At 34.0% G+C, this 64,276-nt stretch overlaps 1 protein-coding gene and 1 long non-coding RNA gene across 4 annotated transcripts; both read left to right on the top strand.

The window, feature by feature from the left end:
- The first annotated feature begins 15,846 nt into the window (after nucleotides 1-15,846).
- On the top strand, nucleotides 15,847-23,929 carry LOC146943988 (uncharacterized). Of its 2 annotated transcripts, XR_015025792.1 has the most exons (5): nucleotides 15,847-16,083; nucleotides 16,283-16,351; nucleotides 17,417-17,491; nucleotides 22,476-22,544; nucleotides 23,610-23,848. It is a non-coding gene; the product is annotated as an uncharacterized LOC146943988 (long non-coding RNA). The 2 variants fall into 2 exon arrangements; XR_015025793.1 differs by lacking the exons at nucleotides 15,847-16,083; nucleotides 16,283-16,351; nucleotides 17,417-17,491 and adding an exon at nucleotides 22,013-22,276 and having other exon boundaries at nucleotides 23,610-23,929.
- Nucleotides 23,930-46,284: 22,355 nt separating this feature from the next.
- Nucleotides 46,285-50,767, top strand: ETT (Transcriptional factor B3 family protein / auxin-responsive factor AUX/IAA-like protein). 2 transcript variants are annotated; one of them, XM_085742314.1, is made up of 12 exons: nucleotides 46,285-46,855; nucleotides 47,151-47,207; nucleotides 47,550-47,732; nucleotides 47,986-48,070; nucleotides 48,162-48,252; nucleotides 48,332-48,496; nucleotides 48,603-48,722; nucleotides 48,804-48,879; nucleotides 49,365-49,527; nucleotides 49,622-50,120; nucleotides 50,292-50,422; nucleotides 50,520-50,767. In XM_085742314.1, the coding sequence occupies exons 1-11, from the start codon at nucleotides 46,535-46,537 to the stop codon at nucleotides 50,404-50,406; spliced, it is 1,875 nt and encodes a 624-aa protein (XP_085598440.1). In that variant the 5' UTR covers nucleotides 46,285-46,534; the 3' UTR covers nucleotides 50,407-50,422; nucleotides 50,520-50,767. The 2 variants fall into 2 exon arrangements, with proteins under 2 accessions (XP_085598440.1, XP_085598439.1); XM_085742313.1 differs by having other exon boundaries at nucleotides 49,622-50,422.
- The last annotated feature ends 13,509 nt before the right edge of the window (nucleotides 50,768-64,276 follow it).

The raw sequence follows: 64,276 nt of genomic DNA, 5'->3' as shown, positions 1-64,276 counted from the left end.
GCAGCCCAAGTGCAGTTCCAAATCTTCGAAACCTGGCCCGGGGACACAAACCAGACATTCTTTTCCTATCTGAAACGTTGGCTAATAAACGAAGCATGGAAAATATCCGTGTCATGTTGGGATATGATTCATGTCTAGCAGTTGATGTTGATGGCAGGAGCAGTGGGCTGGCAGTGTTTTGGAAAGACGTTTCTAATTGTCGGGTGTTAAATTACTCTCGAAATTTCATTAATCTGATTGTGGAGGATAGAGAAGCTGGTGATTGGAGATTAACTTGTTATTATGGCTATCCTGAACGTGCCTGTCGTCGTGATGCTTAGGATTTACTCCGAGAGCTGCGGGATATGTCATCCCTTCCGTGGTGTATCATTGGGGACTTTAATGATTTGTTGTCTCAACAAGACAAAGATGGTATACATCCTCATCCTAATTGGTTGTGTATGGGCTTCCGTGAAGCGGTTGATGATTGTGCCTTATCCGATATTAAATTGCATGGTCACCCATTTACATGGATCAAGAGTCCGGGTACCAATCGAGTGCTGGAAGAAAGATTGGATATGGCTATGGGAAACTCCGAATGGCTGCAACGTTTTCCTGAAGTCAAGCTTACAAACTTGCTTACTTCTCACTCAGATCACACTCCATTACTACTTGATATTATACCTACGATTCGCCAGAGGTATAATTATTCTTTTAAATTTGAAAACAGTTGGCTCTTAGAGGATGATATTGAGGAGGTGGTGGTGGATGGTTGGGGTGGTAGAATGGGGTTGGAGCTTGGAGATAGGGTTGTGAATTGTTCTACGAAGTTGCAAAGTTGGGGTAGAAGGAAGAGAATTCGGTTTAAGGAAGAAATTGACCAATGTACCCGTATTTTAGAGGAACTACGTGCCCAACCAAATGGTATGATGCGTCCGCAATATGTCGCAACCCGAGAGAAGCATGCCCAACTTCTTGTACAAGAGGAGGCATTTTGGAAGCAGGGAGCGAAAATGCACTGGTTGAAGGAGGGGGACGTGAATACAAAGTTCTTTCATACATCTGCGGTAGCCCGCGGCAAAGTGAAGAAGATTAGTAAACTCCGCACGGATGATGGGAGGGTTGCTACTTCGCAAGAGGATATGCGTACTGTGGCACAAGGTTATTTTGATAAACTATTTACTGCGAATGCGGGTGTTCATGAATCGGTATTGGATTTGATGAGCCAATGTGTTTCGATAAATGACAATATAATGCTTACGGCACCTATTACAAAAGAAGAATTACATCAAGCCCGTTTTCAAATGCAACCGGACAAGTCCCCAGGTCCAGATGGTTTTAATCCGGCATTTTATCAGAGATTCTGACATGTGTGTGGTGATGATATTTTTCAGGCAGTTGCTTCTTGGTTGGATCGCGGTTACTTCCCTTCAAACCTTACAGAAACAAATATTTGTTTGATCCCAAAGTGCGAAGAACCAGATGATATGAAGGATCTTAGGCCTACATCTCTTTGTAATGTGTTGTATAAGATGGTGTCGAAGTTGCTCGCTAATCAACTAAAACGTTGTTTGGATAAATGTGTGTTAGAGGAGCAGTCAGCGTTTGTCGAAGGCCGCTCTATACTGGATAACATAGCTACCGAGATAATCCACTCAATGAAGAGGAAGACGAAGGGATGGAGATGGGAATTGGCTCTCAAGATTGATATTAGCAAGGCCTATGATAGAGTGGATTGGGGGTTTCTTCGTGGTGTACTTATACGAAGATCACCCATTATCACCCGGGTCATCTTCGTATATTTGTGGCTGAGGGCCTCTCGACTCTAATACATAAGGCAGTTAATAGAGGTGATATTTGTAACACCCCGTTTTCCCAACATAAAAATTTCATTTAAAATCAGAGTATTTTGATCATAACGGAATGTCACATACTTCATTTAAATCATAAAACGGATAATAATAATTATCCTTCAAATTCAACATCATGAAAATCTTAAAATTGTTGCAGCGGAAAATAGTTCAACATTTAAAAGTCTTGGCACGCAGGCCTTATTGGAAAATCTCATAAATTAGTTCATAAAAGAGACACGTAAGGAATAGAAGTAAAAGCAAGCCCCCATCCCGTTACGTATCAGAGCACCTAGACACCAAGTGGGGAGTCCACTCACGTACGCCTCTAATCTTTACTACCTGCACATTACCCACGGTCGAGGCAACATATACGCAGAAGGGGTGAGATTTCATAATCAATACATTAAGCATATAATCCAATAAAATGCATTTAACAACTTAAACATTAATAACATATCAACAATTAACAATTAGCATATTTCCATTACATAACAAATACAATCATCAAATACCATTACTAATTTTCATCACAAATCATAATCAACTTAACTCTCAACTTGACGACACAACTCATCCTTGACCATGCAACTCTATCAACTCAACAACAACTTAACAACACGACTCATCTTTGACCATGCAACTCTATCAACTCGACAACAACTTGACAACTTAAACATCATGAACTTCTTGATATGCAAATGCATGTGGTACCAATCAACAACAAAATGAGCATAATAGGCTCTTCAACGTGTGAGCACAAAGGCTGCCGGGCCTAAAGCCCCCAACTTTAATGAGCACAAAGGCTGCCGGGCCTAAAGCCCCCAACTTTAATGAGCACAAAGGCTGCCGGGCCTAAAGCCCCCAACTTTAATGAGTATGCAATGAACTCGACTTCCAACAACTTAGACAACGACGTGTACAACTCATACGACTCATAATCATGGACAACTTCTTAAATTCCAACAACATAGACCGACTCATGCAACCTCAAGACACTACAGTCGACAACAGAAAACAGCAGCAACATACAACAATTAACAACACTGGAATGTGTTAACGTTCACATAAAGAATTAATTACATTAATATAAATAGCACAAAACATCATTATAGTATTCATGTAGTAACACTTCTAGTTTCAGTCACCATAACAGACTTCTGGAGCTTATGAAAGCATCCTAACAGCTCTCTAACTTACTTCTAAGGTCATCTCAAGACTACACGTGCGAAAGGATCGCATCGGGACAATTTTGGGCAACTAACAGCCTAACTCGCAGTGGCGAGTAACTTTGCTCGCAATGGCGAGCAAAGCGCACATTCTGGGATTCCTAAGGTCCTGCTCGCAATGGCGAGCTATCTTGCTCGCAATGGCGAGTGTTTGGTTACTCGCAGTTGCGAGTTGTTTTGCTCGCAATGGCGAGCGATGGCTCCTAGCTCGCAATTGCGAGTGTTATTGCTCGCAGTTGCGAGCGATGAATGTCAGTACGGCCAGAAACCTAAAAATCTCAACTTTTCACCTATTCTCATGTTTCTTTCATCCAATTAGCATCTAATTATCATCTTAGGCAATATCTAAGGTCTGTACACTGATTTTGCATCATTCTAACATCTTTTCATGGTTCAATCATCAAAATCGATTTTAACCATAATTCCCAATTCTCACCAAAACTTAATCTAATCATGCTAAATTCATCCTATAGAATCATACTCTTAATAATATTGAGAATTAGTCTCACCCTTACCTTGTAATTGCAGAATCGATAGCCTCTCCCTCTGGTTCTCCTCTTCTGACTTTTTCTCCCTTTTCTCCAAAAGCGTTTCACGTAAAAACGTTTCCCACTTATGTCTGTATTATTTATTTACCCTTATTACTCATCTCACCTATAAACTTACTCTTTCCACCTCACAGCCCAACTTCTAATATTTTTATTTTATTTCTAATATCTTATTTTATTTAATAATAAAATAAGTCACACCAACATAACAACTTCACAACATCAAATACTCCACATAATTCATTCATAAATCATATAACTTACTCAAATCATAAATCATATAAATTACTCAAATCATAAATCATATAAGCATATATTTATATATATATATTCTAAACTTCATCAAATTAATTAAATAGTTGAGACGGGCGTTACAACTCTCCCTAACTTATAGAATTTTCGTCCTCGAAAATTTACCTCAAGAAAACAACTCTGGATAAGACTCCATCATCTTACTCTCTAGCTCCCATGTTAGGCTTTCACCAGTCGTTCCACTCCAAACAACTCTCACTAGAGGAATCTCCTTGCCTCTCAACGTCTTCATCTTGCGATCATCAATCCTCAAGGGTAAGGTCTCTACCGTAAGGTTGTCTCTAACTTGCACATCATCACTCTGAATCACATGGGACGGGTCTGGAACATACTTCCTCAATTGCGACACATGGAACACATCATGCAAATTTGATAAATGCGGTGGTAAGCCAACTCTGTATGCCACCGTGCTAATTCTCTCTGATATCTGATAAGGACCAATAAACTTTGGAGTCAACTTCTTTGACTTCAATGCACGGCCAACCCCGGTCGTTGGAGTAACTCTCAAGAACACATGGTCTCCCTCTTGAAACTCAAGGTCTTTCTTACGCTTATCATGGTAACTCTTCTGTCGACTCTGCGACGCTTTCATCTTCTCTTGAATCATTTTCACCTTCTCAGTAGTCTGTTGAACAATTTCTGGTCCTAGAACCACACTTTCACCGGTCTCAAACCAACACAACGGAGTCCTACACCTCCGACCATACAAAGCCTCGAAAGGTGCCATCCCAATACTTGAATGATAGCTGTTATTATAAGTGAACTCTATCAACGGAAGATGGCTATCCCAAGTTCCACCTTGCTCAAGTACACAAACTCTCAACAAGTCTTCGAGTGACTGAATCGTTCTTTCCGACTGACCATCTGTTTGAGGATGATAAGCCGAACTCAATCTCAACTTCGAGCCTAAAGCCTCTTGCAAACTCTTCCAAAATCTAGAAGTAAATCTTGGATCTCTATCTGACACGATGCTTGAAGGAACACCATGCAATTTCACTATGTCTCGAATATAAATCTCTGCCAACTGAGCCACAGGAAAACTAATATTAATCGGAAGGAAATGTGCCGACTTCGTCAATCTATCAACAATCACCCAAATAGCGTCATTTCCCTTAGGAGTATTCGGCAAACTTGTCACAAAATCCATGGATATACTATCCCATTTCCATTCTGGTACATCTAACGGTGTCATCAATCCTGCAGGTTTCTGATGCTCTACCTTCGACTTCTGACAAATCAGACAAGAGTACACAAATTGTGCTACATCACGTTTCAATCCAGACCACCAAAACAACTTCTTTAAGTCATGATACATCTTTGTAGCTCCGGGATGAATACTTAAGCTACTTCTATGACTCTCTTCAAGAATCATCTTCCTTATCTCGTCATTGTCTGGAATACAAATCCTACCTCGAAACCTCCACACACCCTGATCATCGACCTTAAAGTCACTATCTTCAGTTTGATTACTAGCAACTAACAAGTCCACAAACTTAACATCAGCTTTCTGCGCATCCTTAATATCTTTTAAGAAATCATTATCAATTTTCAGCATTCCTAACTTAACGCTCCGAGATGACATTTCACAAACTAAGCTCATATCTCTAAATTGTTCAAGTAATTCAAATTCCTTCACCATCATAGCAGACATATGTAAACTCTTCCTACTTAAGGCATCCGCAACAACATTAGCTTTACCCGGATGGTAATTCAAACTAAAGTCATAATCCTTCTATAAATCTTCGATAGTATCCTGCCAAACCCAAAAAGCTTCTAATCTCTGTAACTGACTTAGGAGTCTCCCATTGTGATACTGCTTCAACTTTAGATGGATCGACTGCAATACCACTACCAGAAATAACATGGCCCAGAAAACTTACCTCGTTCAACCAGAATTCACACTTAGACAATTTAGCATACAGCTTCTTCTCCTTCAGCACTTGCAAAACGATTTTCAAATGTTCTGCATGTTCTTCTTCTGTCTTAGAGTAAATCAAAATATCATCGATGAACACAACCACAAAGCGATCCAAAAATGCATGGAAAATGCGATTCATATACTCCATAAACACGCCAGGCGCATTACTCACACCAAAAGGCATCACCTTATAATCATAATGTCCATATCGCGTCCTAAAAGCCGTCTTCTGCATATCTTCATCTTTTACTTTAATCTGATGATAACCCGACCTTAAATCAATCTTGCTGAACACACGTGCACCCACCAGCTGGTCCATCAAATCATCAATTCTAGGAAGTGGATATCTATTCTTTATAGTCACTTTATTTAGTTGTCGATAATCAATGCACAACCTCATACTTCCATCTTTCTTCTTAACCAACAATATCGGCGCTCCCCAAGGTGAAACACTCGGTCTAATGAACTTCTTATCTAGCAAATCCTCCAACTGTTTCTTCAACTCAGCCAACTCAGAAGCTGACATACGGTAAGGTGTCATAGACACAGGCTTCGTTCCCGGAACAAGGTCAATAGAAAATTCAACTTCTCTTTCCGGTGGTACATCAGGGATTTCATCAGGGAAAATGACACGATTTTAGGCGAATTTCTGTGCCTATTTAAGCTGAAGTCTATTCCAAAAACAGGGGTTACGAATTCTGGAGAGAGAAAGTGCGATTTGCAGACCTGGAGACTGAAGAACGGGGAGATTTCCTCCATTCTTTACCAGTTTATGTATGTTTTAATTCTTCCATTGATTATGCTATTTGTAAACTCAATTATGAGTAGCTAAATCTCTTAGAGATTAGGTCTGAGATGATTCTTTGTAACCCTAATTGATACATGATGCTGTGAAACTCTATTTATTGTGAATGACAATCTAGTTTTTATTCAATTCAATTGTTCTTAATGCTTTTTTATATATTGACACCATATAAACATGATTTAGTGAGAACGAATGACTACTGACCATAGCTTTCGACTTAGACTTAATTGAATTGTTCTAATAAACATGGTTAGTCTAGGAATGGATAATCGTTTGTTAGTGATGTTAGGTTAACGTGCTTAAACCTTCAAATATTATTAGACCACCTAAGGAATTAGGGGCTGTAGTTTGAGAAGAGGGTCCTAACTCAAGGGATTGATTAGGACTATTTTGTTAACTATCGTGGAACTAGAAAATCATTCATAAGAATAAGTGCAGTATACCAATTAGGGGAACATAGATGATTCGAAAGACCTGATCTCATCTCTCTATTATTTTCTAACCAAATCTTTATTTTATGTTATTTAATTTTATGCAATCAAATCTACTGCCTAGTGGCAAACCAAAAATAACTTTTACGCATCCTAAATAATTTACCTAATTGCTGAATTGAGATTAACACAGTCCTCGTGGGATCGATATTTTACTACTTCGATAGTATTTGGTGCACTTGCCAAACGTCTATCAAGTTTTTGGCGCCGTTGCCGGGGACTGTTAAGTCATTTTAGTTTGGCAATTTTGTTTTTATTTAGGATTTCTGTCATTTATATTTTTGTATATATATATAAAAAAAAAAAAATTTACTCTTGTTGCTTTTAATTTATCTTGTGCGGTGCTATGATGGTATGTTTTTCTTTTTGTTGTTTCTGCAAGGTCAAGCAAAATACTATTTGATTTAAGATGGGAGATAATCCATCTAGACGCACCTTAGGGGACTATGGTATAGGAACACACCGATGTCTTATCACTCATGGGTTTCAACCGGCGAACCCAGTTGCCTTCAACATAAAAAATTCAGTTCTTGCGGGTCTTCGAGAAAATCAGTATGATGGAGGATCACTTCAAGACCCATACGAACACTTGAGTTTATTTTATGAATCTTGTTTGTTCTGCTGCCCTGATGGAGTGACTGAAGATCAAAAGAAGTTGCAATTGTTCGCTTTAACATTAACTGGAAGAGCAAAAGATTGGTTGCATGCCCTGCCTAATGGTACAATTCAAAAATGGGATGAGTTAGAGGAGAAGTTTTTGAAGCGGTTCTTTCCATTATCGAAGTTGTTGAAGAAGAGGGCAGAAATTAGTGGTTTCAAACAAGGTGATACAGAATCTCTCTATGATGCTTGGGAGAGGTTCAGACTGTTATTGAAGAGGTGTCCACCACATGGTTTTGATTTACTGGAACAGATGCAAATATTTACAAATGGGATGAATGTTCAAACTAGGATGCTCCTTGATGCTTCAGCTGGGGGTAGTATAAGAGAAAAAACAGACCTTGAGGTTCAAACTCTAATTGAGATCATGGCTCAGAATGAGTGTTGTGTTGAGATTGAGCAAAGTGAGATAGGAGTGCTTGGAGTGAATGAGAATAGTATTATCTTAGCTAGTCAGGCCTTGATGAGTAAACAAATAGAAGCACTTTCCAAACAGGTACAAGACATAAGTATAAGACAAGTTCAACAGACTCAACAAGCGCAAGTTTTGAGGTGCGAATTTTGTGGTGAAGGACATGCTAATGGTGAGTGTGTACCCGAGGGAGTGAGTGAGGAAGCCATCGATATGAGAAGTTATCAAGAAGAGAACCCTTACTCAAACACATATAATATGGGGTGGACACAAAATATTGACCTCAAATATTCAAACAACAACACCTTAAACCCAATTACCTACCCATCCCAACAACAACCACAAACAAAACCAACCGCACTTGAAGAAGCCTTGACTAGTTTCATCAAATTAACCCAAACCAACTTCCAAGAGATAAAGTCATATCAAGAAAGAGTGCAAAGGGACAATGAAGCTTACTTTAAGAACCTTGAAACTCAAATTGGGCAGTTGTCAAAGCTAATGGCAACACAATCAAGGGGAGGTTTTGGTGGCAATACTTCCAACAATCAAAAGAATGATGCATGCAATATGATTGGAATGAGCGATGGGAGAGTAGCAGCTATCCTTATGAGAGTGGATAAGAGTAAGAAAAAGAAAGTTGAGTGTGAATCCAAGAAGGAGGGAGATAAAATAGAGAAACTCATAGATGCAAGCTCCATTTTGATAAAGTCTAAAAGTCAGCTCCTCAAGGATGGTGATAAGCCTCAAGTGATTCCATACTATGTAAAGTTGCCTTATCCCCATTTCAGTAAAAATAAGGAGAATGTTGAATATTCAAAGAATAAAAATGGCAAAGGCATTAAATTGAGAACCAGAAAAGTGCTCAAGCCGGTGAATCTTGAGAGTACCAACAGAAAGATTGACGAAGTGGATAGTGAAGATGAAGTTGGAAATGAACAACAAGAAAAAAATAAAAGTGGAAAAAGGATGCTTGTTGAATCAAAGTGGAAATATCCACCTTGACTAGGGTGTTGAAGTGTCAAGCTCAATGACGTAAAAGAAAGCGCTTGGTGGGAGGCAACCCATCCTTTTTATTATGTTTTTATTTTCAGTATTTTATTTCTATTGTTAGTCAGACAATTGTCAGTGTGTTAGAATAACTCAGTTGTACCCCCTGTTATGTGATTGAATCTGAACTTGTTTATTATTGATGAATTTGCTTGTTTGTTGACTTTTTACAGTTTAGTAACAAATGTTTGTTCAAGTGGTATTCCAAAAGTTCAAAAGGAGGAGTGACTTGTGTTTCAAAGGCGAAGTGTACGGCATTAAGGATAGGTAGTCACAACTCCCAGATATCATAACTGTAAGGATTCATGGCCAAATTTTATTTTTCCAATTTACTTATATAGAGTGTTCCATGCTTTTACATTTCTAGAACTTGCATTGTTTCTCTATTGTTGATTGATCTTTGTCATTAGCACGCTGAGGCAAAAGTGCTTGGTCCTGTGAGCCTTTTGAAGCCTACCCTGATTTTAATTGTTAAATTTTATCCTTTTCTTAGCCAATTTGAGCCGGTAGGATTAGAACTTTTTGTTCGGTGACAAACTACATTACAACCTTAGAGACTTTTAGGATTTGTCCCATATTGCTTTTCTGAGTTAGGCATTGTAGAATGTTGCTAAATAATTAAGTTTGGGGTTGCTATTGGAATTTGCAACCAACTAAGTTTGGGGCTGGGGGTACTAGAGAACAAAGAACATTATCATGAAAAATACACACAAAAATGGTGTATTAAAAAAAAAAGGAAGAAAAGAATAGAATGAAAAAAGGGACAAAACATTGAAAATTCGAGTAACTTTAAACTCGATTGTCCCAATAGTTACAAGTGTTCTCTAGTACCTTTGCAAGAATTGTTGTTCCATAAGGTGAATGAATGATGGATTGAATTTTGTGCTTAACTTCCGTAGGAATGCCTAACTCAAAATTTTGTGTAGCCTACTTATCCAAATATTATCCCACCTTCACCTAAGCCCCGTTATAACCCTTAAAGACCTCAAAGTGTGCATTGACATGGATTTTGATTGACGTTTAGAAACTTTTCAAGCGTATGGTAATATGTAGATTGCATGTCGACTGTGTGTGAACCCTTTCATATTTTTGCGTGGAGTTGTGAATTGGTGGATGCGTACAAGTCAAACTAGCTCATCTTTAGCTAGTAAGGTGTTGAACTTTTAGGTACTATCGCTTGATCAGGTAATTGTTATTTTACTGTCGATTGTCAATATTGCAAGTAGATTCCTTGAGGACAAGGAATGGTTCAAGTTTGGGGTTGTGATGACAGTCAATTATGCGCTATTTTTAGTGTCAAACTAAAATGACTTAACAGTCCCCGGCAACGGCGCCAAAAACTTGATAGACGTTTGGCAAGTGCACCAAATACTATCGAAGTAGTAAAATATCGATCCCACGAGGACTGTGTTAATCTCAATTCAGCAATTAGGTAAATTATTTAGGATGCGTAAAAGTTATTTTTGGTTTGCCACTAGGCAGTAGATTTGATTGCATAAAATTAAATAACATAAAATAAAGATTTGGTTAGAAAATAATAGAGAGATGAGATCAGGTCTTTCGAATCATCTATGTTCCCCTAATTGGTATACTGCACTTATTCTTATGAATGATTTTCTAGTTCCACGATAGTTAACAAAATAGTCCTAATCAATCCCTTGAGTTAGGACCCTCTTCTCAAACTACAGCCCCTAATTCCTTAGGTGGTCTAATAATATTTGAAGGTTTAAGCACGTTAACCTAACATCATTAACAAACGATTATCCATTCCTAGACTAACCATGTTTATTAGAACAATTCAATTAAGTCTAAGTCGAAAGCTATGGTCAGTAGTCATTCGTTCTCACTAAATCATGTTTATATGGTGTCAATATATAAAAAAGCATTAAGAACAATTGAATTGAATAAAAACTAGATTGTCATTCACAATAAATAGAGTTTCACAGCATCATGTATCAATTAGGGTTACAAAGAATCATCTCAGACCTAATCTCTAAGAGATTTAGCTACTCATAATTGAGTTTACAAATAGCATAATCAATGGAGGAATTAAAACATACATAAACTGGTAAAGAATGGAGGAAATCGCCCCGTTCTTCAGTCTCCAGGTCTGCAAATCGCACTTTCTCTCTCCAGAATTCGTAACCCCTGTTTTTGGAATAGACTTCAGCTTAAATAGGCACAGAAATTCGCCTAAAATCGTGTCACGTTTTAAGTAAATCGTGACACGTTTTTAAAAACAGCTGAAGAAATCGTGTCACGTTTTTGCAATCGTGACACGTTTTGTCCCAATGTCGAAAGCATGTTTTTCTGGTCTGGTAAAATCGTGTCACGTTTTGGCAAATCGTGACACGTTTTTGGCGTTTTTCCAGCATCTTCAATTTTTCCTCTTTTTAGCACTTTATCATCTTTTCATGCTTTCCTTGCTTTTCTTGCTGCTTAAGTTGCCTTGTGAACTCCAAAATGTGATGAAAATGACACTAAAAATAGCGCATAATTGACTGTCATCAGAAAACTTCAGGAAAATCACACACCACTTGCAACTTATCAATCACTGCTTGATTCTCCAATGATAAGGATGCCATCAAAGAAAACATTAAAATTCCATCGCGTTCTAACTGCTTCAGCTGCTTAGTAGACAAAACTCTGCTCCGCTTTCCTCTTCGGCAAAAGAGAAATACACCGACTTACTAAAACAATTAATACGAACATGGTTATACTCCAACCAGTTCATACCAGGGATTGGTTCTCTACATAACAATCAACAATAAGTACAACTTAAATACATTACAAAACCGTAAAACGACACAACGCGACTCAACTACTTGGCCGGACGGACCGACCTGCTCTGATACCAATTGTAACACCCCGTTTTCCCAACATAAAAATTTCATTTAAAATCAGAGTATTTTGATCATAACGGAATGTCACATACTTCATTTAAATCATAAAACGGATAATAATAATTATCCTTCAAATTCAACATCATGAAAATCTTAAAATTGTTGCAGCGGAAAATAGTTCAACATTTAAAAGTCTTGGCACGCAGGCCTTATTGGAAAATCTCATAAATTAGTTCATAAAAGAGACACGTAAGGAATAGAAGTAAAAGCAAGCCCCCATCCCGTTACGTATCAGAGCACCTAGACACCAAGTGGGGAGTCCACTCACGTACGCCTCTAATCTTTACTACCTGCACATTACCCACGGTCGAGGCAACATATACGCAGAAGGGGTGAGATTTCATAATCAATACATTAAGCATATAATCCAATAAAATGCATTTAACAACTTAAACATTAATAACATATCAACAATTAACAATTAGCATATTTCCATTACATAACAAATACAATCATCAAATACCATTACTAATTTTCATCACAAATCATAATCAACTTAACTCTCAACTTGACGACACAACTCATCCTTGACCATGCAACTCTATCAACTCAACAACAACTTAACAACACGACTCATCTTTGACCATGCAACTCTATCAACTCGACAACAACTTGACAACTTAAACATCATGAACTTCTTGATATGCAAATGCATGTGGTACCAATCAACAACAAAATGAGCATAATAGGCTCTTCAACGTGTGAGCACAAAGGCTGCCGGGCCTAAAGCCCCCAACTTTAATGAGCACAAAGGCTGCCGGGCCTAAAGCCCCCAACTTTAATGAGCACAAAGGCTGCCGGGCCTAAAGCCCCCAACTTTAATGAGTATGCAATGAACTCGACTTCCAACAACTTAGACAACGACGTGTACAACTCATACGACTCATAATCATGGACAACTTCTTAAATTCCAACAACATAGACCGACTCATGCAACCTCAAGACACTACAGTCGACAACAGAAAACAGCAGCAACATACAACAATTAACAACACTGGAATGTGTTAACGTTCACATAAAGAATTAATTACATCAATATAAATAGCACAAAACATCATTATAGTATTCATGTAGTAACACTTCTAGTTTCAGTCACCATAACAGACTTCTGGAGCTTATGAAAGCATCCTAACAGCTCTCTAACTTACTTCTAAGGTCATCTCAAGACTACACGTGCGAAAGGATCGCATCGGGACAATTTTGGGCAACTAACAGCCTAACTCGCAGTGGCGAGTAACTTTGCTCGCAATGGCGAGCAAAGCGCACATTCTGGGATTCCTAAGGTCCTGCTCGCAATGGCGAGCTATCTTGCTCGCAATGGCGAGTGTTTGGTTACTCGCAGTTGCGAGTTGTTTTGCTCGCAATGGCGAGCGATGGCTCCTAGCTCGCAATTGCGAGTGTTATTGCTCGCAGTTGCGAGCGATGAATGTCAGTACGGCCAGAAACCTAAAAATCTCAACTTTTCACCTATTCTCATGTTTCTTTCATCCAATTAGCATCTAATTATCATCTTAGGCAATATCTAAGGTCTGTACACTGATTTTGCATCATTCTAACATCTTTTCATGGTTCAATCATCAAAATCGATTTTAACCATAATTCCCAATTCTCACCAAAACTTAATCTAATCATGCTAAATTCATCCTATAGAATCATACTCTTAATAATATTGAGAATTAGTCTCACCCTTACCTTGTAATTGCAGAATCGATAGCCTCTCCCTCTGGTTCTCCTCTTCTGACTTTTTCTCCCTTTTCTCCAAAAGCGTTTCACGTAAAAACGTTTCCCACTTATGTCTGTATTATTTATTTACCCTTATTACTCATCTCACCTATAAACTTACTCTTTCCACCTCACAGCCCAACTTCTAATATTTTTATTTTATTTCTAATATCTTATTTTATTTAATAATAAAATAAGTCACACCAACATAACAACTTCACAACATCAAATACTCCACATAATTCATTCATAAATCATATAACTTACTCAAATCATAAATCATATAAATTACTCAAATCATAAATCATATAAGCATATATTTATATATATATTCTAAACTTCATCAAATTAATTAAATAGTTGAGACGGGCGTTACAATATTCATGGAGTACAAGTATGTCGTGGCGCACCGGTGGTGTCCCATCTGTTGTTTGCAGACGATTGTTTCTTGTTCTGCAGGGCCAATGTGGTGGAAGCACAACGTCTACTCATTATTCTTAAAACTTATGAGGCAGCATCTAGACAAGAAATTAACTTATCAAAGTCTGAGGTGTTTTTCAGTCGCAATATAAGTGGGGCGGCGCAGGAGGATTTGTCACACATTATTGGTGTCCGATATGTGATGGGTACTGGAAAGTATTTGGGATTACCGTCGATGATTGGTAGAGATAAGAGATTTGGTTTTTCTTTTATCAAGGATCGTATTTGGAAACGAATAAATGCATGGAGGGGAAGAGCATTATCGAAGGCGGGCAAGGAAGTTATGATCAAATTTGTGTTACAATCTATTCATTCATACATAATGAGTATTTATCTTCTGTCGAATTCAGTTATAGATGATATTGAGAAAATGATCAATGCATTTTGGTGGGGAGGAAGGAGTAACAATCGCGGGATTAAATGGATGGCATGGGAACGTGTGGCATGCCCCAAAGAATTTGGTGGTATGGGGTTTAAGAATTTCAAAGCTTTTAATCTCGCTGTGGTAACTAAGCAAGGATGGAGTTTTTTCTCTAAACCTGAATCTCTGGTTGCTAGAGTTTTTAAATTGAGGTACTTTCCCCATTCTTCATTTTTGGGTGCTAAACTCGGTTATAACCCGAGCTTGGCTTGGCGGAGTATTTGGAATTCGCGTCAGTTACTTTTATATGGATGTAGATGGACAGTTGGAAATGGGCAGCAGGTCAGCGTGATGAATGATCCATAGGTTCGAGGTGTCCATGGAAGCTGGATTCAATCCCCACAAAGCCAATGTGTGCATAGTTTGAGTGTGTCTGGTTTAATAGTTGTCGAGGAACGGGTTTGGGATATTGATAAGATTGAATCTTTGTTTCCAGATGATATGGTGCAAGCTATTCTCGACACTCCACTGTTTGCGGAAGTTCAAAATGATAGAATAACGTGGATGATGGAACGTAACTGGAGGTATGCTGTCAAGACTGGTTATAAACTGGCTATAAAGGAGTTGCTACATACTGATCGGTTCCATGTTGAAGGATAGTGGCATAGAATCTGGAAGGTTAATTCGGCTCATAAAGCACGTAATTTGTTATGGAGGATATGTAGGGGATGTGTTCCGATGCGCCTTCGATTACAATCACGACATGTACAATGTGAGAGGATTTGTCCCTAGTGTGAAACGGCTGTTGAGGATGATTGTCATGCGTTTGTGGGTTATACGGTGGCACGAGAGAGTTGGTATTGGGCAGGGCTTGCGACTGTGCTGCAACGACGAGTTGGAATTGTGAGCAGTTTGGCAGACTTTGTTTTTGATATATGTCGTTCAGAAAGCCGAGACATTGCTGGTCGAGTGTGAAACGCACCGTTACATGTTAAAAAAAAAAAAAAATAAATAAATAATAATAATAATAAAATAATTGCACAAAAAAAAAAAAAAAAAAAAATCTATATGTTAGAGAGAAGGACCGAGAATCTTCTTCATATTTCCTTTCATATTCTACTTTTCCATATCATTTTTTTTTTTACATTTCCTTGTTCCAAACCGTCATTCTCCTTCCTGTCATTCCTCTACCCCAATCGAATCTTAAGCTTAACACCCACACTTACAACAAAACTCTACACATTCAAGAAAAGCTTATCAACATTTACAAGTACTTTCAGAATTTTTTTTGGAGTTATGGCTAGAGCTTAAGAAAGAGAAGAATACCCACTCATGGAAAGTGTTCTCTTTGGTGTTCCTTGAGGTAAAACTTTATAATTAATGAAATTTAGAGTGGATGTCTAGCTTGGGTGAGTAGTGGAACTAGTCTAGAAATTAATTTCATGAATCCCTTTCAAACCTTAAGTCTAACAAATTGGGGATTTTGTCAAATTCTATTATTGATTGGTATTGTGATGTTAAATAAGTTGTTACAAGAGCTGAAATTATTGTATCATGTTCAGATTCGGTGAGGATTGCTCTGGTGGATATTTGAAAGGCATTGCTAGGAACGGAGTTGACTCGTCATATTTGTGAGTTGATGACGATCATTATCGCTTATTTTCAATATCGTTATTATTGATATTTTTATGATATTATATGCCAAAGTATTTACAAAAAATGAGGAACACACCCTTTGAATATTTTTCTCATTTTGATACATGTTTAAAGTCAATGATATTATTGTGGTCTCTATTTGGATTTTATCCATGACTTATAAGCAAAGAATTACAAATTTGGGATTTGATTGTGTGCTTTGACGCAAGTTTGATATTTTACGAATTGTGGTTTTAAAGCTATATGTTTTGAGAAAAAAAATTATTATTATTGCGACCTAGGTGCACCTAGTATGTGATTTCAATTAGGTAGAATTACCCCATTAGATGGAGCCGCCCCTATGGAAAGGCCGCCATTAGGAGGAGAGGGCTATCAATGAGAGGTAAACTCCCTAATTGAAAATGTTTTACACACTTTGTTTTGAGTCGAGAGAAAAGAGCTATCCGTTAGATGTAGCCGCCCCTATGGAAAGGCCACCATTAGGAGGAGAGGGCTATCAACGAGATGGAGCTAGTTCTCGATTCACCCATTTTGATTATTTTTACTAAATTGAGTTGAATATACTTTAAAAACATTTTGTTTTGAGTCGAGAGAAAAGAGCTATCCGTTAGATGGAGCCGCCCCTATGGAAAGGCCACCATTAGGAGGAGAGGGCTATCAACGAGATGGAGCTAGTTCTCGATTCACCCATTTTATTTATTTTCACTAAATGGAGTTTTCTATAATTTCTTTAAAGGATTTTATTTTGATTTTCGGCAATTTATTTTTAAAGGCTTGTAATGTTATCTTCATGTCTTTACAATGTTGGACTTTTCATTGAAGTATGCCTATTTGATTGAAAATATTTACAAAGTGTTGATTTTCATGCGTATAAACGGTTGCAGATTATTAGAATTTTATACGACTACTAGATTTGTAAATTGACATTAAATTTTGAGAAAAGAAAATAATCGTGCTCGTGTGTTTCCCTTCTAGTTGGTGGTGGTTGTTGTCTCTCACTAAGTCTTTATGACTTACCCCTTTTTCTTATATTTTTTCAGATTCAAAGTCAATTGCGTAGAAAGCTTCTAGCAGGGTTAAAGATCTATCAGTGTCACTTTTGTTAGGCCCTCTTGGTTGGTTTCTCTTTCTATATTTATATTTCAGTGCCCATTGATGTATCTGCAGCTATTTGGAAGTCTAGGATGTGTTATTCTGAGTTGTACAAGTATGAGAAAAATGTTAATTGAGATACTGGATGATAAAACAGGTTTTTAAAACAGGATTCATATCTTGGAAATGTTGAATTTACAGGGGAAACTATGTCGAAATTTCAGTAAATATTTTTTTTGAAGTGAAAACCGAATTGGAATTGTTTTTATTTTATAGTTTGTCAAGATGAATCAATAGGCTTGCCGGGCTAGAATGTTCTAGTTCGTGCGCCGGTCACGATTAGTGTTTTTGGGTCGTGACAAAGTTGGTATCAGAGCTCCGGTTGTTGGTCCTAATAGCAGCAGACATAGAATGAAAATGGATTCTTGCTAGTAAATTGTGAACCGCGGCACCATTTACTTGCAAAAATCTGTTTGCATTCTATGGTAGTGTCATTTGTTGTCCGATTTTATTATTTCTTGAATTGTTTCACTTTTGTTTGTCGTCTCGTCCTATTTTTGATCAATTTTTTCTTTCATTCGGTGAGGGTGTCACCCAATTCTATGATCACCACTAGAAGGGAAGATAATTCCTTATGGGTTACTGCCCAACCTTAAGATCCTAGTCAAAGAAGTTGTGGTTTCTTATGGCGTTCATGTTGACAAACGTAGTTTGGTTGTAAGAGTAGTTATTGTGGAGATTCATAGAGGAAGGCGAATATTGCTATTGGTTTTCCAGCAATTATTTTTTTGGGTTGTTTTTGGGAATCAACACGATAATCTAAGACAAACAAATCTTGGCGGTCAACAAGGAGTTAGTTAATGTGAACAATAGACGACAAATTCATCTAGAATTGATTATGAATCCTAGACATACTCGAAACAAGACCATACGAAAGACCTTTCTAGGAGTGCCATATTTCTTTCAAAGTCTCAGTTACTTCCCTATCTCAGTGAGTGACAAGTAATTATCTTTTCTTGTGTCAAATGACAATTGAAGTACGAGGAATATGTTGGAAAATCCTTTTTAGTTTGTTATGAATAGTCCTTAATCAATATAACTTAGATCTTAAGAATGCCATTAATGTCATAAGTTTGACAGTTCAAGGACTTATAGATTTGAAATTATTGATGCATATGCAATGAGAATGCTTTTGTATTAGAAAATGCAATAACCAATGTGATAGTAGAGGTGTTGTTTGGCAATGTTGGGTTTCTGAGGTAATTTTAATAGAAAGTTGTTTTGTTTAAGTTATGATTTGAGAGTTTTGGAATTTGTTAAAATTGTTAAGTAAACAGAGGGAGCCTATATGGAGTAGATCTTGGTTCAGTTAAAATGTGTGGAGGTTCAGAGACTAAAGAAAAAGAGTTAGTTTAACTCATTAGTACGGAGTGTTGGAACAAACGGAGGATATGTCACTTTTAAAGTACAAAACTTGTTTGATAGAGCTCATAGGCACAATCATCAGCCTATCATAGAAAAGATGTGTTGCTGGAATATTTATTTTGATTTGTGGTTTGATCTAATTGTACTACGCGGATGTTTTGAACCTGACACTTCAGAGTAGGCAACAAAAGCTTAAGGGAAGTAGTAAACCAAATTTTTGCAAGAAATGAGTTGAATGATTATATATTGGTTATTCTTAGCGTGATGGTGAAGTTATACTTGATCATTAGGGACAGCAAACATAAATATCACAAGTGGATGGTTCAAGTAGACAAACTTTTGGGCGGAATGCAAAATCATAGGTTATATCATGGAACATATAGACAATTCACTTTTCCATAGAGTACTTTTGATTCTACAATGATTGACTCGAATCTAGAAATATTTTGTTTCAAAGATGAAAAGTATGACTTCAACATGGTTAAGTATGTCATATCAGAAGAGATAGTCCTCTGCAGTTACAACACAACTATTATCTAGTCATACATTGGCAGCAGTCGTGTTAGTATTGATTTATAGGATTTTGAGTTGATTGTCCTTCCAACATGCCACCATAGTCCATTATAACAAACTAGCAAGGGTTGAGATACTAAGTAATTGCTTTTCTACTTTTGAGAAAAACGTGGTTGAGTACCATATGATTTAACCTTAGGTTTAGGAGCTAACAAGTTAATGAAGAGAGGTTGTCCAGGATAATTGATCTAGATTAAGGATATAGAAGTGAGTAAGGAAGAATTAAAGAGTTACAAGCATATAGGTTTCGAAATGTTTTTCCTTAAGAATTTCCTGGATTTCCATTTGGTAGTGAGATTCAATTCTCTAAAGACTTTCCATAAAACTCAGTCCATATCTAGACCTCTTTAGCATTTGGCCTAACAAAACTCTAGGTGTTAATGGAGTAACTACAAGATTTTTCAATAAGAGTTTTATTCACCTAAATTCTTTTCCTTGGGAGGAACTGTTATTGTTTGTGAAAAGAAGGATGGATTCATGTGATTGTGTAGTGTATAGGTAATTGAAAAAGGTAATAGTTAGGAATACATATTATTTACCATGCGTTTATTAGTTGTTTGACCAACTTCAAGAAACTTAGTGTTTTCCAAGATTTATTGAAGTAGGAGTATCACTAATTGGATATTAAGAGCGAACATACATCGAAGACAACTTTTCACACATGCTACGAGCATTATAAAATTTTGGTTATACCTTTAAGACTTATTAATGCTCCAACATCTTTTATGGATTGATGAATTGAATTTTTTCAACCTTAGATTTGTGGGTGATATTGTTTATTGATGATATTCTTGTGTATTCCAAGAGTAAAGAAAGGCATGATCTAAGCTATCCTACACATGAGTGAATATGTCAACAATAATTTTGCTCTTAAGATTTTGAGACATTAGCATTATGAAAGGACTTTCTTAGATTTATAACAACCACAAATGTCTTAGTATAACTTAAATTTAAGAGAAATAAGGTGGATGAAGTCTCTTAAAGACTTTGATTGCAAAGACTTGTATCACCTTGAAAAGTCAAATGTTGTTGTAAATGTTTTGAGTAGGAAGTACATGGTTAGGCTTACTCATTTAGACAAAATGAATGGACCTATAATTAAAGGGTTACAAGAACTTGTTGGAAATGGGATTTAAATTTAGCTTGATCATTCAATGACATTATTGGTCATGTGAAAATCTATTCCACCATAGTTTACAATATCAGGTAGACTCGGTAGGTAAAAATTGATAGATAATGGGAGGAATAGTAAAGTTATAAACTTCTCATTTGATTTAGACTTAATATATGTGGTATATAATGTGTGGAATGATAAAGTTATAATTTCGATGGTGTTTTGTGGTTGAAGCCTTGATTTTGTGTTCACTAAATTAAGGAGAAAAATATTATAGGAGGATCATTATTCTTGTTATATATTGGGTTCTAATAAGATATACAAAGGCTTGCGGAGATTTTATTGATGGGAAAGGATGAATGAGAATGTAAAATAAAATAATTATCTCTAGGTATTTGGTGTGCTGATCTCTGCTACATGTGATTATAAGGCTCGATTCACTGCTACGTTTTTGAAAGTCTTTCGAATATGAATTTGATACCCGATTGAACCTCACTACAACTTTCATCCTAAGACAAATGGTCAATCTAGGAAAGTTATACAAATCATAGAGAATATGTTCTGTGTTTGTGGTTTTGTTATTGGTGAGAGTGGGCCTACGTTTGTCTATGATGAAATTTGCATAGAAATAGCTATCAATTCAGTAGCCAGGTGGCACCTTTTGAGACATTGTATAATAGGTGATGTATGACGTCAATAGGATGGGTTGAAATTGGAGAGTTTGAACCAGTGAGTATAGAGTTGATTAAAAGTTCCATTGAAAAAGTCGAATTAATCTATTTTGTTTAGTAACAACTTAGAGTAGGGAAAATCTTATTCTAACTAGAGGCGCCATCAATTAGAGTTGACGGTGGGAGAGCAGGTATTCTTACGTGTTTAAGTAATGTGGAGTATTTTATGGTTTGGCAATAAGGGACTAGCTTGTTAGACATTCATTGGAGAGTTTGAAATTTTGGAAAGTCAGACTTGTAGCTTATCATTTGATACTCCCATTGTAGAGTTCGTCTTGTCTTTCATAATTCTAAGCTTCATAAGCCCTTTATATCTTTTCTCATGTGACTAGTTATGAAGATGTGCAATTAGACAGGAAATTATGTTACATCGATTATTGGACAACTCTAATAAATAAGAATGTGAGATGTTTATGCTCAAGGATATTGTATCGGTGAGTATTTTATGGCAAGGATTGTTCAATGAAGAAACAACATAATCCGAAAAAGTGATGTGTAAAAGGTACTCACACTTATTCGAAACCAAGGCTAGTAGTGGTTAAAATTCGAGGACGAATTTTCTTAAGGGGGGAAGAATGAAACGCACCGTTACATGTTAAAAAAAAAAAATAAATAAATAAATAATAATAATAATAAAATAATTGCACAAAAAAAAAAAAAAAAAATCTATATGTTAGAGAGAAGGACCGAGAATCTTCTTCATATTTCCTTTCATATTCTACTTTTCCATATCATTTTTTTTTTTACATTTCCTTGTTCCAAACCGTCATTCTCCTTCCTGTCATTCCTCTACCCCAATCGAATCTTAAGCTTAACACCCACACTTACAACAAAACTCTACACATTCAAGAAAAGCTTATCAACATTTACAAGTACTTTCAGAATTTTTTTTGGAGTTATGGCTAGAGCTTAAGAAAGAGAAGAATACCCACTCATGGAAAGTGTTCTCTTTGGTGTTCCTTGAGGTAAAACTTTATAATTAATGAAATTTAGAGTGGATGTCTAGCTTGGGTGAGTAGTGGAACTAGTCTAGAAATTAATTTCATGAATCCCTTTCAAACCTTAAGTCTAACAAATTGGGGATTTTGTCAAATTCTATTATTGATTGGTATTGTGATGTTAAATAAGTTGTTACAAGAGCTGAAATTATTGTATCATGTTCAGATTCGGTGAGGATTGCTCTGGTGGATATTTGAAAGGCATTGCTAGGAACGGAGTTGACTCGTCATATTTGTGAGTTGATGACGATCATTATCGCTTATTTTCAATATCGTTATTATTGATATTTTTATGATATTATATGCCAAAGTATTTACAAAAAATGAGGAACACACCCTTTGAATATTTTTCTCATTTTGATACATGTTTAAAGTCAATGATATTATTGTGGTCTCTATTTGGATTTTATCCATGACTTATAAGCAAAGAATTACAAATTTGGGATTTGATTGTGTGCTTTGACGCAAGTTTGATATTTTACGAATTGTGGTTTTAAAGCTATATGTTTTGAGAAAAAAAATTATTATTATTGCGACCTAGGTGCACCTAGTATGTGATTTCAATTAGGTAGAATTACCCCATTAGATGGAGCCGCCCCTATGGAAAGGCCGCCATTAGGAGGAGAGGGCTATCAATGAGAGGTAAACTCCCTAATTGAAAATGTTTTACACACTTTGTTTTGAGTCGAGAGAAAAGAGCTATCCGTTAGATGTAGCCGCCCCTATGGAAAGGCCACCATTAGGAGGAGAGGGCTATCAACGAGATGGAGCTAGTTCTCGATTCACCCATTTTGATTATTTTTACTAAATTGAGTTGAATATACTTTAAAAACATTTTGTTTTGAGTCGAGAGAAAAGAGCTATCCGTTAGATGGAGCCGCCCCTATGGAAAGGCCACCATTAGGAGGAGAGGGCTATCAACGAGATGGAGCTAGTTCTCGATTCACCCATTTTATTTATTTTCACTAAATGGAGTTTTCTATAATTTCTTTAAAGGATTTTATTTTGATTTTCGGCAATTTATTTTTAAAGGCTTGTAATGTTATCTTCATGTCTTTACAATGTTGGACTTTTCATTGAAGTATGCCTATTTGATTGAAAATATTTACAAAGTGTTGATTTTCATGCGTATAAACGGTTGCAGATTATTAGAATTTTATACGACTACTAGATTTGTAAATTGACATTAAATTTTGAGAAAAGAAAATAATCGTGCTCGTGTGTTTCCCTTCTAGTTGGTGGTGGTTGTTGTCTCTCACTAAGTCTTTATGACTTACCCCTTTTTCTTATATTTTTTCAGATTCAAAGTCAATTGCGTAGAAAGCTTCTAGCAGGGTTAAAGATCTATCAGTGTCACTTTTGTTAGGCCCTCTTGGTTGGTTTCTCTTTCTATATTTATATTTCAGTGCCCATTGATGTATCTGCAGCTATTTGGAAGTCTAGGATGTGTTATTCTGAGTTGTACAAGTATGAGAAAAATGTTAATTGAGATACTGGATGATAAAACAGGTTTTTAAAACAGGATTCATATCTTGGAAATGTTGAATTTACAGGGGAAACTATGTCGAAATTTCAGTAAATATTTTTTTTGAAGTGAAAACCGAATTGGAATTGTTTTTATTTTATAGTTTGTCAAGATGAATCAATAGGCTTGCCGGGCTAGAATGTTCTAGTTCGTGCGCCGGTCACGATTAGTGTTTTTGGGTCGTGACAGAGTGGCTTTACTTCTTTGGCAGATTTGGGCTGCACGAAATGATGTCATTTGGAATTACGTTCATCATACTTCAACGGGCATTGGAAGGACTGCACTAGATGCATGTCAACAATGGCAAGAGGTTCATAAACACCCCTCACCATCGGTTGTACAACACAGGCAGAGTAGAGTGCAAGGTAACAGCTCAATTTGGGAGAAACCAAGCGAGACGTGGTTGAAGTGCAATGTGGATGCCGCGTTTCATGACCGTAACCATATTACATCTTTTGCATGTTGTGTTAGAGACTTCCACGGGCATTTTATTCGGGCTCAAACGAAATGGCAGCGGGCAAATATGACAATTTTGGAGGGGGAGGAAGTAGCCTTACTCGAGGCCCTTCACTTTGCTGATGCGAATATATGGGACCGGGTTGTGTTCGAGTCTGACTCCTCTACTATAGTGCAAGCTCTATCGTCTCCGGGCCATGGTGATTCGGAATTTTATGCTATTGTTTCTAGTATTATTTATCAGTTATCCTTACATTCCAACTTCGAGGTGAAGTTTGTTAGGCGACAAGCGAACATGGTTGCTCATAGTTTAGTTAGGGCGGTCTGTTCTTGGGATAATCACCGTATTTTTGATTATTATCCTTCTTGTATTGAACATTGGTTGATTAATGATAATAGTTAACTTTGTTTCGGTCAAAAAAAAATATATTGTCCACTCTAAATTTTGCTTTAATAATGTTTATATCTCCCCTCTCTCCACTAGAGTCGAGACAAGGAATTTCCAACCAGTCCATATTAATTGTCCATATAATATGTATCGATTAGGTTGGGAGGAGGGTGGGGAGGTGTGGATGTGGCGTAGAAGATTGTGGGCTTGGGAAGAGGAGATGGTAGAGGAGTGTAGGTCTTTACTCGATAATGTTCTTTTGCAGTCGAATGTTTTTGACAGGTGGCGGTGGGATCCAGACACTATTGATGGTTATACAGTGAGAGGGGCTTATCAGATTCTGACAACACCGGTTTCCAACACAATTGTACCAACAGACGAACTGGTATGGCATAAGCAGGTCCCTTTGAAGGTCTTCATTGTTGCCTAGCGCTTGTTGAAGGACAGATTACCGACCAAAACGAACTTGCAGAGGCGTGACTGCCTTCAAGCTACGGTCAACACTTGCGTTACGAGTTGCGGAACAGTTGAATCGGCATCACACATGTTCTTGCATTGCGAGGTCTTCAGTTCTCTTTGGCAGCATATCAGGTCTTGGATTGGTATATGTGGCGCAGATCCTCAAAACATTGGTGACCACTTTTATCAGTTTATTCATTATTCAGGTTATTCAAAGGCTCAACGGTCGTTCCTCCAATTGATTTGGCTGCTTTGTGTTTGGCTTTTGTGGACGGAACGTAATAACATGTTATTTAATAACATAGAAACATCTATTGATCACCTAGTAGAAAAGGCAAAATACCATTCTTTATGGTGGCTAAAGGCTCATAATACCACGTTTGTGTATGGTTCTCATAATTGGTGGTCGGACCCTTTACATTGTTTGGGTATCGACTGATTCTTGTAAATTCTTTGTATGATTGTTTGCTTCTGGGGTGGCTCCTTTGGTACGCCTTGTACTTTGGAGTGTTACACTGCCGTTGTTAATACATCCCATTTTGATTTCTTCAAAAAAAAATATTTATTTAAATTCCCTAAAAAAAAATATGTATTTAAATATTTATTTATTTTTGCAAAATTAAAGTGTATGTTTTGAATAGTAGTTGATTTTCTTTTCTTGTATTAACAAAGAATAATTGAGTTTTCCCCTAAAAAAATTGAGTTTTTAAGAAAGGATTTTTTAGTTAAAATCTCCATTTAAGCTATTATCCTACTAAATAGTTTCATCTATAACTTTTTATAAATCATCATTTGCCTCTTACAATTTAACCATCCTTCATATTTTCCTCAAATATATATATCCTTCATGTTTATTATCCTTACTATAAAATCTAAATATCTCATTTTTACATGTTCAAATCATGTAAGCCGACTTTCCACCATCTGTTTTATCGTAAGTGTTACCCAATTTTCTCTCATTCTTAATCATATCTCGTGTAATCTGGTCACACTCAACGCAATATTTTCATTCCTACACACTTATGTCATTAACGTGATGTTTTTTAATGCATATTACTTCATCTCATACAACATTGTCTCTCTTATTTTGTACGATAAAAAAAATCTTTCTACATGGACAGATCTCTTGTATAAATCTATGTCATTTTGTACTATTGACCATTTGACCAAGATATTTAATAGTGTAATATGATCACCAACTTTCACAATAAAACCTTTAAGGGAACTACATTGTTCTAAATGAGGTTCATGACAATCATAGGTTCATCATGTATCACCTGAGTTAGCACATGATAAACTCCTTTGATTTAGTACCCATCACCATAATCAATTTTCCAATCCCTTTTGTCAAAATCCTTATCCTGCACAAAATGTTATCCAACAAAGAAACACATTCTTCCATCAGTTTCTCCTCAAAAGCAAAGAGCCTCATTCGCCTCCTACACCCTGCATCTTCAGTACCCCAACCTAACCTTCACATCTCTACAACTGACATGCAATGATTCACAAATAACTCAAAAAGCCTTCTAAATCTATTACGCAAAGGACCAACCTCAAACCACGAATCTTGCCAAAAGAGTGTATTTTTCCCATTACTCAACACTCTCACCAAGTTATCATCAACTAGTTACCAATATTTGACCCCTTCTCTAACAACAAGCAAATATTTCCACCACACAGACACCTGATTATCCCTAACCTTCACATAACCTGTAACGCCCTACTTTTATTATTTATTATTTTATTGAGATTAGATGTCTTTTTATAATTTAGTCGACTTATTTTGATGAGTGATATTTTGCTAAGTTATATGTTGGTATTTACTAGTATAATATATTCGTTATTTTGTGTGGAAATATATATGTTATTTGGTGTAGAAATATATTTGTTATTTTGTGTGGAAATATATATGTTATTTGGTGTAGAAATATATTCGTTATTTTGTGTGGATATATATATGTTATTTGGTGTAGAAATATATTTGTTATTTTGTGTAGAAATATATATGTTATCTGGTGTAGAAATATATTTGTTATTTGGGGTATTATATATTTAGTGGGAGACTATATTTAGTAGAGAAATATAATTATTAGAATAAGTAGATTTGGGGGTTGAAATAGAAAGATGAGAGTTATTGGGCCTAATCAGATTTAAGAAGAGAAGTTAGTATTATAAATAGAATTCTGCTCTTTACCCAAATGGTTTCGCTCATTCCCAAAGTAAATGACCAAAATGCCCTCACGCTGAAATTACAACTTACGTAACTTAAGTCACGTTGAAACATGGCTGCAGTACTGAAAACAGGGAAGATGAAAACGTAACAGTACTGCTAATTGATTCATGTATGAATTCATGAATTTGTATTCATGAATGAAAACGTAAAAATTATAGTTGGTAATGCATGATCCCTCTGTTATTTCTCAATTCAACTTTCCTCGTTCTCATTTCATGTCTATGCCTTTCTATGTGAGATGTCTCTCCATTCATAAGTATTAATTTAGAGAGGTTATAGGATATAATACTTGATAATTGAGATGTTTCGGTGATTTTTTTTTCTTTTGAGGTTTCACAATTTCACTATTTTGAACCGCCAGGAATCAATCAATTGGTTGGTAGGTTGGATTCCAAATTCATATGAAAAGCAAAGTGTGAAGAAGCCTAGAGAAGTTATTGTTGGAATTCATGAATGAAACGTAACAATTTGATTCATGAAAAAGCGATGAAATTGAAAACCAAAGGGAACAAGAGCTATCTGAGAAATTTATGTTCTTTTTTAACGTGACTTAACTCTGCTGCGTGAGTTTAACTCACGCAAAATTTACACTAGCGTAAGTTAAGTCACGCAGCGTGACTTAAGTTGCGTTGCATTTTGTACTAGCGTGAGTTAAGTCACGCGACGCAACTTAACTAACGTTGTGATTTGCATTAACGCATGTTAACATGCGTAGGGGCATTTTGGACTTTTACTTTGGGAATGAGCATTTCCATTTGGGTAAAGAGCAGAATTCTTATAAATAGAGGAGATATTAGGTTGAAAGACTAACATATGCAAAAAAAAAAAAAAAAAACAAGGTTTAGAGAGAAGAGAACAAGAGGAGAGAAGAACCAAGAGAAGGGTTGCCAATCGATAATTCTAAGGTAAGAGCGAGACTATCATTCGGTAATTTTAAGTCTGTAATTCTGAATTTGCAATTAACATGGTATAGGATTAGTTTGTGAGAATTTGCGAATTAGAGTTCTGAGAGAGAATTGATGATTAGATGATGAGAAGTTGTTAGATTGATGTAGAAATTGTGTACAAACCTTAGATAATCCATGGGTAATCATAATCATAGAGCTTGAAGTGACTTTATGTTGTTCTTGAAGGTTTTCATGAAAAATGGGTCAAATGGTGATTTTTGTTGAAAGGGTGTTTTAGTTCAAGTTTTATATGGATTTGGGTGTTTCTTCATGTTTAAAAACATTTAAACAAACTTTGGGCTTAGGGGATTCAAAATTGGGATTTTGGGATGAGAAATGGAGTTTTCCCGAGAGCTATCTCTGACAGCATTCTCTGTTTCATGTTTTTGCATCTTTTTCACACATTTCAGTTTTGAATTGGCTTTAGGTGTAAACACGAAAGTTGTAGGTATGGATGTTAGCTTTCTAATGCCGTTGGTTTGACTTCAAAAGGATTTATAGAACTTGAGTTATGGTCAAATTACTGCGCGTAGGTCACAATGAATTTTATGGACTTTCAGCACAACTTTTCCGAATTTAAAATGAAAACTGGTATTGATCGGTACAGAATTGGTCTTAGGCGTAAACATGAAAGTTTTAGATAATTTTGTTAGCTTTCCAGTGGCTTTGTTTTGACGTGAAATTGATGTTTGGTCTTTGAGTTATGATGAAAATACTACAAGGAGGTCTTAGCGAAATTGCACATTGACAACATTCTCTGTTTCATGTTTTTGCGTTTTGTTCATATGTTTCTGTTTTGAATTGATCTTTGTTGTAAACATGAAAGTTGTTGATAATTGTGATATCTTTCCAGTAGCCTTGGTTTGACATGAAAATATGTTGTGCATTATTATTTATGTTCTTACAAAGATGCATGATGAATTGTTGATACTTGAATACGATGATATATGATGAATTGTTGATGTTTGAATACGATGTTATATGATGAATTGTTGATGTTTGAATATAATATTAATGATGATCTGTGAAGTTGTTATAAGATTATTTAATGTTGTTACTGACGATATATATAATCGTATATGCATTATGTGTTATTATGATGCTTATGTTGATGTGATGCTTAAAATGCTATTATTATCATTTGATACTGTTATGTTGTGATGCTGATATGAAATGAATTAATATGTGTTGCATATGTTGTTGTTAATCTTTATTAAGATGTAAATGTTGGTCTAAGTCAAAGAGTTGTAAGATGTTCATGAAGTTTCTAAGACGTAAGATGTTGAGTCCATGCAACTCATTTAAAGATGAGGGCTCATGCCCTGGAGCTTTTGCTCAACGACGACGAGGGCTCATGCCCTAGGAGCTTTTGCTCAACGACGATGAGGGCTTATGCTCTAGGAGTATATTTATGCTCAACGACGATGAGGGCTTATGCCCTAGAATGGTACCACATGCATTTGCATTTCATGATGATTCGAGATGGTTTAAGACGTTAAGAGTTGCATAGTCGAGTCTAGATGCATTGTCAAGTCAAGTTGTTAAGTTGTGATGTTTTAACGAATTACCTTGTGATGATGATATGTGATGTTGTTATGATTATTAATAATGATATGTGATGGTGTTATGATTATTATGTTATGATTATTAATGATGATATGTGATGATGTTATTGATGATATGTGATGATGATTAAGACTGTCATATGATGAATAATGATCATAATCAATGAAGTTAAGGTGTTAGATATACATTGCTAAGATGAATTGATGATAACAATGCATTTGAATATAATTATTCCATTTATGATTTTTAAGAAGTGTAGCATTCCGTTTAAGTTGTTAAACTTTGATTTTTATTAAGAAATTTTTATGTTGGGAAAACGGGGTGTTACATAACCTCCCTATACCCCATACCGAGCAGCCAACACCTTAAACCATAATCTCCCGACCCACATGCAACCTTCAACGCCACTTACCTAACAATAAATTAAACTTACAAACTCTATCAACCCCTAAACCACTGTTATTCTGACAATATACTCATATCCCGCTTAACCTAATCGAATTTTTTAGCTTTCTCACTCCATTTCTTAAAAAAAATTAAATAAATATTTAATAGAAGAAAGTATACTTGGGATAGCCTTGAAGAAGGAAAGAAGTTAAATCGATAATGTATCGCAAATCCGCACTCATGTTTCAAGGTCGAAATTAACTTCACGTTAAATAATACTCCTAACACTCCATTTGAGCCCATTGGAAATCATCACAAAAAAATTATACATCAACCCTTTCCACTTCATTGTATTTTTTTACGATAGGTTTAGTCCCCCAATCTCCCTTTTCACATGGTTCACAACAATCTCCCTCTTTATCATCATCTAATTAAGCGTAGGTTTTCCTACCATCATTGGACTCCTCCTTCTTCTCACAACTTTCCTCCAACCTACGCACCTTATGGATCCTACCTCTAACTTGACATCCATCTTCTTGTGCTCCTTCCCCCCATCATGAACCAAAACATACCTTGTTTAAAGCTTACACCATCTTCACGTTGTCACGAATGTTATAGAATCTTACAAAATTAAACCTTTGATCCATCACATTCCTTTTTTGATAAAGAAATACGTCCAAAAGAATGTCACTTGAATGAAAATTGTCAGTTAATTCTTCATGCATAACATCATCAGGAACGTTAGTAAAGTAGAACATAACCAAACCGAACAAATTAATCGCTCATGCATTGGATAACCTTTTACCGTCATCAATCCCCCTATTATTGGTCCTCGCCTTGTCGCCGAACCTCGAAGCATAATCATTATCTTGTGCTTGAGTTATCGATTGAAACGCTTTCTGATGTCTCGATCTCACCGAAAAACTTAAAAACAAAAACCTAACAACTAATAGTTACCATAGAGAATATAAAATCATTTAAAATCTAAAATCGTCGTGAAATCAACAAATTTTTACGGCCTATATGTTCATTAAGTAGATAGATAGATAGATAAATTGTTCTCTTTACATCATTCAAATAATAGTATATATCAAATAAAAGTTATACCATTTGAGCAATAATTTTTTTTAAACCAACGATAACTATTTCTTAAGTTGTTAACGCTGAGTAAATTTCAATGGATTCTAATTGGTATTCGAATTTGGATTCTCTTAACTAATTTGTCTTTAACTAGATTTTATCAACTACTTTAGTCATTGGTTAACTAACAATTTAATTTTATTAACAAAAAATTCAAATATGGTTAATCATAGTTTTCAAGTGTTAAACTTCGTATATATTTGAATATATGAAAATTGTAGTTATTTATATCTAAATTTAGGAAAATGCTATTTATCTAGAAAAATAGCATCAAGAATTTTTCAAGACACATGTGGCAAGTTTTAATTGCATGATTTATTTGTCCACTTCCTATTTTTCAGCCACACCTCCTTGAATTGTGGCAAATAGTGCATTGTGATTGGTTGTTTTTTATTCTTGAAGAATTCTTGATGTTTTTTTTCTAGAAATATAGCATTGCTCCTAAATTTATGGCTAATTTAGCTATTGTTGTGTGAATTATAAGCCTCACATTGAATGGAAAAGAGGGTATAGAATAATATACAAGTGAGACCGGGAGGATTTATATATATAATGACTTGAGATTTTAGATGAAGATATTATGTCCAATTACACTCGTGTGATTGCCCAAAATCCAATGTAATGATCTTACCCGCTTCCCCTTATAACCCTACAATAGTATCAAAGTCTAGTTTGACTGATTTCTTGTATTGAAATTCTTCTTAATTATCTGGTGTTCAGGCATCCATGTGAATGGATGGATTAACACTTGAGAATGAGATTTGTTGTGTGTCAAGTGTAAGTTAGAAGTCCTACATTGGATGAAAAAAATGAGTATTCATAAATATATAGGTGAGATTACACATATACCTAATGTTTTAAGCTTTTCAATTAAAAGGTTGTGTCTAATTCACTTGTGTGACGTTGAGTAATATATAAGTGAGATGATACATATATACAACAGATTAAAGTTTTAGACTTTTTTTGACAAAAGATTAAAGTTTTAGACTAAGATGCATTGTCCAATTCATTTGTGTAGTTACTCTTACCTCCATGTAATGGTCTATCCGACCGACACCATTATGACCTTATAGTTAGAATGATGATTACTGATTTTTTATATCTGATGTATCTATTAATCATGTATTGAACATAATAAATTTTTTATTTGAAGTATGTAACCAATTAAAGTGTTGTCTCAAAATTTATCAAATTCAAGTTTTTTTAAATAACACACTGCAAAATGACTAATAATAACAATCTATAAATAATTGTAGTTAATAAATATGAGACAGCAAAATTCAATTCTAAGTAACTGTTTCACCTGACAATAAGAGCCCCACCTAGACCCCTAGATGGACTTTGGATTTGAGTGTAGGAGTACTACTTCGCCAATTTGAAGTTTGAACCCACACTCGATGGTCAATGATCTCAAAATCAAAACAATACAGTCACCAATTTTTAAGGAAAAAAAACTGCATGTAATGAAATTCTTTATCATACTGAAATTGAAAGTTTTAATTAACTCCCAATTACTCCATCCTTGTCGATGTCATTACTAACATGTTGGGTTCACTTTTAAGTATAGCCAATGGTGATTTTGAATATTCAAATTTGATATGGATATATTTGAGTTGAGTTCTCCATTAAGATTAATTTTGTATTGTTTTGATATGGATATATTTGAGTTGAGTTCTCCATTAAAATTAATTTTGTATTGTTTTGTATGTGTAATTCCTGTGATAAAAAATTGAAAATATTTGATTAATTTTGTATGTATTCTTCATCATATTAATTAGTGTGTGAATTTTTCCTCTAAACTTTTTGACAAAATTTACTAGTTTTGTATTTAAAATTAGTTCAAATTTAAAGATAGAACTTGTAACTTTCATCTTCATATGTTAATTCTTGTCAAAAGGTAAAAAAATCTTATATGTTAATTTGCCTCAAAAATAAAAATATTCAAATGTTAATGATTTCACGCTCAAACTTAATTTCAACTCACATCCATATAAATGTTTTCAGATATTAATTATTTTGTCTTAAATTCCCTTTTAGTTTCAACTAATTAATCAAATATTATTTTAATTAAATTTATCGTGTCTGCGTGAACATAACTCAATTGATAGGGAATCACCTTATATATGCAGGGGCAAAATTTGAACTTCGAATTCCCTATTTATTTACCTTGAGGGTGGATTTCTAGCTGCAGGACTACTTAGAAAAAAAAATCGTAAATTTTGAGCTCTCTCATGGAATTTTTTTGAAGTTACAATATGTAGCTTTCAATTCACCAAAATTTTCAACGATGATTTCAGTGTTTTTCGATAACACACTTAATAATATTATAAGGGAAATGTTAACTAGTGTCATCCAGGGTACTAGTTAAGGATTTTAAATGATAACTTTTTTTAAAAGTTTATGTGATAAAGTGCATTGAAAATTGAAAACTTAGATATTTTTAAAGAATAATTGCTTAATTTAAAATGTTTAAACAGTGTCTCAGAGACACTCGTTAACAAGACCCTTATGGACCGGTCCAATATGCAAATTTCTCATTATCGCAACTCTCAAAGCCCACTTCACAAATGCTCAATCAAATAGAACTCTTCCTCAACCACGGATCATCTTTGATAGATAATGCCTCAATGACTAGTAGTGCCACTAAATCCAAGCATAGGTGGACGTCGTTTGTAATGGCCCCTTCATCACTCTCCAAATGCTAATCTTTGTCCCTATAAAAACCATAATCAATCATGCAAATTTCACAATTCTTTTCCCCTAAAACTTCTCACTCTTAACTCTCTTGCTAACCGAGTGTCAGAGTGTTTGAAAGCACCATCTAATATCTATCTAGACAAAATGTTGTTAAAACCCAGTCAATCATTTTTGACCACCTCAAATCAATGTGCAAGTAACCGTTTAGTTTGGCGGTGGGATACCAATTATCGTATCCCAAGAACAATTTGTCGTGATTTTATAGAAGCTGAAAATTATATCTACAATCTAATTTGCGTCACCACAAAAAAAAAAAATAAACCTACACTACTCCCTCCGTCGCATATTACTTGACCTAGTTGACTCTGTCACGTATGCCAATGCACAATTTTAAACTTAAATTTCTTTAATAATCTAGTAGAAAAAATTACGAAAATTTGATATTTTGAAAATATTAATCGAGACGAATCTAACATCTTATATGTTATATTTTGTTTTTATATATTAGTAGAAAAATAGAGTCAAAGCATGGTACATGAATAATGCAAATATTCTAAATAAGTTAAGTAATATGGGACGGAGGGAGTAAAAAGTTTTAGAAGGAGAGTTTAGTTGAAATGATACAAATTACTTCTAACTTAATCAAATTCTTGAATTTAAACTCGAGTTTGACCATGTAAAACTCTTGAATAATTTTATCATTTGTTTAGATCTAATAAAACTGAATTGATTAATGGGTCATGTTAACTTGTGACCTAAGAGCACATGTTAAAGAACCTAAAATGAGAAATTTTGCATTAAAAAACATGATAATTTAACTTACATATATTTCTATAATAAGTTCCTTAACATGTGCCCTTAAGGGCACAAGTTAACATTTGCCTTGATTAATCTCTATGATATTTGATTTACCTAAAAGATAAAACTATAAATACTACTCCAAATAGAGTCTCGCACCAAAAAGGTGGAGCAGTAGGAGGCAGAGGGTGCAGTGTCACGTAACACAGAAAAATCCATCCTTTTTGGGGTCTCTCTCTGTATTCCAGGTATCACGTTCCCATACATAGAGTGGGTGGGTCTTATCTTAAGATGCTTTTATTTAATTCACTTTCAAACAATCCTCACCGTCCGATTTCATAACCCACTTGACGGTAGCCGACACACCCTCTGATTGAGACAAAGACCGGTCTAGTTCCTTTTGGCAACTCTCCAACTAGGTCCCACCTATTCACAATTACCAAAACACCCTTCACCAACGGGCACACCCTTCACAACATGACACGTGGTTGTGATTAACCGTTGTTGGTCGTACGAAAACAACAACGTTGGGGCGCGTGCAGATAAGACGTAGTATGACATGACTAAAGTACGATGAATGAAAGTGTTAGAGAGAGAAAAAAGAGAGACAACACTCGCGTAAAAGTCGAGGGTTTCTGTCCTAAACTCTCTGTCCATTCTTATCATAACCACACTTTACAACGCGTGCAACATACGCTCTATTCAAGATTTCATGTCATGGTGTGCTCAATGGGACCTATACTTTGCATGTGGTGGGACCAGGTTCACGGTTGTGGAAGTATAGTGACCTTGTTTTGGCAAGATAAGAAAATGAAAGAGTTTATGGAAGATGCATATTATAGTGAGAGTGGTTAATGATAGATATATAGGTATAGGATGTATAGGGAGAAATTATATAAAGTGTGGGGTTTGGTTGGGTGATGTATTGTAAAATCATGCAGCTTGCAGCCTTTGAATTCAATTGAGTTGAATTGATTGTGGGGGCAAGTGGTGAAGGGGAAGGTGTTTGTATTTGGAACATGTATGTGTCTTTGGTTAAAGGTTTGGCTGAAAGTGGTGTTATGATTTAGGGCAATTTGGCATGCACATATGCTTTTCCTGTGATTGTCACATGCCTGGGAATCTAATTCATAAAAACTAGATATTCTATTTTCATGCCTACACTTTAAATCATTGTATTTCTAATAAATATAATGTAATGTAATTATAGTAAAATAACTTATGATTGTATGGATTCCTAAAAAAAAACTTATGATTGTATGGTATGGATTTGAATGTATGAAACTCAATTTGAAAAAAGTGGTTTTCTAACAATATCTATACTCTTTTCGTCAAAAAAAAAAAAAAACAATATATATACTTAGGGGTGGAAAAAGAATCTGTGCCCGCGGGTATCCGCGGATAAAATCCGTCATGAGCACGGAGCGGGTAGCTAAACGAGTACCCGCGGGTATATTAAACGGGTATTTAACTATCCGTTACTTTATGGACACGGACACGGATTTGATGATACCCGTGTCTGCGGGTATCCGTACCCGTTAATAAATTACGTAAATTACTAGAATATATATGAGTGTGGTTTCAAGAGCATCAAAAATTTCTCTTCATCTCTTTTCTTTTCTTCTTCTCCTTAGAATGATTACTTGTTTATGATTTTAGAATCCAGGGCTTTCTAATTTTAGAGGAATAAACTAATTTTAGGGTTTTCTAATTGTTTTATGGATTTGAATTGATTTAATCTTTTTTGGTATGATGAATTTGCTTGGGATTATGTAAAAATCCTTATTTTTGTTGGATTATGGTATGGGTTATAAAATTTGAATGGAATATGTTATGTATGGATCTTTAAAAGTTGAATGTAGGTGATTAAAAGTTGAATTCATCTTTGTACAAAAAAAAATCAAAAATTCATGGGTACCCGCGGATATCCGTGGGTATCTAAATACCTGTGGATTACCCGTATAGAGATACCCGCACGGGTATGGGGACGGGTACGAGTGCCATATTTATCCAACGGGGCGGGGACGGATATCATACTACCCGTATCCACGGATACCCATTTTGACATCCCTATCTATACTCAATACCAAAAACAAATATATCTAATATATATACAATGTTTTTAATTCTTAATAGTTGCATCATTAACAGATGGACAATTTTTCAAAGAGATAAAACAAGGGAATCATGGGTAAAAAGTTTGAATTCAAATTGGTTTGGTGCTTCTTACGGAGCAATATAATTTGGTTTAACACCGGGTAGTCGATTATATTGGATCAATGTTGATATTGATTTATGGCTAAAATATGGTATTGGTCCCTGCAAAATGGGTCAGTTTTGGTTTTAGTCCCTGCAAATTTCTTTTATAATTTTTGGTCCCTGCAAAAATAGGCATGTTTTGGTTTTAGTCCCTGCAAATTTATTTTATAGTTTTTGGTCCCTGCAAAAATAGGCCAGTTTTGGTTTTAGTCCCTGCAATTTTTTTTTTATAGTTTTTGGTCCCTGCAAAAATTTTGTTTTTGGAAATAGTCCCTGACCCCAATTATGTGATGATTTGTCACTTTTGTGCATATGTGACATATGTGTTTACTTAATAAAAAGAGTATTATTTTTTATAATTTATATAACAATAATTATTATTTAATTAAAAAATAATAATAAAACAGATACAATAATTATTTTTTTATTTATAAAAGTGACAAATCATCACATAACTGGGGTCAAGGACTATTTCCAAAAACAAAATTTTTTGCAGGGACCAAAAACTATAAAAAAAAAATTGTAGGGACTAAAACCAAAACTGACCTATTTTTGCAGGGACCAAAAACTATAAAAAAAAATTGCAGGGACTAAAACCAAAACTGGCCTATTTTGCAGGGACTAATACCATATTTTAACCTTGATTTATTTGATCATATAACTTACACACTCGTCTCATAAATGCAACTCTTATCATAAAAAATAATGACTCCATTTGATATCTTAAGACGTATGTTTGATTGCAGTGGCGGAGCCAAGCAAAAAAATTTGGGATGGCCGCTATCAAATAAACTAAAATATATAAGTCATATTATTTTGAAACGGCGAATTTATTTATTTATTTTTTAAAAAGAAAAGAAGATTTTATTAATCAAAGTCTCACCACAAAGCATATGGCATACTTTGAGTGAGGCAAAAGATACAAATAATGATAGGCAGAACAACACCTCTAACAAAAAATATACAAACTCAAGAGACTCCTAAAGATAGGTACAAAATGAAGAATAAGCCAACACAAAGCAACCAACAAGCTCCTGCTAAAAATCAATATGCCCACCTATGCCAATTATGGCTAAGATTCTGTCAGAAAGAAACTCCAAAGCTTTAAAAAGATCCAGACTAAAGAAGGTATAATCAAAGATCAAGAGTCTCCAAAACACAAGATATCATGTACTAGATAAGAGCCTACACAAAGTTCTTGCACACACAGCAAAGCCCGCAACAAAAAGAAACCACCCCTCTCAAGACAACTCCAACAAAAGACTAGATGATCAATTTATCCGATCTTGCAAAAAGCAAAGCAAAGCAAATACAAGCTCCCATAAGAGCAAACCTGAACCAGAATTAGCAAACAAAACAGCCAGCGACAATGAAAACGCCTTGAAGCTAGAAAGAAAATTATAAAACTCTCCTGAACTGCAATGAAATGTTGAACAAACACTTCTGATACAAGAATCTGATTCCATTTGACATAAAGAAACATCTGCTGAGAGATTGGACTGGTGCCAATTTAATAATACACTCCACCTATAGCAGGTACCTAGCAGTCGCAACAATAGCATAACAGTCCCAAAAAACTACTGTCATCTCCCAATTTTCATAGCTCTTATCTAATAACTTATGGCACTCCCTCGGATTCCATCAACGTAACCTAACTACCTAACAAAGCTTTTGATTAAAAGATGTATATATCAACATTCTACAGGTCTATATGGAAAGTTATCTTAATTGTTTCATTCAAATATATTATGACCATTTCTTTTGTATTACTCAGAGCAAACAGTTCAAAACCATTATAAATCAATATCACAATTAAGAAGCAAAATAGATTTGAATCAACTCTACAGTTTGTGATTTACTTTTTCATTTTCCCCTTTTGTTTTGATCAGGGCTATAGGAAAATTGAAATTGAAAACCAAATTAGAAACCAAGTTCATCAACAAACAATAGGAAATCCAAGCAGTATCATTACCAAACAAAAACATTTTACACTTACTTAGTTAGGGTTTGTGAGAGAGATGGAGAGAAATGAAGAAGAATCATAGATCGATGCAGAAAGAAGAGAATAATATGAGTGAGATGAGTGTGGCTTCGAGTTTGATGGAGAGTTAGAGAAGGAGACGGTCGCGGCGTGGCGGACGGTCGAAGATGGATGGAGGTAGCACTGCAATCACCAGAGGGAGAACATGTTATCGCGTTTCAGAAAACAAAACTAGGAATGGCATGTTTGTAATTTTCAAATAATGTCGAGGGTATAATAGTAATTTCTAAAAAATAATGGGTAGGCCATGGCCATCCCCAGTCCTCACGTGGCTCCGCCACTGTTTGATCGTATAATATCTCCTTTTCGCATTTTGTATATGCGAGTGTGACGGCCTTAAAAAATTGGGGGCACATCAAACATGTGTCTCAACATCCATAGATGCACGCGATACCATAAATGGAGATTATTGCTCTAAGCACATCGCATCTAACATGAGTACATCACATTCTTGCAACATTGAGTGTATACCTTATGTCACATATAAGTGACAAAAGGAGCATATAGACATAGGCATAACCATATAATAAAACAACAATAGTAATGAGAAATGATATTTTAACAACCACTTTTTGACAACTTTTTGACAACTTTCTCTCTCATACTCACATGATGTTGTTATCCTCTCTCTTCCTTTTTCTCTCTCCATTGTTTTTGACCAATAAGAAGTGAGAAAAACAAGGTTGTCAACAAAGTTGTCATCAAATGGATGTCAAAATATCATTACTCAATAGTAATATGTATAGAAATAATTTATTTTGTTTTTAGCAAATAATGTGCTTATAAAAGTAGCTAGGTATGAATGCAAATGATTAAATATTACACTGCAATTGTTTATATTATCTGTATAATTAAACCTAGTGATACTTTACGTCACGTTAGAGAAACCAGCTGCAACATGAATGGAACATGGCTATAGAGATACTTTTGTCACATTTTTTTTTTTTTTTTATAACACTTTTGTCACATTTCAAACCTATTACTCCCTCCGTCCCAATTTATTTGACCCCTTGGCTCATTTCACACATATTAAGAAAAATGTTTAAATAAAGGGGAAAGTGGAATATATTGTATTGGGAATGATAAAAGTAGTATTATTTAGTGTTATATTGTATTGGGAATGATGAAAGTTGTATTGAAAATTGAAATTGGTCAGTTATTTTGGGACACTTTTTTTTAGAAAATGGGTCAGTTATTCCGGGACGGAGGGAGTACTATCATAGACATTTTTGAACATAGAACACAAATACTAATAGTAAGCACACGCTACGCTCTAATAGAAGGTGCGTGGAGTAAAAGGGTTTTGGACTTTCCAGATTAGGATAAAAGCAAGATGCAGCGGTTTAACCGGTTATGCAGTGAATGGTACCCCGTTATGTCCGGGTTATTCAACTAAGGGTAGGGTAGGGCCCACAGTTCACAACCACATAGTTGGAGGGTAGTAAGAAGTAGGGTACTATACTTCACTGACTGAGCCCTAGACCTGGCTGGCTCTATTATACTGTTGTTTCTGAGGCTGGGTTTTGGGCTCTTCGCTATTGATGGTTTCTGATAAAGACCTTACTCTTTTCAGTGGGTCTTTATACTATTGTCGATCTATATAGATACACTCAATTTACATATATACCCTTTTCTTCTTTCTAATCTAAAGAGAAGATAGGATTAATCTTTTTTGTGTTGATGAAATTGCCGGTTGCAAAGTATGCAAGCATGGCTCCCAAACTGCTTGCTGGCTTTACTGTCATGCTTCTTTTGGTTCATTGATGTGGCTTTATTTATGATTTCTGCCAAAGTTATTTACTATACTCTCAATTTGACAACTTACTAACAGTAGTATTTATTTATTCTCTCAAAAAAAACAGTAGTATTTATTTAGTCATTCAATATATTGTCCGTCAATTCGATACTACAAATATGACACCATGTTACCTCCTCTCAAAAAAAAAAAAAAAAAAAAAGACAGATGTTACCAATATATACTCCCTTTGTTCATTATTAATATCACTATTTACAAATAAAAAAAATTGTTCTAATTTATAAGAATTATTTTCAAAGTTCAATGCACAGAAGCCATTGAGCTGTTAAAAAAAAAAAAACTATTGATTTGTCAATCACACCTTAACTATTCGGTCACATTTATAAACAAAAAAAATGATTTTTTTAGATATATTGAATAATTAATGTATCTGGCCATATTTATGGGCTAAATACATAAATTATTGAATGTACCTAAAAAGTTGGTTTTTGCTTATAAATGTGACCGGATGGAGTAAATAATAAAAAACAGTTAAGTAAAGGGAAATATGCTAGTATGTGTTATAAATGTACATGTTAACGAATTAAAGGTGAAAAATTTGTTTTTAAAAATTATTTTTTCTCAACAATAAATATTTGTTATTTATAAATGGGTCATACTAACTTTACATGCTAAGTCAAAAAGATTTTAAACATATGTATTTACTTGCTAACTTCTTAAAGATCTTTAACATATGATTTAAACATGTGTTTTAAGGAGCACATGTTAGCATAACCTATAAATAAAATATAAATAATATTATCAAAAGTAATATATATGAGTTGTTTACCTGTAAAAAATTATAAAACGACATTTAAAAAGAATGAATGTAGTATATGACTTCAATACAATCAATATTGATATGGTGTAAACCAAATTGATGTATATTCAATCAACGTAGTGTATACAATTGGTTTTTCCTATGCGACAAAGTTATTTCATTCACAACCGAGGATGGTTCTCCCTAATTGATCTGGTGTAAACTAAATCGATGTGTACTTAATCAATGTAGTGCATACAAGAAGCTTTTTGACATGTGAGAACTATTATCATTTACGGTGGAGCAAGTTCCATATGAGATTACAAAGTAGACTTGATTAGAGTACAAAGCTCTTTGTGCAGTAAGTAGCACATAAGTCTTTTGTTCTGACTCAGACAGTGAGGATTATGGATTATCGAGTTGCCATGTATTGAATCGATACCAAGTGCAGAACAAGTATAAAACACCTTACAAATACGAGGCCCTTACAAGAAATATCTACCATATATGGTCCACTTGAGTCGAACTTTAGATTTGTCTAGTTAAGGATATACTATAAGCTTAATTAAATGATTATATGTGAAGGTCAAGATCAGGTCTCATAATAATTGGACAAGGTAGATGGACATTATGTTATCACTTCCCTCTCTCCCTCTCTCTTTCTCTTACCTTTTGCATTTATTTTTTTAAGTTCAAGTCTTTTCCACTTTTATTTAGCCTTTTTTATTCATACAGTCATTTTATTCCATTTATTTAAAATAAGAAATAATTTTAAGGCAGTAGCGATTAATTAAGAAAATATTTGAACATATGTCAATCGAGTAGGTAATATATGGACAAAACCTCTAAAAAAAGATAAACAAATAATAGTCATACGTATGACCATTAAGATTTCATGCATATCATTATGGATTAATTAAGTGGTATCTTTCTTACGTTATTTAAATATGGGTCATGTTAATCGGTACCTCGGAGACACTAGTTAAGGAATCCAAAAAAGAAAAATTTAAATTAAAAGTAACACTTTTTTGACTTTTGAAAAATTGATTACGTAACTTCAAATACAAAAGATACTATATTTGCTTCCTTAACCGGTGTCTCCGGAACACTATAAAACGATGTCGATATAAAATAAGACAAGAAATAATAAATAAATTTCTTCGAAGTAGGGACTAGGGAGGCACAAGGGAAGGTGTGAGTATGGACAACAATGATCAAACTAACGTGTCGTGAATTAATTTAAAGCAGCGAATAACTCCAAATTTACAAAAAGAGTGGCCTAAAATATTAAACACTTTTTTTATGATCTAAGGCTAGAAAGAGGGGTAGTATTTTGGTGCCATTAATGGCACTGTACCATTAAATTTAGGTCATACAAACACATTGTCATTGCATCTGGGCCACACAACACATCTATCTTAGTGCCATTAATGACCCAGATTTAATGGTACGGTGCCATTAATGGCACCAAAGTGCTGCCCTAGAAAGAGATAGAGCTACTCATTCATTTACCAGTTTTATAAATGGTTAGTATAAGCTAGAGTGATCTGGTTTTGTCATTACTTTTTGTCTAAGTAAAGAGCTAATAATGATGATAGGACCCTAATGGTAAAGTCAAAACTTGAGTAGGCAACGAATTAGCCGTTTATAAATTGAAAGGATAAATGTTTAAAAACATTATGCAACTTTCCATATCAAAACCCAATTGTTTTTGACTTGTCATTGTTACTTTGGTTAATTGTCAACATTAACAACCACCAAAACCTTCCAAATATGAAGGGTAAATAAGGGTACCTCCGTGACTCAGAATCAACAGAAAACAAGATAGTATAGTATGTATGATACGCCAATGTCAACTACTATCAATCAAAATAGATACAGATATCACTTCCTAAATTTGTGATACCAACAAAGTAAAGAATATAGATATTTTGACTAAATTATAAGTTTCAACTAGATTCTTGTCTCTTTTTTGGATAAAAAATAAAAAATCATTTATCATTCTAAACCATAACAATATCGAACATTTAGGGTGTGTTTGGTTTGGAAAAGAAAGTGTGAGGAAAGATAGTAAAAGGAAAGATTCTTGAAGGAATGAAAGTGAGTAGAAAGTGAGTGGAAAGTGAGAAGATTGTATGGTTGTTTGGTACAAGTATAAGTGAAATGAAAGTGAAAGGAAAGAAAGATATATAATTTAGCAAATGACATAAATACCCTTGTATAAAAATAAGATATTCATGTGTATGTATAGTATTTTTAAAATTGAAAATAGAATATAATTAAACCATTTCTTTTTTGAAGGAAGAATATTATTAAACCATTTATTTATCAATTGTACTTAACTGATTTATTTCTTTATCAAGAGCTGCTACTTGCGCCATAATATACTAATATTCATAAAATGTTGAGAAACAATTTTTTATTGGGATATGAACAAGGGTGTAAAAGTCTTTTCCTCAAATGAAGACCCTTCTCTCTACTTTCCGTGCTTTAGTGGGAGGAAAGGTTTCCATGAGTGGGTCCCACAAATTGTTTCTTTCCTTAGTTACTGTTCCTTTAAACCAAACTGTGGAAAGGCATTGTGTCCACAACCTTTCTTTCCCTAGCCTTTCTTCCTTTAACCTATCCATGGATCCAAACACACCCTTACTTAGGATTTTGACCTTTTCAACAATTTAGTTTCTCCTTATATCTTTAATTTATGATTTTGGTGCAATTCTTGTCCATTAAAATGTCAACAAAAATTCTTTCATTTATTGAATATTAGCAAAAATCACGTTCGAGTTCAGAAATAAGACCAAAGTGTCATCTGAATTCTAAAATAATAAATACTACGTATATGAAAAATTATATTTTAAAAGAAGACTTAAATAATGCTATTTGTGTTTTAAACGGAAGATCAATAAAGATATAATATTGTCGTCATTTAGAAAGATAAAAAATCATTTTTATTTAAAAATAAATAAATGATTTGTTTCAAACTTTAATGTAAGGTATTCCCATGTAGTTTTGATTACTTTGCTTATCATTTTAGTGCATGAGATGTTAAACGAATGTGTGTATATTTGGTTTCACGGCAGATTTGGAAGAATTATACTTGACATCTTGTTCTACAAAAACTAATGAATGTAACATATCATTATGTTGTGTTTGGTTTCACGTTAACTTTGGTAAATATACATTTAAGGTCATATCTATTGTGAATTTAAAGAAGCTAGGAATTCTAGCTTTTGATCGACTCACGTTTGCATTAATCTCCATTGTGGAAACAAAACCACACACATAGATTTATGTATAGGTTCGTTTTCTACCTTCAAAAACTCAGGACAATTTTATCTTAGGACGCGATAAAACAAAATCAAACATGGATTAAAACATGCTATAATCTATACAAATACATGATCTACCAAAATTGCCATGATTTCGACAACCTAACATAAATCTATCAATCATACACTTAACCTATGTACCCAAAAAAGTGTACTACTAAATTGGATGGATGGAGAATCGCATCACCAATACATAATGAATGTCATCATCATGGTCAAACAAACAAAATCTCCATAGTGGTAAAAACAGAAGATGATGACCTAAATCAAAGTTGTCATGAAAACATTTGTTTGTAGAAAAAGAAAACCAACTAAGAAGGGAAAAGGAAGGATAGGTGTGATATTTGATGAAGTAGAAGGGGACAGAATAGACATCCCCCCGGAAATACAGGGATAACCGTACAGTCTTAAAATACCCTTTATTCAGTTTGTGTTATTTTTTTATTGGTTTTTAACCAACATATAACTTTCACTACCACTACTACAGTCTTTTGTTCTTGTAGCTTGTTCTGTCTTTCTCTCTCCTCTCTCTGCCACACACATCACACCCAACAGTCTCAGCATTGTTACAGCAACTGCACCACTGCTTCATCTGTTCCTGCAAAAGGGGCCCCAAAAAATTTAAAAAGAAAAAGGGTAATAGTAGTAAATAGAGAAAAATAGGATAAAAATCCAATTTTTATATAAATTACAAAGAAAGTTTAGTTTCATGATATCCCAAAATACCCATTTCACTAGCCCAATTTTTCATTTGATATCTGATTTAAAGACCGATTAATCAGAATAATCAATCTCATTATTTGTTATTAGAGACACAACTAAACACACATGAATTGACATAAGAAAGTTTCGACCTGAGATTTTTAAGAAAAACTTACTCAAATTTATATCACTAGACCAATTCATATGGGATATTTCAATAGGCAATTACTACCTCCGTCCCGGTTTAATTGACCTACTTTGGTTTTTCACACAGATTAAGAAAAGTGTATAAATAAAGGGGAAAGTGAAATATATTGTATTGGGAATGATAAAAGTAGTATTATTTAGTGTTATATTGTATTGGAAATGATGAAAGTTGTATTGAAAATTGAAATGAGTCAGTTATTTTGGGACACTTTTTTTTAGAAAATGGGTCAGTTATTCCGGGACGGAGGGAGTATAAAAGTAATAAAGAAAAAAAAACCCAAAAAAGAAACAAAAGGGAATTCAGCTGAGAGAGTGATAGCTCAGTGGAAGAGAGAGAAAGTGAAGGAGAGAGAGAGAGAGAGAAAGTCTCTTTCTTTTTAGCAATGCCAAAGTTACTCAACAAAACCTCACAAACTGTGAAAAAATGCAGTCATGAAATCACTCTTTGAAAAAAAAATCTTCACAAAAACAACTATAGAACTTCTTCATAGTTCATACCCACTTGTTAACATTGCTAAAAAAAGAAACTTTTTCACATGGGGTTAATCGATCTCAACACTACAGAGGATGATGAAACACCATATTCAGCTATTTCTTCTTCATCTTCTTCTTCTCACTCTGGTATAAGCACTTCTGCTTCAGCAGCTATGGTTGTTCCTCCACCTCTTCCTCCTCAAGGTTCTGTTTGTTTGGAGCTTTGGCATGCTTGTGCTGGTCCTTTGATCTCTTTACCAAAGAAAGGAAGCATTGTTGTTTATGTTCCACAAGGACACTTTGAACAAGCTCATGATTTTCCTGTTTCTGCTTGTAATATTCCACCTCATGTTTTCTGTCGTGTTCTTGATGTTAAGCTTCATGTAAGTGATTTTCTTTGATTCAATTTTTTATTTTTTTGCTTTTGGGGTTTAGGTTTTTGTGCTTTTGTTTGGTCTTGTAGTTGGGAAAATTGATTATGAGAAAAGGGTTTATTGATTTCTTTCCAAGTTTAATACTTTTTGTTTTCCTCCTTTTTTGTTTGAATGAACCATAATGTGCTTTTGATTGGTGGAGAGAATACCCTTTTCCTAGTTTATTGTTCTTTTGGAGAGACATGTATTGAGGGAACTTTGGATTTTGGATTTTTCTTGAAATGCTTGTGCTTTTACTGTGTAGGCTGAGGAAGGAAGTGATGAAGTGTATTGTCAAGTCTTGTTGGTTCCTGAAAATCAGGTGAGGCTTATCTAATGATATTATCTTGTTTTAGTTCATTTTAGGCTTGGATGAAATTGTGAAAAAGGAAAATTGTCTCAATTTCTATGTTAGATATCGTGGTCAAGTAAATTTTTAGAGCAACAGGCTAATTGTATTGGATTTTGTTTAATGTAGCAGTGTGTAGAGTCAAAAGAATATATGTAGTTATACATGATTTTGTTTTCTGTCTATGTCCATATGCATGTTATTTGCAGGAGAAAAATATGTGCATCAAAATATTCTCTTATTGCATCATTATTGAGTTGTGTTTTTCAACAGATTCTAAGTTTGCTTTTGCTTGAATGTGATGTTTTATTATAGCAAGTGGAGCAAAATGTTCGGGAAGGGGTAATTGATGCTGATGCGGAAGAGGAGGATACTGAAGCTATTGTGAAGTCAACAACACCCCATATGTTCTGCAAGACTCTCACAGCTTCTGACACTAGCACTCATGGAGGATTCTCAGTGCCTCGTCGAGCTGCTGAAGACTGCTTTCCTCCCCTGGTAATTTTCACATATGATGCATTAGTTTTTTTTGGTCTAAATAACCTTGCTCTAGTTTTTCATTGACTATTTTAGTTGATTCATCCTTTTTTGCTATGTTGCACTTGAGTATAATCTTATAAATGTTTTAAAACGTGGGGACCTTACCCGAGTTCAAATTGTGCTTTCTGTCTTGGTTTCAAATTTCTTGAAGTATAATCAGTTATTCCTTTGGTAGCATTATGAATTTGAATCCACTATTATATTACTTTAGGATTACAGCCAGCAGAGGCCTTCACAAGAGCTTGTAGCAAAGGATCTGCATGGCTCGGAGTGGAGGTTCCGGCATATATACAGGGGTATGTCACTTATATCACTTTACATTATAGTACATTGCCAGTTGAGTCATTGAACGCTTAGGGGTTTGATTTCCTGTGTTCGTTGGAGCAGGACAGCCAAGGAGGCATTTGCTCACAACTGGGTGGAGTGCATTTGTTAATAAGAAGAAGCTTGTGTCTGGTGATGCTGTGTTGTTTCTTAGGTATCATGACCTGAATTCTATCTATTATTATGAATTAGTGTTTCTAACCATGACTAAGATTTTATTATTGATATATTAGGGGTGAGGATGGAGAACTGAGACTAGGGATTCGTAGGGCGGTGCAGTTGAAAAGTTCTGGTTCCTTTGGAGGGTCCTCTGGTATGCAATTGGATCCTGGCTCTCTCATGGATGTTGTGAATGCTTTATCTAAAAGATCTGCATTTAGTGTTTGCTATAATCCAAGGTATTTTTAATTTTAATATCACTGCTTTAGACCCTTCTTTCCTTTTCGTTGTTGCTCGCTGTGGTGTGTGATATATGTCTTATTATATTTCACCTTTTCTTTTTAGGGTCAGTTCTTCGGAATTCATCATACCTGTCAACAAGTTCTTGAAGAGCCTTGATTGTTCTTATTCTGCTGGAATGAGGTTCAGGATGCGTTTTGAAACTGAAGATGCTGCAGAGCGAAGGTTTGTTGATTGTCATACGTGTTCTTGTTACGTACAAATGACCTATCCATAACTGATATACGTGTAATTCTAATGAGGCAGGTTCACTGGATTAATTGCTGGAATAAGTGATGTGGATCCTGTTAGATGGCCAGGATCAAAATGGAAATGCCTATTGGTATGGAGCTGTGGTCTTTCTAAATTTAATGTGTATTTGTTTAACTTAATGAAATTGTATTAGGAGATTTCTGTCTTAAAGCATAGAAGAGCTTCCGTAGATGTGTTCCATATATTATTTAAATTTAAATAAGCTAGCTAAATATGAGGATATTACCCCCTGCCCTCTAATGTGCTGCTGCCCCATCACTGTAGTGATTTATATTTCGTTGTATGTAGAATTTCATGAACATGATTGATGAATGCTATTTTTGACACAAATATGAACATATAGACGGAGTTTATACTTTTTTGTTCTTGCTTAGCTTTGGACATGAAGTAATTGAAACCCTAACACATATTATAGGTGTTTCAGCCATAGTTAACTGGTCTTTCAAAACTAATTAATGGCTATGGAGGATCATTTCTACTGTTGTACAAGCTGATAGTGACATATATCTATATTATTATAGCTTGTGATCTATATGTTCTTTCTCATCCTTACAGGTAAGGTGGGATGATATAGAGGCATCAAGGCATAATAATAGGGTTTCCCCATGGGAAATCGAGCCATCTGGTTCTGCTTCCAATTCCAGTAACCTGATGGCAGCTAGTTTGAAGAGGACCAGGATTGGATTTACTTCATCAAAGCTAGAATTTCCAGTTCCAAGTAATTTTCTAAGATCTTTTTCAAATTTAATTTATATGATCCATCTTACCTCGTCCTCATGCGACAACATTGACACAATTCGTTTGTTTGACAGATGGGATTGGAGCGTCAGACTTTGGGGAATCATTAAGATTCCGAAAGGTCTTGCAAGGTCAAGAAATTATGGGCATGAATACTCCCTATGACAGTATTAATGCTCAAAGTCCCCGGTTATATGAGCTAGGGAGGTGCTATCCCGGTTCAAACTGTTCCGGGATTGCTGCAACAGGAAATATCAGAATGCAGCCGGCGGCTTCTGATTTTCCCTGTAACGGCATAGGCTTTGGTGAATCTTTCAGATTCCAAAAGGTCTTGCAAGGTCAAGAAATTCTTCCGTGCCCACCCTACGGACGAGCCTCGTTTGACGAGGCCCGTGGAAGTGGTTGTGTTGGACGTTATGATGGTTATCCAATGCTCGGGTCCAGAAATGGATGGCCTGCACAGATGCATGACGCTGCTTCACATTTGCATGCATCTGTTACATCTGGACAAGTTTCGTCTCCATCATCTGTGTTAATGTTCCAGCAGGCTGTTAATCCAGTTTCAAACTCTCGGTATGATAATATTAATCTCAATCAGGGTTCATACATATCTGAAGCTAAAAGTGGAATGTTTGCGCCTTCCCACAAGCCTATTTTATCTAGTGGACTAGCTCTGGAAGGCACAACTTCTTTTGGTGTGCATGATTTTCATAATAATAATAATAATTTGTTGGATGGTTCAAGGTCTCGTGATTCAGTGTTAGCGATGAGAGACAATCAAGATATGGTTTCTTGTAAAACTGGCTGCAGACTCTTCGGGTTTTCATTAACCGATGACACACACATTGGCGGAGGTTGAAAGTAACCGTACCAAAGTAAGCTATATTTGATCCTTCCTACGTCATGCACCATTTTTGTTATTGCTTCACAGTTCACTCTAAATTTAGATAGAAATCACCACTTTGTTTGCAGGGTGTATTGCAGTATTGATCCGAGAAGAACAATGTGTGCTGGTTATGTGCTTTTGTTGTATTAATAACTTCGGATTTCAGGAAACAGAGAAATTGTTATTCTATTTGTGTAATTTGTATTTTAAAGTGGCAATGACCTACTTAGAGTGCTTGTGTATTAAATTTATATGTGTACTCTTTTGTGTTCCACACAGATGCATTGTATTGATTAAAACTATTATGGTAGTTCTGTGCATGTTTATGTATCCACTTTTAGGTCCATATAGCTAAAAATTTGAAACTTGTTACATTTTTGATACAATCACATGGCAATTTAGATGAAAATGGAGTATAGTATTTCTGGTCCAAAATAGTGAAGTAACCCAACATTTTATTGTTGTCTCTAGTATCGTGTAACTGTAAACTGAATAGTGTACGATTTAAATTGTGTGAATGACTTTCGGTTAGGAGGTGGCTGGGACCATATAAATGTGAGGCCTAACATTTATGAGATTGTGTTGAGTAATAATTGAAGTGTCTTTTAGAATTTTTGGTTAAAATTGGATAGTGTATATGAGCATCTGTTTTGACTCAATTGTTTTGAATGAATTTTTAGACAAAGAAACTCTGAGAAGCTTACATCATTAACCAGACCAGCCCACTATTCACACAACTCAATGATGGGCATGTGCCAAATATCAAACGGAACTGTTGTATGATAGCAACAAGTACATATCCTTTCAATTTTTCAAAATATATTGATGTTTCATTCACTATAGTTTTGAGTGAATAAACACTCTTTATGTTAACCATTGTTCAGTTAGGGGTATGTGAAGTTTGGTGAACTACAGAATTGTTCCATCTATGAATCAAATTCAGGTTCTCTTAATGATTCGATCTTTACTAGAGCTCATAAACCACTTAAATTTAATCACTTAGTTGAACATACTTTTCACTGCACATAAGCTCTTGTAACAACTTGTATTTACTTTACCCTTCTTTAACTTTTGCAGCATTCTTCAGTCTTCTGGCTGCTTTTTATTCCACTAACGGTGAAGTTACTACTTTTGCCTTTGAATTTTTTCGTAGAATTACTTGATTTTTTTTAGTAACAATATAATTACTTTTACTAGCGATACATTGGAAAAAACAAGGGACATTAATTTGGTTTTGTGTTTGTACAGTTTCTTTTGTTGGTGGAAACAAAACTACAAGTCTACAAGGCATAATAACAGAAATGTGTCTGAGGAGAAATTCTTTTATCTCAAACATCTCGTGCGTCTCTTAAAAAAATTAAACAAACTAAATCAGGGAATAGTAGATGGAATAGTAAATGTTGAATAAGATTGCGATAAATTGTGGTGTCAATATCATTTGTGTGGTTTCTTTTACCCCAATGCAATGATACAACCCAATGTAGGTTACGCTTGAAGTCTCAACTTTATGATAATTTATTTTGTTAGTTTTTGAGTGTCATTTGTTTAATTTTTTTATGTTAAATTTTATATTTTGGAAGTCGTTCGCTTTAATGCAATTTTTATTTTTCAAGGCGATTGCTTTTTTTTTATTTAACCTCTATTGTTTCAAGTTCTTTCACTTTTAGTCCTTAGTGGGATATGACAAAGAAAAAACTATACGTGTTATGTTGAGTTGAAAAATACATGTTTATTATGCATTTTAAATCGATGTGGTGTTTTTTAATGAGTTTAATATTTTTGGTAGCATAATTACTTAGTAATATCCAACTCCTTCAACAAACTCATAAAACTACCAACAACTCACTCGTTTTCCTTGTCATTTCTCCCATGTTTGAATTCCTTTTTCATCATCTTACTTTTTCTAATTTAATTTATCTCTTCTCATAAAATAAATGAGAAAAAAATCCCTATATGAAACCACCACCAACCCTCCTTTTTTACCATATTGTGCCTCTGGTCTTATTTGACTATTTCATCATATCATAGAAGTAGAAAGGAGAAATGTTAACGTGTCATGTGTGAGATAAAACACTACATTGCCATCAAGATTTGATATTTATGAACATATAAGTGAGATGAGTAATATACATATTGTCTTAAGGTTTTGGATGAAGATGTGGGGTTTCTCATTGTGCAACACAACAGTTTGGTCTATGTTCCTCACCATTATTATTGGACATCCAACTTTAAATCTCTATTTGTGGTTTGAAATACGTAACTGTTAATATCATTCAAGAACTCCGTTGTAAGCATTTGCTTTGTAGCTCTTAATTTTTGTCAGATTGACAAACTGAATCAAAACTAATATTTTTCTTCTTGTTTTCTGGAAACAACTATAGAAGAATATTGTTAAAGTGCTCAATTGGGTCCAAAGTTTGAGCAAGTTCCCCCGCTCTTGATTTTTTTGGAGATCTATATATTTTCCAAATTATTTGGATAAACAAAGTCAATAAGGGAACATAATGAATAAGTTGGATCTAACCCACTTGCGTTGGCGTCTGGCTTTCGAGTGTGCTACTTTTAAGGTCTCATGTTCGATTCTCTCTGCTGCCAATTTCAATGAGCTAGTTTACCTTCTTTAATAAAAGGTTGGATCTTGTATTGAAAATTTATCAGTAATACTCAATTTAATTTCTCCACTCTCATTGGCAGATCCAATTTCATCTCCTGTTGAAAGAATACATTCAACAAGCTTTTTAAATTCAATTTGTTGTGTTTGATTGGTTGAAGAACGTAGATTCATATTTATTGTAAGCGCCAACACTTTGCAATGATTGCACAAATTGGATGAGTTGATGGAAACTGCTAGTATGTCTTGTCATGCTTTTCTAATCACTGGCAAAAATTTTCTAAAATTGCCACCCAAAACTCTGCATATACCACCGAAACATTTGTCCATATTGTCAGCACCATCGTAAGAAATTATATTGTGCATTGGTCGATCAAAATCCACAAATCAGTATCGATTTATCATTGGTGTTTCGTCCCAAATACTTAATTTGGTTTTTATGAATAAAGCAACCTTGTTACTGTTTTTTTTTCTTTTCAAATCCATGTATCAATGCTTCATTGATTTGCAATGGAATATTGAAGGATAAACTGGTTGTACGAACACCTGGAAGTAACATGTAAGCTATGACCCTAGAAAAAAATTGGTCAAAGTGATAATATATATTAGAGCCGCTTAAGCATGTGGATAGTAGTTCAATTTGTGCCTCATACATATGAAAAATATTCGGTTGAGATGAGAGAACTTACCTTATGTGCCCCACAGGTTTTTCAACAAAGATTAGTCGCTATCTAGTCGTGGTCTAAACTTGGTGCCAATTTCATGATAACTTGAAAAAAATATCAAATATAAAATTATTTAGCAAACTTTTTTTTTTTTTGAAAGAAATTATTTAGCAAACTTAAGTGATACATTTAATTAGTATATCTATAAATCATTAAAAATCAATATTTTTTATTAATAATGATAACAATAATATTTGAAAATTGATAATTTCAGCAAGCATTTATTTTAGATTATTTTCGACGGAGATTTGTTATCGATAAGTTAATCGATTGTTAGAGCATCCATAATGCACCTCTCCATTTGGTTGCTTAAATGGCCTCGTATGTACATGTCACTTGTTGTTATAATTAATATACTTAATAATATTTAATCTCTCAAACTCTAGGGATATGCTACCAGATTAACTCAAGGACTTTATCTGAGTTCGTTTCTTTTCTTTTCCTTTTGGTTTTCTTTACTTTTTATGTTCTTGTTATTTACTCTTTTATGGGTTTAGTGTTTCCCCTTCAGCTTTTTGCTTATCTTTATTAAGAAGATTTTGGTCTATGTTCCTCATCTTCGTTTGTTTTTGTTTCCTTTTATTTATATATTTATAGCGGGATGCAGCAGGTTCATAATTGAACCCCCACTTGACTAAGAAAATAAAAAATCTCTCAAACTCAGCACTTCAAAAAAAATATTAAATGGTTCGTAGTAATAAATATGTATCAGTGAATTTTGACAGTAGTGTATTTATTCATTCATAATTATCTAATTTTTAAAATATTAAACTAATTCAATTATAAATTTTAAAAAAATGTACTTTTTTAATACTGTTAATAATTCAAAAAATATCTAAAATTCGAAAAGATAAAAAAATGATGGGAAATTACACGGTTTGAATAACAACTTTGCATATGGTCGAAATCATAGTGAAGAAACACGATTCTAAATAGGAGAAAGATCTCATTGTAGATGGTTTTAACCACCATTGAGTGAGAAAATAATTATTTCATGCTTTTTTTTTTTTGTAGGGAACATTATTTCATGCTATTATTTATAAAATCACCATGAGAAATAAAATCAATCATGTAACCATATAATATTTAATAATGTTTCAAAAAATAGTAACAATTGATCCTTTAAAAAAGTAACAATTGATTTATATAAACAGAAAATCAAAACAAATTGAGACGTGCTAAGATGATGAAATCACAAAAACAAACGAAAGAGAAATGAAAATATATAGAAACGTCTTATGTAACTAAAAGTGAAGGAATTTTTTTTTTAAGGGGTGATTTAAAGGAAAAATTGACCATAAATTATCTATCTTTGATAGATCAAGAAGAAGATAAATGGCGATGGCTAGGATTTGAAAATGAGAAAAGAGAGAGGCGTTAGTAGTATTTGTTTTTGAAAAAATCGTTAGAAGAATCAATTGTTTTAATCGTTAGAAGAATCAATTGTTTTAGAAATCAGTATAGTAAGGTTTTTCGGTTAACATGGGTTTTGCTAAGATATTGCATTCTTTCTTATAATATTATTGAAATACTTAATTAAAAAATCAGTTTAATCTTGTTAAAATACAAAAAATCTTACTATTATAGGAATGATATCATGAACTACATAGAGAACTTGTATTGATATTATTTGCACAAAAAAAAATACATGTGATAAAGTAAATATACAATTAAAACACAATAGAAAAGCAGAAATACAAATGTTATTGTCCATCTTAATGCTAATAATAATACTCATGCACTACCTTCTATTTATACTATTATTTTCTTTCAAAAAATAATAGTATAAATAGAAGGTAGTGCATGAGTACTGAAGTGTAGTATTTTTTTACACACGAAATTTAGAGTTTTTCATTTTTTTGTTGTTTGACAAATGAAAGTGTTATACCCTAATTTTGGACCTAAAAATACTTGTTCAATTCTTCTTTTCTTGCATTATAAGTCATCTGATATGTCTCTGATCAATTGCATCTTTCTCTGCATTTTATTTCAATGTTATTTGCAAAATTTACATGCAAGGGTATTTTAGTCATTTCCTGTGTCAAATGTCTCTCAGTCTTTCAAAATTTTGTTTGAGTCTTTTCAAGTAGTTTGAATAAGTCTTTGTTTCATTCTATGTCGAAACCCTTGCCAAAAATTGCATTTGAAGTCATTTTGAGTCAGTTTTGCCCCTAGGGGCATTTTGGTCTTTTCATGTGTCAAAACCCTGTTTAAATCCTAAAAATTGTCTCTGAGTCTTTTAATTTTGCTTGTATGAGTCTTTGATTCAATTTCTGTTAAAAATCCATTTTTAAATTGCATCTGAGTCATTTTTAGTCGTTTTAAGCCCTAGGGGCATTTTGGTCATTTCACACGAAATTTCGGCAGAGAGAGGTTACTTTAAAGTACCTCATTTAGGCCATTGGTTCGTTTTAGTCCGTTTTGTCAATTTTAATCGTTTCACTTTACGTTTATTTCAAATTTACCTTTTTTATTCAATTTTTATTATTTTTGCATTTTGGTCCTTTGTGTTCTTTTCCTTTTCATTTTTGTCCTTATTTTTTTGTTATTTTGCAATTTAGTCCTCTTTTGTCCAAGTCATCTATTCTGTACACGTGTCAAAGTCTTAATGGTCCACAGAAGTTTGTTACAAAGGCATGCCACATGTCAAAATTTCATTGGTCCAGTCCATACATGTGTCAGCCTATAAAAGGCCAACTCATCACAGATCCATTCACACTTTTACACATCATCAACAACACAATCACATTTTCTCTCTCTCCCTTCCACGAATCAAACACCACAAAAAATCCAGAAAAGGCTCAAGAACATGATGAACAAATTCATCATCTTCAAACCCTAACCGAATTCGGTTATCACCAAATTCATCAATCCTCATCAAATTCAAGCCATAACCGAATCAAAAACATCACACAACACAGAATTCCTCATCAATTTCACAAAAAACCAGACGAATTCGCAAGGAAGAGAAAGAAGCTTTCAGAGATTCCAAAGAATCGTCATCACCAAGCTTACCTTCGCAATTCCAACGAAGACTCATCAATAACGGCGAAATCTTCGTGATCACGAAGGATTTGAAGAAGAAGAGGGAAAAAGTTCGAATTCGAAGCCGTAGCAGTGAAGGAGAAAAGATACAAAGTTCACCAGAAGAAGGACAATCGAAGAATTCACAATCTTCTTCGTTCGTCACATCACCAGTCCAAAATACAGGTATCAAACTCTCTTTCCTTTCCTCTTCACGTTTTCTTTCGAAAATCCTGAACATTAGCTTCGTACATGTGCTGTGGCTACGAATCAAAGTAGATCGGAGCATTTTAAGAGTTTTCTTGCAAGAACCTTTCGAATAAGAGAAAAAGAAGAAGAGTTAACAAAAAGAAGCATCAAAACCGTAAGATAAAAGTCCGATCTACTTTGATTCGTGAGTTTCTTTGAGAAACGAGCCTCAGAATCGAAGAAAGGAGGTCATGAGCGTCAAGAATATGTATTCAGGTCTCCGTTTAGGGTTCCGACGCGGCGGCGCCACCGCCGGCCACCGCATCGGAAAGTTGGAGAAGATGACCGGCGCTAGGTCGGAGAAGAGAGAGTCTGCAGACTCTCTCTCTCTAAGAACTTTGAAGAGAGAGAAGCATGTGAGAGTTGTGAGGTTTCCCTTCACATTTTTGCTTATATATGCCATGCCTGATCCTGTGTGTGTGTATGCTATGTTTACCATGCTCCTCTTCTGTGTGAGCCGTCAGATCTTTGATCTGACGGCTACTGTGAACTCTCCTTTAGCCTGATGTATGGATCTGTGTGTTGGCGCATGCTTGAGCGTTGGATCTTGGATCCAATCCAATTGGATCAATCCAACGGTCCTTGTGCCTTCACCAGATCCGTCTCCTTTGGGCCTGGGTCAGTTTGGTCTGTGGATTTCATTTCCTGGCAGTTTTCTTGCTATTTCAACTCTACTCCTTGCTATTTGCACACTTTCATGCTCAAAGACTTTGTTAAAAATTCCAATTAATTTTTCATGAGTTCTTGACTAGTTTCTTGACTTTCTTGTGATGCTGTTATGTGCTGAATTGGGATATAAAAATATAAGTAGCATTTTTTCAATTGTTTTTTACATTTGTTAAATCTTGTGAAATTTTACATGTTCTTGTGATCAAAAATTCTTTAAAAATTCCAAAGAAATTCATAAGTGTTTCTTGATAATTTTGTGACCTCTTAGTGTTAATTTTACATAATAAAAAATTGGCAAAAGATAATGTGGTGTTTCACTTACTATTTTTGTGTTGTTTTGTGCTAAAAAATGAATGAAACTTTGCTTGATTTCAATCCCAATTGCTTGATGAATATTGGTGACCTATACCACTTGATTTGAGAGAGTTTTAGCTGCTGTTTGTGTTTGATATTGTTGCATAATTGTGAATCTTGATAGGTTACTTAGTTTACAAGTTACTTGTGTAAATAAATAATGCAAATATGTCTAAATTTGCTTCCAAATTGTCAAGTTAACTATGTTGCCTTAATTCCCATTCCAAGACTTGATTCTAAACCTTTAAAAATGTATTGGAATGTGAGAATTATAGGTCATATGGTTCTTGCATTCTATGAACAAATTTTAGCCATGTTTGCACTCATTTCCTATCCTTTATGTTCTAGTGTTTCTCTTGCTTTATTTCCTTTGATATTGTCATGTGCTACTAACCTTTTCATTTCATGTTTCATATTCTCCATAAGCATTCCCATTTCATTCCATATCTCATCCCTTTCTCCACTTTAATTTCTTGCACTTTAAGTTTCAATTTCATGCAAAATTAGAATGTAATAATTAGGAGCTCTTGTAATATTTTACTTTTATGCCACTTTTAATTTCTTGGCAAAGAGGCCATAGAATGTATCTAGGGTATGATGTAAAGGACAATGGACTCTAATAATGTACACCGACACAAGCACCGACACTTGCACACACATCACTTTAGGTATAGTTAGAATATGCATGTTTAGATGTATGTCTAGGATTGTATGTTTAGATGAATGCCTAGGGTTCATACTTAGAAAAAATCAATTTTCCAAACAAATATGAACAACATCACTCAAATCATTTTCAAAATAAACCTTGGGATCAAAATCCCATTGAATTTTCCTTTTATTTTCTTAATCAAACTTCAATGAAAAATAATCAAACTTTGACTTCTTTTCCAAAATGACTAATCAAACCTCACTCTTTTCTAAATCTCATGCCCTTGAGGCCTCTTTCTATTCTTCAAAATCCCATTTTCAAACTTAAAATCAACCAACAAAAACAAAAACATTTTTGGAAGAGAACTACGGTGGATTTGATCCCTTAAACGGGTACGTAGGCAAGGAACGAAATTCCTTCAATTCAACTAAAATAAAAAATCCAAAAACATTCTTCTCCCTCCAATTCTTCATTTAGCAAACTTTAGGTGTAAATAACATTTCAAAATAGCATTTAAAAATAAAGCGCGCGCGTAGAAATTAAAGACGGTTCCTATAGGATACTATAGTCGTTATGGGTGCCTAACACCTTCCCGTAGCGAAAACAACTCCCGGACCTCGATTCTCAAGGGTTTTGCTTACTTTTTCCCTTCCCAAGAAAAAATAAGATATCACCGGTTTAAAAGGTTCAAACGTAATCAATGTTTGACACCCGAAAACCAAGATAAAACAGAAAGTATTTCATATTATAAATTGATTACTGCTTGATTATATATATAATCTTCCCTCAACATGAAACCTAAACCTAAAAAATAAACATCATATATAATATAACTTAACTTTGAGTTTTCATAGCGAGATGAATCTGTATCTTTTTTTTCATTCTAATTACTGGAACCTTAATTAAAATTTAACTTGGAAATGAGAATTATATAGAATTTGGTGAGGGGCATTAAGTAAACTACGATGCATCCATGAGAACCATCTAAAGAAGAAAAAAAAAGGGTGTGTGTCACGATTGATATCACTAACTAATCGAGCATGATTGATTTGAACGACTATGCTCCATGATTATTTGACCTCAGGTTGATCTCAAGTATGTTATTAGATCTCGATACCACAATATTTTTTGTGGAGGTTCACAACGGTGTATGGAAGAGAAATAGACATGTGAAATAATTGAAGAAACATAGAGTACATATAGGCAAATTGTATAAGTAAAATACAATTTGAACAAATAAAAAAATATGATCCAAATAAACAAAGTGATGCAATCCGATTGGCTTATAATGTAAAAGATGCCACATGTTAAAATGTAATTGCTTTACATATTTTTTTTTTTTTTGGTACAAATTGCTTTACATATTAAAATGTGACGATGTTACAAATTTTGTTTGAAATACTTATTTGTATTAATCAACAGTTGAAAAAAAAAACATTAGAAATATTTTATAAAACATAATTGAATGGAATACTTATTTTTAAAAACATTTAGAAATGTATACATATTTGTTTCATAATATTGAACAGAATTGATTGACTTACTATCTATAATATGCATCTAAATTTAAAACAGATACAATTGATTGAGGTGCAACAAATGAACATGATTGATTGAAACTTAATATATAATATACATTTCAATTGAGTCATATTTTTCTCTTCAAAAGCAATCAAATAAATAAATTTAAATAATATTCATATAGATTTTTTTTGACAAAAAATAATATTCATATAGATGGAAACATGAATATTATCATCAAAATAATAGGCATCATCGTTGCAATAGTTAATGCCACCATTATCCTGATGATATTAGTTTGGGATCTGGGAGTGCGCTTCTCCTCGAAGTCTCGGGTTTGATTCTCTCCAGTGTCAATTTATATGGGCTAATTTAGATTCTTCAAAAAGTTAATGCCACCATTAGAAGCAAATATGAATATTATCATTAATGATATTTTATTTTTCACCGTTAGTGGCATATTCTCCTCATTTGCAAAAGCCTCATGTACATCACTTCAAAATGTACAAAGAGATAGCGCATTCTAATCAATAGAAATTAAATTCTCAATAGAATTATTTAAGTTTAATCAAATTCATTGACATTTATAAGAAAATTATTTGAGTTTATTCTGATTCAATAAATTTAAAGGCATTTAAAACTATTTTTTTAATTATGAGTTATAATCTGCATATAAATGGAAAAGTCTCCTAAATGTTGTAATTTGTTGATTTTTTTTTCTTCAAATTTAATCTTATTAATAAGGATTTTTCTATTCAAAAAGTGCGTACCTTCTTTTTTTTGAGTCAAAAAGTGTGTACATTTATACAGTTAAACATAAACTTTTTTGAAAAGAAAAGTTAAACATAAACTTATAACTTTGGAATTAAGAATATCGAAATAGAATACTAATCATAATTAAATAGAAGTTATGTCGTAGATGGAGTAAAAAGCAGAGGAATGAGAATAGAGCTACATTAACTAATTTTATCAATATAATTTACGCTCTTTTGTTCCACTCGAATGCATATAGGCATAATCATAACAAAAAAAATACACAATCCTTATTAATATAATAGATATAATAGAGTGGCTCATTGCAATTAAATAGATATAAGGGAGTGGCTCATTGTAATAAAAAAAATTATCTAGATTCTTCTCTCAAAATGACTAAGTTAGCGACTCATCCCTTTTGGATATTTGAAAATATACCAGAAGAAAGTAGCATTAGCGATTAGATTCAAATCAAAGAGTAAATCAACCTCATAATCCATCAAGTGATTAAAATTCCATGCTTTTTAAAATACAGAAAATGCCCTTTTATGTCTTCTTTTTTTAAGAAAGGAAGAGGTAGATGAATATAATGAAAAACAAATAGTCTATATATAGGGAAAAAAATCATGTCATGATCAATTTTGATTGGCTAATGAAAAATAAATGAGTCATGATCCATTTTGATTGGCTAATAAAAAATAAATGAGTCATGATCCATTTTGATTGGTTGATAAAAAAGCATTAAATGAGATGAGAAATTTGAATATGTCATGTGTACTTTTCAAAAAAAATTAAGGGAAATGTTTATAATAGAGATGCCCCATATAATCTAAAGTTTTAGGTTTCAAGCAAACCTAACCCATGATGGAGTCACATGAACATATTGCACAAACGTCATTGCAATTTAATAGTAAATAAAAAGAAAATTGTTGTTCACACTTGTGTTAAGGCTGAAAAACACCACAGATAAGACTGAAATACCCCTCGGCAGTTAACTGCCGCTACAATCTTGATACAAATTTCAGGCGGAACTCACTCTTCCATTATCTCTCATCGATTATCAACTATCAATCTCTCTCAAAATCTCTACCAAAATCACCCAATCTCTCATTTTTTTAAAAATTCATCCAAATTTATTCAACAAAATCACAAGTAAGTTATCATAGTGCTATTGTTTTTCTTTTTATATAATTTTAGTTTTAGGTTAATTTAAATTTTGTTGTTTTTCTATTTTAGTTTTTGAGTAGATTTACAAGTAAGATATTATGATTCATTTTTAGAGTAGATGTAAGTTGATTAATTTTGTTAAAATGTTTGCATGTTTGTGTTATAGTTATGAGTTTTAGGTTAATTTAAATTTTGTTGCTTTTTTATTTTTATAATTTTAGTTTTTGAGTAGATTTATAAGTAAGATATTATGATTCATTTTTAGAGTAGATGTAAGTCGATTAATTTTGTTAAAATGTTTGCATGTTTATAGTATAGTTATGAGTTTTAGGATTTATGTATAATTTTGAAAGAAAGTTGCAAATCTCTATGCTAAGTAAAGTGACGCTTCAATGCTGACATTTTTTGGCAAAATTTCAACAATTTAATTTAAATCCAACATCATGATGATACCACATATATTTAGGGAGAATGTAAATGTAGATGAAATTAAAACTAAAATAAAATTGTGTATTTTTTAATTGATTTTGTATACTTGTGCTACTTTATTCGAATTAATTCAATACGCAACTTTATTCGAATTTATTCAATAGCAAAATGCATGGCAAATAAAAAAACATAAAAAATCAATTCATCTTCAAACAGAAAATATGAATTGTTTACAACAAATAACATAATATATTTATTGTATATACTTATAAAGAAAAATCACCAATTGAAATGGATTGAGGGTACTTGGCATATATGCATAAAATAAGTTGGAAAACATAAAATTAACACATTGGTTGTTAAGTGTAAGATAATGTGAAAGTTTGTAATTCATTTTTAATAAACTCATCTTCTTCCCGCAATTTGTGTTAATGAATTGGTTAAAATACACACTGCCTTGTAAATTTCAATGTCGTAAAAACATAACAATAATCAAACTTTAAATTATTATACCATAAAATAAACAGATTTTTACTACATTATTGTAAATTTAAAAGTAAAATTAAACATGATAACAAATACTAGAATCCACAACCGAAACTGCAACGTTTTCAGAAGAGTAATAATCTTTAGACTATTTCTTTTCTTAAATACTTTAGATTGCTTTAAAGTCTTTAGACAAATTTTGCAGGAAAAGTAACAAGTTTTTAGTTAGTTTTTTTTTTCTTAAATACTTTAGAGAGAAATAGATGTGGAAAAAAAATAAGTTACTAAAATTTAGACTTAACCAAAAAAATCAATATTTTCTTATGATTATATTCATGCTCGAAGACCAAAACCTCGTCAAACTTACCTTCATGAAAAAAAAACAATTTTTAATAATTTTTTTATGATATGTACCAATACAATCTTTAAATGAATCAATATTAGTTACTTTTTACCTATTTTTACTAAATTGGATCAGTTACATTAGAATTTTGAATCTGCGATATATATATATATATATATATATATATATATATATATATATAACTACAATTTCAATTATAGATTATAACAAGAATATCATAATAATATTGTACAACTCATGTTTGGTATTTTACATCTAATGCTTTCAGTTTTATATTGCAACTACTTAGCATCATAAGTATAAACGTTTGAGGGAAAATTGTCTAAAGCTCGTTACATTTTTTGACAATGTTGCAGGCATGGTTATTGATTCTGTTATATGCCATCATACCGAGTTTGACTTCTATCTTTCAAGTCATTTTGTATATGAGGTGAAATGTTGGTTCTTTTGTGGTGTAGTGATTTAAACTTGGATTACTTTAATGATTTTAGTACATTGAGATCTGCATAGTGTATATCGGTCGGCTTATTACTATGTGTTGCAAGATGACAACAAGTTCTCTGCAGATGAATTGCAGAGTTCACACATGATTTATGCTTTCACGTGAGAACTAAATCACCAAACAACTCGAATCTTTCTGTTTTTCTGACTTTGATGACTTATGAACTTACATGGTAATTTATAGAGTTATTTTAATTATTTTCTTGCACATATGTCAAAGGCATGAAATGCATTCCAATTGGTAACATAAAAATATAAAATTTAACATAAAAAAAATTAAACAAATGACACTCAAAAACTAACAAAATAAATTATCGTAAAGTTGAGACTTCAAGTGTAAC

This window comes from Medicago sativa, chromosome 2 (assembly GCF_051527215.1).
Source record: "Medicago sativa cultivar Bolivia chromosome 2, Bolivia_mono, whole genome shotgun sequence".
Lineage (NCBI taxonomy): Eukaryota > Viridiplantae > Streptophyta > Magnoliopsida > Fabales > Fabaceae > Medicago > Medicago sativa.
Note: the sequence above shows the minus strand (reverse complement) of the source record. Positions and strands in the feature narration are given on the sequence as shown.

Excerpts from the sequence above, each read along its gene's own strand:
- ETT (XM_085742313.1), top strand. The coding sequence starts at position 46,535 with ATGGGGTTAATCGATCTCAACACTACAGAGGATGATGAAACACCATAT. Across the intron at positions 48,071-48,161 it reads GTTCCGGCATATATACAGGG|GACAGCCAAGGAGGCATTTG; the intron begins GTATGTCACTTA and ends TCGTTGGAGCAG. Across the intron at positions 48,253-48,331 it reads GATGCTGTGTTGTTTCTTAG|GGGTGAGGATGGAGAACTGA; the intron begins GTATCATGACCT and ends TTGATATATTAG.